This window comes from Rhinoraja longicauda, chromosome 38 (genome assembly GCF_053455715.1).
Source record: "Rhinoraja longicauda isolate Sanriku21f chromosome 38, sRhiLon1.1, whole genome shotgun sequence".
Taxonomy (NCBI): Eukaryota; Metazoa; Chordata; class Chondrichthyes; order Rajiformes; family Arhynchobatidae; genus Rhinoraja; species Rhinoraja longicauda.
The window spans coordinates 13,729,842-13,781,645 of NC_135990.1; the positions used below are offsets into that span (position 1 = coordinate 13,729,842).

The 51,804-nt window shown below is 45.5% G+C and overlaps 1 protein-coding gene across 2 annotated transcripts; it reads left to right on the plus strand.

The window, feature by feature from the left end:
- Positions 1–516: 516 nt before the first annotated feature.
- Positions 517–31,479, plus strand: dut (deoxyuridine triphosphatase). Of its 2 annotated transcripts, XM_078429921.1 has the most exons (7): positions 591–935; positions 10,132–10,312; positions 11,744–11,835; positions 13,763–13,807; positions 28,871–28,945; positions 30,923–30,993; positions 31,078–31,479. In XM_078429921.1, the coding sequence occupies exons 1-7, from the start codon at positions 827–829 to the stop codon at positions 31,132–31,134; spliced, it is 630 nt and encodes a 209-aa protein (XP_078286047.1). In that variant the 5' UTR covers positions 591–826; the 3' UTR covers positions 31,135–31,479. The 2 variants fall into 2 exon arrangements, with proteins under 2 accessions (XP_078286049.1, XP_078286047.1); XM_078429923.1 differs by lacking the exons at positions 28,871–28,945; positions 30,923–30,993; positions 31,078–31,479 and adding an exon at positions 24,048–24,328 and having other exon boundaries at positions 517–935.
- Positions 31,480–51,804: the final 20,325 nt, after the last annotated feature.

A 51,804-nucleotide genomic window follows, 5' to 3' on the forward strand; every position in this document is an offset into this window, starting at 1 on the left:
GTGACCGTGTGGGTTTCTTCCAGGTTTGTCGGTTAATTGGCCTTTGTAAATTACCCCCTTGTGTGTGGGGGCGGTTGGGAAAGTGAGATAAAACATAGTGTGTATAAGAAAATAACTGCAGATGCTGGTACAAATCGAAGGTATTTATTCACAAAATGCTGGAGTAACTCAGCAGGTCAGGCAGCATCTCAGGAGAGAAGGAATGAAACATAGTGTGAATGGGTGATTCGATTGTCAGTGTGGATTTGGTGGCAGAAGGAGGGCCTGTTTCCAAAATGTATCTCTAAAACCAGATGACAAACCATTGGTAATAAAAAGGAACTGCAGATGCTGATTTATCTCAAAGATAGTAAACAAAATGCTGGAGTTCCAGCCAGTCTTGCAAGAGCACGGATCTCTGGAGAGAATGGATAGGTGACGTTTCGGGTCAGGACCCTTCAGCAGTACTCCAGCATTTTATGTCTATCTTTGCCAAACCACCGTGTAAGATAACGGATTATCCAAGTTTCATTCTTGATATTTCTTTTTTGTGTTTATTATATTGTGTACTGTGTTTACAGACCCATTATGCTGCTGCAAGTTAGAATTTCATCGTTCCGTTTCGGGATTGGGGTTTTTTCCCCCGATGTTAAATGTGTTTGGTGAATAGATGCTTCGTTGCCGGGACATTGGCCCATGAATGCACCCGGGCAGGTCGCCGCTGTCCCGCAGGCGAGTGCAGTGCAGTGCAATGCAATGCAGGACCCGTCCGGCTTCCTGCTCCACCCCCGTCGCCTCATCTCGCAGCTGCGGCGGCTCGAAGGGTGGCTGATTTCCACGTCCGCCCATGGTTCCGACTGGAGGGCTGCTCCGCCGCGCCGGCTCGGCCGCCAGGATCCGTGCCCTTGCAAGGGCGTTCTGCAGTTCGGCAGCGATGCGGACTAGCTCGTACTCAGGTACCCCGGGGCCGGGCGGGGGCTGCGGGCCGGAGCAGCAGCCGGTCGCTACACTTTCCCAAGAGACAATCGCACCAAGCTGCCATCAGCCTGGGCGACAGTGACAGTGCGGCGTACCCCTGGCATTTATTTTAGCCAACACTGTCTCCACCTTTAGGCTGCAGCGGATTCTGACTTCCACCTTGCAGTGACAATATCTTATTTATTTTCTTTATCCATAATTATCCATAATTGTGTGGAAGATGCAATAAGGCTGCAGGGTGACTTGGACAGGTTGTGTGAGTGGGCGGATACATGGCAGATGCAGTTTAATGTAGATAAGTGTGAGGTTATTCACTTTGGAAGTAAGAATAGAAAGGCAGATTATTATCTGAATGGTGTCAAGTTAGGAAGAGGGGATGTTCAACGAGATCTGGGTGTCCTAGTGCATCAGTCACTGAAAGGAAGCATGCAGGTACGGCAGGCAGTGAAGAAAGCCAATGGAATGTTGGCCTTCATAACAAGAGGAGTTGAGTATAGGAGCAAAGAGGTCTTTCTACAGTTGTACCGGGCCCTGGTGAGACCGCACCTGGAGTACTGTGTGCAGTTTTGGTCTCCAAATTTGAGGAAGGATATTCTTGCTATTGAGGGCGTGCAGCGTAGGTTCACTAGGTTAATTCCCGGAATGGCGGGACTGTCGTATGTTGAAAGGCTGGAGCAATTAGGCTTGTATACACTGGAATGTAGAAGGATGAGGGGGGATCTTATTGAAACATATACGACAATTAGGGGATTGGACACATTAGAGGCAGGAAACATGTTCCCAATGTTGGGGGAGTCCAGAACAAGGGACCACAGTTTAAGAATAAGGGGTAGGCCATTTAGAACGGAGATGAGGAAGAACTTTTTCAGTCAGAGTGGTGAAGGTGTGGAATTCTCTGCCTCAGAAGGCAGTGGAGGCCAGTTCGTTGGATGCTTTCAAGAGAGAGCTGGATAGAGCTCTTAAGGATAACGGAGTGAGGGGGTATGGGGAGAAGGCTGGAACGGGGTACTGATTGAGAGTGATCAGCCATGATCGCATTGAATGGCGGTGCTGGCTCGATGGGCTGAATGGCCTACTCCTGCACCTATTGTCTATTGTCTATTGTCCATGTCAGCAGCTGGAGAACGTGACAAGTGAATGTGTGGTCAGGTGGATGTGGCCGCAAACAGACATGTTTAACACATACGTATAACCCAAGACAGTTTAGACATGGCTCCATTTCCAGCTGTTTTCCATTCCGAGATAGATACATAGACATGGATCTATTTGGATTTGACACGCTAGGTGCAGGAGTAGGCCATCTGGTCCATTCCACACCGCCATTAAATGTGATCATGGCTGATCATCCCCAATCAGTACCCCATTCCTGCCTTCTCCCCATATTCCTTGATTCCGCTAGCCTCAAGAGCTCTATCTAACTCTTTTTTAATGCATCCAGTGAATTGGCCTCCACTGCCTTCTGTGGCAGAGAATTCCACAAATTCACCACTCTGACTGAAAAAGTGTTTCCTCATCTCAGTTCTAAATGGCCTACCCCTTATTCTTAAACGGTAGCCCCTGGTTCTGGACTCCCCCAATACTGGGAACATGTTTCCTGCATCTAGCGTCCAATCCCTTAAGAATTTTATATGTTTCTAGATATCCTTGCCTGGAAATTAATGGAAATAAGTAAAGGATGAAATGGGACAGGTGGGTGGGTGGTTGATGGTTGGCAGACTCGGGGCTGAATTGTATGCCATGACCCATTATAGCTTGGTCCACTGGCAAGTCATAGCCACACAGTGGAAACAGGTCCTTCAGCCCAACTTACCCACACCAACCAACGTTGCCCATGTACATTAGTCCCTTTTACCTGCATTTGGCCCATATCCCTCTACATCTGTCCTATCTATATACCTGTCTTAAACATTGCATTAAAAATCATAAGGAGCTGGTGAAGGGGGACCTGGCGTGAATCTTTGTAACTTTGTAAGCACCCTTTATGGGTGATTATTTGCAAAGAAAACAAGAAAATAATTTCACTGTGACTTGTCACATGTGATAATAAAGTATTCATTCAAGGTGGCTCAGTTCAGAGGTCCAGGCAGTTTGTTAGTAGCCTGACTAACCCCGTAGTCTCAAAGAGTTCTGACTCAGGAGAGAAAGAGAGCGCCTGGGGTCAATAGACAATAGGTGCAGGAGTAGGCCATTCAGCCCTTCGAGCCAGCACTGCCATTCACTGTGATCATGGCTGATCATTCACAATCAATACCCCGTTCCTGCCTTCTCCCCATATCCCTTGACTCTGCTTTCTTTAAGAGCTCTATCTAACTCTCTCTTGAAAGCATCCAGAGAATTGGCCTCCACTGCCTTCTGAGGCAGAGAATTCCACAGATTCACAACTCTCTGAGTGAAAAAGTTTTGGCTCATCTCCATTCTAAATGGCCTACCCCATATTCTTAAACTGTGGCCCCTGGTTCTGGTCTTTAATATGCTCTAGTCTTCTGCCACATGCCTTTTGCTTGGCATCACGAGCAAAGGCCAACATTTATTGCCCATCCCTGAGTGCCATGTGAATATGGTGGCCATCACCTGGAACCACAGTAGCTCTTCCCCACCTCCCTTAAATGCAGAGACCATGATTGAAGGTGAGGGAAAAGGTTAGGAGCTGCTTGAACGTAAGAGTAGTGAGGTTGTGCATCCTGGACCACAGATGGAGAGCCACTGGGAATTCTGATTTCCATAGTGTAGGAAAAATGGGAGTGTTGTGGTGATTTCCAAAGATATTAAATAGAAACAGAGGTTGCTGAAAAACACATCTTGGGTCAGGTAACATCTGTGAAAAGAGAAACAGACTTAACGATTAAAGTTGAAAGATCATCAGGGCATTTCAGGCAAAATTGCTGAAAGTATGCTTTGAGAACAGATCAGAGGTGGGGAGGATGTAGAAAGAATCAGCCCAAGATCGAGGTGGGTTCAAATATTGGAATTGTTCCAGGCAGGGTGCTCGAAGATGATTGGAAAGCACGAGAGATTATAGAGGTGGTGGAGACAGAGTTAGGGAGAAGGGAGGTCACCTAGGGTTGGGAATAGACACTCAATAAATGTAAACTGCAGGCCCTGAGGGGCTGTTTCACGTAGTGCAAAGCACCTCCCTCCCCCACAGCTCAGTAAATAACACCGATTCCTCTCGGAGCTCAGCCAATCCTATACCAACTTCACCTCTGTGTAACACAGGCAACTCGGCACCAGCTGACAGCCCCACGGGAAGGCCGTTTTATCAACATGTGACAAATGGAAACCTTTCACTCCATCAGCCGTCGCATACAGCACATAATCCTCCGGCATTTTCGCCACATCCAACGGAATCCCACCACTAGTCACATCTTCCCATCTTCACCCCTTTCCGCTTTCCAAAGAAACTGTTCCCTCCGCAACTCCCTGGTTCACTCATCCCTTCCCATCCAGGCCACCCCCTCCCCAGGTACTTTCCCCTGCACCGCAGGAGAAGCAACACCGGTCCCTGAGGAGGCTCCCTCAACTCCATCCAGGAACCCTGACAATCCTTTCAGGTGTGACAATGGTTCACTTGCACCTCCTCCAACCTCATCCGTTACTCTTGATGTGGATCTCCTATATATCGACGAGACCAAGCGCAATTTGGGCGATCGTTTTGCTGACCACCTACCTATAGTCTGCCTTGGCCTACGCAATTATATTACAGAATTACTAATGGATAATCTTAAGTATAAGAAAATATCTGCAGATGTTGGTACAAATCGAAGGTATTTATTCACAAAATGCTGGAGTAACTCAGCAGGTCAGGCAGCATCTCAGGAGAGAAGGAATGGGCGACGTTTCGGGTCGAGACCCTTCTTCAGACTGATGTCAGGGGGGGCGGGACAAAGGAAGGATATAGGAGGAGACAGGAAGATAGAGGGAGATCTGGGAAGGGGAGGGGAAGAGAGGGACAGAGGAACTATCTAAAGTTGGAGAAGTCGATGTTCATACCACTGGGCTGCAAGCTGCCCAGGCGAAATATGAGGTGCTGTTCCTCCAATTACTGGTGGGCCTCACTATGGCACTGGAGGAGGCTCATGACAGAAAGGTCAGACTGGGAATGGGAGGGGGAGTTGAAGTGCTCGGCCACCGGGAGACCAGTTTGGCCAACGCGGACCGAGCGCAGGTGTTGAGCGAAGCGATCGCCGAGCCTGCGTTTAGTTTCGCCGATGTAAATAAGTTGACATCTGGAGCAGCGGATGCAATAGATGAGGTTGGAGGAGGTACAGGTGAACCTCTGTCTCACCCGGAAAGACTGTTTGGGTCCTTGGATGGAGTTGAGGGGGGAGGTAAAGGGACAGGTGTTGCATCTCGTGCGGTTGCAGGGGAAAGTGCCCGGGGATGGGGTGGTTTGGGTAGGAAGGGACGAGTGGACCAGGGAGTTACGGAGGGAACGGTCTCTGCGTAACGCAGAAAGGGGAGGGGATGGGAAGATATGGCCAGTGGTGGGGTCCCATTGTAGGTGACGGAAATGTTGGCGGATGATTTGTTGGATCCGCTGGCTGGTGGGGTGGAAGGAGAGCACGAGGGGGATTCAGTCCTTGTTGCGAGTGGGGGGGGAGGGGGAGCAAGAGCGGAGCTGCGGGATGTAGAAGAGACCCTAGTGAGAGCCTCATCTATAATGGAAGAGGGGAAGCCCCATTTCCTGAAGAATGAGGACATCTCTGATGCCCTAGTGTGAAACACCTCATCCCGGGCGCAGATGCGGCGTAGACGGAGGAATTGGTAGTAGGACTTTTTGCAGGAGACCAGGAGGGAAGAAGTGTAGTCCAGATAGCTGTGCGAGTCAGTGGGTTTATAGTAGATGTCAGTCACTAGTCTGTCTCCTGTGATGGAGATGGTGAGGTCCAGAAACGGGAGGGATAATCTTAGATCACAGCTCAGTGCCAATGCTCACTTGGAGCCGCTGCCCCACAGCGCCAAAAACTCAGATTTAATTTGGACCTCGGCAGCTGTCTGTGCTGAGTTTGCATGTTCTCCCTGTGACTGTGTGGGCATCATCTGGGTGCTTTGGTTTCCTCCCACATCCCAAAGATGTACAGGTTTGGAAGTTGCTTGGCCTCTGCAAATTGTGTGCAGAGAGTTGGTGAGAAATGAGACAACAAAGAATTAGTATGAGCAGGTGGTATTAGTATGAGATGGTCGGCTTGGACCTGGTGGGTCATAGGGCCTTTAAACAAATAGGAAAAGTGAAAACTGTTGAACGCCGCATGTTGCAGCCTTCCAGACTCAATACTGAGGCGGAAGATTGCCAATGCTGACCAAGCTGCTCGATCTACATGCCTGTATATGACCCATATCCTTCTAAACCTGTGCTATCATCCATCTACCTGACCAAATATTTTTTTCAATATTGTGATAGTACCTGCCTCAACTATCTTCTCTGGCAGCTCGTTCCATATACCCACCACCCTTTGTGTGGTTTCCCCCCTGGTTTCTATTAAATCTTTTCCATCTCACCTTAAACCTATGTCCTCTGATTCTTGATTCCCCTACTCTGGTTATATACCTCTATACGATCACCCCATATCATCCTGATAAATAAAGTCCGAGCCTTCTCAGCATCTCCCTATAGCTCAGCCCACCCCCCCCGAGTCCTAGCAACATCCTCATATATACCCTCTGCATTCTTTCCAGCTTAACATCTTTCCTATAACAGAACCAAAACAGAACACAATACTTAAAATGAGGCCTCACCAATGTCTTGTACACTCAGTAATCTGACTGACAAAGCTTTCTTGTCCACCCTATCTACCTGTCAAAAGCCTTGTTGACCACCTTATCTACCTGTGATTCCACTTTAGACAAACTATGTACCTGCACTCTTAGATCCCTCCACTCTACACCACCTAGAGTAATTCTGAAGGAGCACAAAGATGTCTGCATGATCTGTGCCCTAACAGGCACTGATGACCACTAAACTAGTCTGCACTATTACCTCCATCAACTTGACCCCAAAACATCAGCCTGAGGTGGGGGGGGAAGGAAGGGGGGGGGGGGGGGGAGAAGGAGGGGGAGGGGAAGGAAGGGGGGGGGGAGAAGGAGGGGGAGGGGAAGAGGGAGGGTGAGGGGAAGAGGGGGGGGGAGAAGGAGGGGGAGGGGAAGAGGGAGGGGAAGAGGGAGGGGGAGGGGAAGATGGAGGGTGAGGGGAAGAGGGAGGGTGAGGGGAAGAGGGAGGGTGAGGGGAAGAGGGAGGGTGAGGGGAAGAGGGAGGGTGAGGGGAAGAGGGAGGGTGAGGGGAAGAGGGAGGGTGAGGGGAAGAGGGAGGGTGAGGGGAAGAGGGAGGGGAGGATGAGGGGGAGAGAAGCTAGCCTAGGCTGAGGTGAGGAGGGGAGAGTGAGGGGAGGAGAGTAGGGGGGGGAGGAGAAGGGGGGGGAAGAAGAAGGGGGGGGGAGGGGGGGAGGGGGGAGAGGGAGGGTGAGGGGGAGAGGGAGGGTGAGGGGGAGAGTGAGGGTGAGGGGGAGGGTGAGGGGGAGAGGGAGGGTGAGGGGAAGAGGGAGGGTGAGGGAAAGAGGGAGGGGAGGGGGAGAGGGAGGGGAGGGGGAGAGGGAGGGGGAGAGGGAGGATGAGGGGGAGAGAAGCTAGCATAGGCTGAGGTGAGGGGAGAGTGAGGGGAGGAGAGTAGGAGTGTGTGAGTGAGGGGAGGGAGGTTGAGTGAGGTTGAGTGAGGAGCTAGGGAGGAGGGGGAGGGTAAGGGGAGGGGAGGAGGAGGGTGAGGGGAGGGTGAGAGGGGGAGGGGAGGAGGGTGAGGGGAGGAGGGTGAGGGGAGGAGGATGAGGGGAGGAGGGTGAGGGGAGGAGGGTGAGGGGAGGAGGAGGGTGAGGGGAGGAGGAGGGTGAGGGGAGGAGGAGGGTGAGGGGAGGAGGAGGGTGAGGGGAGGAGGAGGGTGAGGGGAGGAGGAGGGTGAGGGGAGGAGGAGGGTGAGGGGAGGAGGAGGGTGAGGGGAGGAGGAGGGTGAGGGGAGGAGGAGGGTGAGGGGAGGAGGAGGGTGAGGGGAGGAGGAGGGTGAGGGGAGGAGGAGGGTGAGGGGAGGAGGAGGGTGAGGGGAGGAGGAGGAGGGTGAGGGGAGGAGGAGGAGGGTGAGGGGAGGAGGAGGAGGGTGAGGGGAGGAGGAGGAGGGTGAGGGGAGAGGAGGAGGGGGAGGGGAGGAGGGTGAGGGGAGGAGGAGGAGGGTGAGGGAAGGAGGGTGAGGGGAGGCGAAGGGGGGGAGAAGGGGGGGGGTGGAGAAGGGGGGGAAAGGGGGGGGAGAAGAGGGGGAGGGGAAGAGGGAGGGTGAGGGGAAGAGGGAGGGTGAGGGGAAGAGGGAGGGTGAGGGGAAGAGGGAGGGTGAGGGGAGAAGAGAGGAGAGAAGAGGGGGGAGAAGGGAGAAGAGGGGGGGGAGAAGAGAGGAGAGGGGGGAGAAGAGAGGAGGGGGAGAAGAGAGAAGGGGGGAAGAGAGAAGAGAGAAGAGAAGGGGGGGGGGAGAAGAGGGGAGAATAGGGGGAGAAGAGAGAAGAGGGGGGGAGAGAGACGAGGGGGGAGAAGAAAGAAGAGGGGGGAGAAGAGAGAAGAGGGGGGGGAGAAGAGAGAAGAGGGGGGGAAGAGAGAAGAGGGGGGGAGAAGAGAGAAGAGGGGGAGTAGAGAGAAGAGGGGGGGAGAAGAGAGAAGAGGGGGAGTAGAGAGAAGAGGGGGGAGAAGAGAGAAGAGGGGGAGTAGAGAGAAGAGGGGGGGAGAAGAGAGAAGAGGGGGAGTAGAGAGAAGAGGGGGAGTAGAGAGAAGAGGGGGGAGAAGAGAGAAGAGGGGGGAGAAGAGAGAAGAGGGGGGAGAGAGAGAAAAGGGGGGAGAAGAGAGTAGAGGGGGAGAAGAGAGAAGGGGGAGTAGAGAGGGAGAGAAGAGAGAAGAGGGGGGGAAGAGGGGGGAGAAGAGAGAAGGGGGGAAGAGAGAGAAGGGGGAGAAGAGAGAAAAGGGGGGAGAAGAGAGAAGGGGGGAGAAGAGAGAAGGGGGGAGAGGAGAGAAGGGAGGAGAGGAGAGAAGGGAGAAGAGGGGGGAGAAGAGAGAAGGGGGGGGAAGAGAGAGAAAAGGGGGGAGAAGAGAGAAGAGGGGGGGGAGAAGAGAGAAGGGGGGAGAGGAGAGAAGAGGGGGGAGAAGAGAGAAGGGGGGATGAGAAGGGGGGGAGAGAGAAGAGAGAGAAGAGAGGGGAGAAGAGGGGTGAAGGGAGAGAGGGGGTGAGGGGAGAGAGGGGTGAGGGGAGAGAGGGGTGAGGGGAGAGAGGGGAGAGAGGGGTGAGGGGAGAGAGGGGTGAGGGGGGTGAGGGGAGAGAGGGGTGAGGGGAGAGAGGGGTGAGGGGGAGAGGTGGGAGGGGCGAGGGGGGAGTGAGGGGTGAGGGGGGAGAGATGGGTGAGGGGGGGTGAGGGGTGAGGGGGGAGAGAGGGGTGAGGGGGGAGAGGTGAGAGGGGCGAGGGGGGGGAGAGGGGTGTCAGAGATAGGTGAGGGTGAGGGGTGAGAGAGGGGGGAGGGGGGAGAGAGGGGTGAGGGGGAGAGGGGGTGAGGGGGGAGAGATAGGTGAGGGTGAGGGGGGAGAGAGGGGGGAGGGGGGAGAGGGGGTAAGGGGGGAGAGATGGGTGAGGGGGGAGAGAGGGTGAGGGGGGAGAGATGGGTGAGGGGGGAGAGAGGGGTGAGGGGGGAGAGGTGTGAGGGGTGAGGGGGGAGAGAGGGGTGAGGGGGGAGAGAGGTGTGAGGGGGGAGAGAGGGGTGAGGGGGGAGAGGTGTGAGGGGTGAGGGGGGAGAGAGGGGTGAGGGGGGAGAGAGGGGTGAGGGGGGAGAGAGGGGTGAGGGGGGAGAGGTGGGAGGGGTGGGAGGGGCGAGGGGGGAGAGGTGTGAGGGGTGAGAGGGGTGAGGGGGGTGAGATGGGTGAGGGGGGAGAGAGGGGGGAGAGGGGAGAGGTGGGAGGGGCGAGGGGGGAGAGAGGGTGAGGGGAGAGAGATGGGTGAGGGGGGAGAGGTGGGAGGGGCGAGGGGGGAGAGAGGGGGGGGGGCTTCACAGAGCGGCCGGACGCTCGCGGCAGCGTCAGGCGCTGATTGGCGCTCATGGTTTTGGCGGGCAGTTTGTGCTCTAACCGTCCATCTCGCTCTAACCGTCCGTCTCGCTCTTCTTTAGCCGCCATGCCGACCTCGGAAACCGCCGCCGCCTCCCCCCCGGCGAAGAGCGCCGCGACCCCGCTGAAGAGGAGGCCCGTGTCCCCGGCCAGTGCGGCCGTGCTCAAGTTCGCCAAACTGAGCGAGAACGCGCAGCGGCCGACGAGGGGCTCGGAGCGGGCGGCGGGGTACGACCTGTACAGGTGAGGCCGGGGCTGGGGGACGGAGGCCCGACCCGACCCGACCCGACCCTCTCGCACTTCCCTCCCTCGAGTCACGCTGCCCCTCTCCCCGGGGATTTGTCTTGGTGTATTTACTTTTTTTACCCCAATTTTCTCCTCGTGCTTTTACTTCAGTTTTCTGCCTCAATTGTTCCCATTTTACCACATTAACTTTTTTTCCCCTCGGCAATCTTTAAAAAAAATTAAACGTATACCTTGGGCAAAACAATTCACGGGGCAAGTTTTTTTCCCCATTCATTTTTACCATCAAAAGTTGCTCCTCAGGCTCAGCTCACCCTGATGTCCAGTCCACGGTCCAGCCCTTGGTGCCCGGGCTGAGGGGCGTCTCATCATGTCCCCAGGTGCCGGGGGAACAGACTAACACTTGCCCAGCATTGATCAGTGAGAATCACAGTGTGCAAACAAGTCCACACTGCATGATAGCATTGTCACATAATAGCATTGTGCAAAGGTTTAATTTTATATATGTGTATATTTACAACACACGTAACTTTTTTTCTCGTTTATTATATTGTTCTCAGTGTGCTATGTTTACATATCCAGTTGTGCTGCTGCAAGTAAGAATTTCATTGTTCTACCTAGGACATATGAAAATAAAACATTCTTGACCAACATGTCCCAGCTACACTAGTCCCACCTGCCGGTGTTTGGCCCATAATCCTCTAAATCTGTCCCATCCATGTACCTGTCCAAATGTTTTGTACATGTAGTGATAGAAATTTATCATACTGTTATAATTGTAATTTAAAGTCATTGCACAATGTAGTAGACCATTCTGCCCCATTCCCGATGTTGGGGGAGTCCAGAACCGGGGGTCACAGCTTAAGGAAGTCTTTTAGGACCGAGATGAGAAAACATTTCTTCACACAGAGAGTGGTGAGTCTGTGGAATTCTCTGCCACAGAAGGTAGTTGAGGCCAGTTCATTGGTTATATTTAAGAGGGAGTTAGATGTGGCCCTTTTTGCTAAAGGGATCAGGGGGTATGGAGAGAAGGCAGGTACAGGCTACTGAGCTGAATGATCAGCCATGATCATATTGAATGGCGGTGCAGGCTCGAAGGGCCGAATGGCCTACTCCTGCACCTATTTTCTATGTTTCTATTCATTCTATGCTGGCCCATAGAACAAACTGGTTATCCCATTTCCCAATGACCTATTCTCTCTTCTGTGCTCACCCTCTCAATTCTCCCAACAGAGACAAGAGACATTTTTTCCAGTGGGCTGATTAACCTACCAGACAGCACACCTTTGAGATGTGGTAGGAAACCCACTCCAAAATGTGACCCTGTGTTGAAGACATCTATATATACATCATCATAATGTGCAGTGATGGTGTACTGTTTTCCTGGTATTTATAAATCCAACTATTCTGTTTAGTTCTATTGTTTTGCAGTGCCTATGATTACGTGATCCTTCCTCAGGATAAAATTGTTGTGAAGACTGATATTCAAATTGCACTTCCTTCTGGATTCTATGGCAGAGTGGGTAAGTGTTTAGAATCAATTGCTGTTTTTTTTTTCTCTCAAGTATTTCTGACTCCTTTTAACTCTTGACTCCAATGTATTTATTAATCCAAAACAGATTGTGCAGGTTTAATTTGATATTCTTGAAAAAGGAAGCTCAGTGGCGCAGCTGGTAGAACTACTGCCTCACAGTGCCAGAGACTCGGGTTCGGTCCTGACCATGGGTGCTGTCTGCATGGATTGTTCATGTTCTGTGTGTGACTGCAGGGCTTTCCTCCAGGTGCTGCAGTGTCCACCCACGTCACAAAGACGTGCAGGTTTATAGTTAATTGACCTCTAAATTGTCCCTGATGTATAGGGAGTGGGTGAGAAAGTGGGATGACATAGAGCTAGTGTGAACCGGTGATCGATGGTCAGTGTGGACTTGGTGGGCCAAAGGGCCTGTTTCCATGCTGTATGTCTAAACTAAATTAAGCTAAATTGACCCAACAGCATTCAGAATTACTGCTCAAGGCCAACTGTACTCCATTGTGTACAGGCGGTATGAATTATTCATATGAATAATGAATTAATTAGATTTTCTAAGTCGCTGCAGCTGACAAATTCGATTTTCCGGGGAAGTCGGCTATGGGAACGGATCTGCCGGCTGGGGCGGTGTTCCAGAGCCCCAGCAGTAGGGGGTAAATTTGACCTGCCGATCGCCGTGGCAATCTCGCTTAGGTCTAGATCGGCCGGCCTACGTGCCACATTTTTTGGGGGGGACTTCCGAGGGAGATCTCAAATGCGCTCTCATAATTTAAGGAGGCGAAGGACCACCAATTGCTGGAAAATCGGTGGTGGACTATACCGCGTGTTCCCATCCTTGTCCCTTTCCGCTTTCTTTAGAGACCACTTCCTCTGTAATTCCTTGGTTTAAACACACCTCCTCTCTCTCCCCTCTCCCCTCCACAAGTTACTTACCCCTGCAAATGCAAGAGATGTGAACACCTGTACCTACTCCTCCTTTCTCACTTCCATCCAGGGACTTCCAGGTGAGAGAGAAGTTCACATGCCCTTCTTCAAACCTCGTCTACTCCATTTTGTGCTCGCAATATGACCCCATTTACATTGACTTGAGCTCAGTCTGACTTGGGCCTGCTGGATCTCCTGGTTGCTAACTATTTTAACTCTCATTCCCATATCAACTTTTCTGTCCTTGGCTTCCTGTATTGCCAGAGTGAAGCCACAGGTAAACTGAAGGAACAACACCGTGTATTCTGTTTGGGTAGCTTACAACCAAGTGCTATGAATGTGTCATCCTCCAATTTCAAATAATTCCACGCCTTCCCCATCACTAACCCTAACCCACTTCTCAATCTGGTGCGCTACCAGTCTCCCAACTCCATCATCCAATCACCCAGCTCCTATCCCCTCCTTGGTACACTTGCCTCCCATCCCTCAGTCACCCAATTCCTTTTTATTCCCCTTTTCCATTGCCCCTTCCACCCACATAGTGCCCTCCAGCTTTACAGTTCATCCCCCCTCTCCTTATGTGACACAATTTATCGTTTTTTTATACCTCTAACGTTTCACTTTTTCCACCTATTTGCCAATCAAAAACCCTTTCAGCTGTATCCACCTATCCCAACCCAAAACCTCATCAGTCCATTCCCTTCACCAATGTGGCTTGACCCATTGAGTTTCACCAGCACATTGTTTGATATTTATCTTTTTTAGCTATCATCGATAGTGGGTCTTCCCCATTTCATAATTTACTCAAAATTTTCTTTCTCTTGAGTATTCTGAAAGAGCCCCTAAAGTGTTTGCCACACCATCAGAAACTAAGAATCACAAAATCTACATGTAATATTTTAGGTTGGAAAAATAGAATTAGTACACAATTTATATCTATGATTGTACAATATAACTGGGAATGTAAATAACTTCTCCATTTCAACAATTTTTCCTAGCTCCAAGATCTGGACTGGCAGCAAAACACTTTATTGATGTTGGAGGTGATGTATTTACTCTAAAGTATTGAAACAAGATATACTTGTGAACATCAACTTTATGCTAAGATTTATTTTGAATTTGTTGTTATAAGTATTGTTGTGGCTAGAGGAATGAACAAGGTGGTATTGATGGGTATCACACGGGTTTACATGCAGTCTTACAGAATTCCAGAATGGTGTTGCCTATTATGGAGGAACAAATATCTGAAACGACCAACAGGACCACCAGCCTTGTAGGGCAGATTTGGAGGGGGGGCTAATCATGAAGGTAAAACGAATAGGTAACTTTATGTATCATGTTTATAATTAAATGTATTACCTGACAAAACATGGATCGAAGCTGTGAAATATAGTGAAACCTGACAAATGAGCACTGGTCGATGTTCCCAGATTGAGCTTGACTGCTTTAAATGTGATTCTGTTCCTTTATCCTAAAGTCACAGTAATTTTATTCAGTAATACAAAGGTAGCTTACAGCCTCCCTTCTGCACCACGATCTGTCATTTTTAACGCAGCATTTCCTGCTGATTCCACCCTCTTGCCTGCAGTAACTTTGTGGAGCTCATTAATTTTTAATTTTGCGCAAAGATTGATTCTCTCCTTTGAATGTTTTAAATTTGATAGCTGAGGTTTCGGCTAAATATCGGATCCATCACTAAGTCTGCTTAGTTAAAATTCGCCATTTATTTCCTATAGATTTATCTTTTCCAATATTCTCTCAGCTGATTTCCTGCCTCCTAAGCTAAGGTTGCTTCCCAGTTCATAATTTACCCCAAATGTTGGTTTTGTAACCTGACTCAATTTTAAGATCCTAATTTTTCTGTCCCTTGATACTATCATCCTTTCCTATCTTTGCATAGCCCATCCAATATTTGCAGCTTCAGAAGCCTAAAATATGCTCTTCCAATTCTGACTTGCGCATTGCTGATTTTGATCATTCCAATAATGATATGCTATGCTCTTGAAATCGTTGTCTAAGGAATTGATCAAATGCTGTTTGATCAGAGCATCATAACTCTTCAGATGTGTCTGCAACCAATTGATCCAGTTTAACCTCCTGTCATCTACCATAGAGTTGTTGAAATCTCTTCACCCATTTCCCATACACCAGCTGCAGAACATGCTAATTGGTGACCAAGAAGTGAGGTCGGGGGAACCTTAACCCTCTTAACTCTTCTCTGCCATACGTCCACATCTTAATTTGGCACGAATTTTCCAGTCATCCTGGCCCTGCAACAAGCTCCTCGCCTTGTGGCTGCTGTGTTGCAGATCCTACAGGACTCCCTTCAGAGCTGGGGGAAAAAAAGACATGGGAAGCTAGGGAAATCGGACACTCAAAAAACTAAATTTGTAAACAAAAACAAACCGTTGAACTATTTAGACTGGAGGGAAAAAAAGAAGCTTTTTGGGCTGATTTCATCAGAATTCTTTGGACTTTCAAAGCTGTTGAACGTCAGCAGTGGATGCATAAACAAAGGTTAACCCATGACAAAGGGTTTTCAACCTTCTCTGATCAACAGCTTAAAGCCCAACATTTTCAAATTTCATGCACGAATGCTAGTAACACTGTGTTAAAAAAAATAATGTGATTAAACCAAGTCTTTTTGTTGAAATTAAAACAAGATGCTTGCGTTGAGCTTCATGTTTAGCCAGATGTGCAGATTGCTTCAAATGCACTTGAATGTCAAAGTCAGTGGTTTTCTGTTTTCATTGATAACACACAAATACCAGTTGTGCTGAGGTGTAGGAAAATAACCACAGATGCTGGTACAAATCGAAGGTATCACAAAATTCTGGCTCAGCAGGTCAGGCAGCATCTAGGAGAGAGGGAATGGGTGACATTTCGGGTCAAGACCCTTCAGTCTGAAGAAGGGTCTCGACCCAAAACATCACCCATACCCTCCTAGTTGTGCTGAGGTGATTCTGTAAGGGAGACCAGCACGCTGCTGCAGAAAAAAAGTGCTGAGTTTAATGGAATATTTATAGCAAAGGTATCCGGTGGCATCTCACTGCAGAGAACAGTTTGGTGTAATGTCAGTCGCCTTTTCTCATAGTTCCAGGATGGAGTCTTGCAGTTTGAATTCAATATTTCAGTAAGGAAGAATGTAGATTCAAGGAATTGTAGATGTTGGATTACCAAAAAGAAGGGAGACAAATTGCTGGAGTAACTCAGTGGGTCAGCATCAATTCTGGAAAAAATGTATAGGTGATGTTTCTGGTGGGATCTTTCTTCAGACTATAAAGGGGATGAGGAGCTAGAAACGCCTCTACTTCCTTAGAAGGCTAAGAAAGTTAGGGTTGTCCGCAACAATTCTCACCAACATTTATGCATCTTATTGGGATGCATCACAGCCTGATTTGGGAACAGCTCCATCCAAGACCGCAAGAAATTGCAGAGAATTGTGGACGTAGCCCAGACCATCATACAAACCAGCCTCCCTTCCATTGATTCCATCTACACTTCATGCTGCTTCAGTAAGGTCACAGGATAATCAAGGACCAGTCTCACCCTGGCCACTCCCTTATCTCCCTTGTCCCATCAGGCAGGAGGTACATCAGTTTGAAAATGCAAACCTCCAAATTCAGGAACAGTTCCTTCCCAGCTGTTGTTAGGTAAGAGGAGGTGCATGTGAACCTCTGTCTCATCTGGAAGGACTGCTGAGATCCCCATATGGAGGTGGGGGAGGGAGTATAGGGACATCTGCAATTGCAGGGGAAAATACTTGGGGAGGGTGTAGATTGGGTGGGGTGGAGTGGTCTCTGCAGAAATGGGTGTAAATGGGAAGATGTGACTGGTGGTGGAATCAGGTTACAGGTGACGGAAATGTCTGAGGATGATGTGTTTCACTAAAGAGTGTAGTGGACCAGGGTAGATAGCTCGACTGGGTTCTGAAAAATATATTTTCACCCTACTGGTATCCGCATCCAACATAGCATGTCATCTATTGCCGCAGTAACGTCCAACTGCTTTCTGCGGGGACCACTTGCTCCATGACTCCTAGGTCCCCTCATTCTTCCCCACCCATCTCCCACTGGCATTTTCCCCAGCAACCGCATAAGGTGCAACCCTGTGTCCCAGCTGATTCACCTTTACCCTCCCCTCCCCCACCCGCTCTACCTGCCTTTTCACTCCCTTGTCTGCTTCCACTTTACTCTGTCTCCCAACACCTGTCCCTCCACCTGCCAGTCATTCTTCAGTCCGCCGGCCCCTGCTTTGCCCTTTCCCCTCTCTTTATACTGGCTATCTTCCCTACCCACTCTTGGTTAGGATGCACGAGCTTGACCCTAAACACAGACTATTCTTTAGACCTTTGCTAAGAATGTATTAAGAGCTTTGCACTGTTCTTTTGTTTTTTATGTTATAAATAGCTTGTTTTTGAAATTGATAAACCTTTCCCCTGCCTATATGCTGCTCACCCTGCTGAGTTCCTTCAGCAGTTTGTTTCATTTTGGTCCAGATTCCAGCAACTACAGTTCCTTGTCTCTGTCTTGATTGCACTTTTTGTTTCTTGTATCTGGGCACTTTAATTCTTTTGTTTATGAAGTCCCCCATAGATGAGAACTTTTCAGGCTTGGTTTCCTTTTGATTGTATCAGCGCTTTATTGCTGGAAAAAGCATGTCCTCTTGCCTTGCATAGTTTCATTCGACCAAGCCCCTTTACTGAGTAAATCTCCAGGGTAACCTAGTTTAGCCAACTGTAGATTAGCCTTGGCATTCCTTGTCAGCCAAGGAAGTGTCCACGTCCATGAGTTTAAATACTTGGTAAGTGTTCTAGCCTGTATATGATACCTTGACTGCATTAATAAAATAACTGCTTTGTGCCGCTTCCTCGAAAGCGTAGCAGAACATCTGTAGTTTGTTGCTGTGAATTTAGTATGGCATACGTTATTGGTACGAGAGCCTGAACCAATTGTCCATGGCGCAATTTTTTTTTATTTTTTTAGATTTTGACAGATTTTTCACGATTTTTGTTCTAGTTATTTTAAAACATGGTTAAATAGCCTGTGTGAATTGTGCCTTGTGTTCAAAAAAATGTCACCACCTTTTAAAAACACTCAGTCAGATTGCTTACTGATACCTGGAGGCATTGATGCAGTGCGTTTCTCTTGCAGCAGAGGTCATCTAATAATCAAAAATACTAATTTCGTGTGAGCTCTGCAAAACAAAAGCTGTCGTTCAGTTTCTTGCTGCATATTGAATGTATGTGAATAACTAGAACCTGTGTGTTCATTTAAAGTGTATGGCAAAGTATATCTACAGCTGATCATTATTATACTTATTATTATTATTATATAGTATGGCAAAGTATATCTACAGCTGATCATTATTATATTGCAAAACCCTTCTGACTTATAATTTTTTTTCTAGTATATGACTTTGTTGATCTTGGTCTCCACCTCCCCAAGCAGAGGCAGAGTCCACAGCATTCACAGCAGTCATAGCTTATTAATAGTTACCTTATTAATAGTTACCTTATTGCTAACCTGCTTACTGTAAACCAGCATCTGCAGTTCCTGTTTTTAAATCCCATAGTCAGTATGGTTGATTGCTTAAAATGTGTTCAGATCTACTTTTTAAAATATAGCCTTTCCCTTGCCTCCAATCTTTGTAGATCACTAAAAAATGCATCTCTTTCCCCTTTTTTGGCCTGACATGCTACATCTTTCAGCTCCCCTTTTAGCTATGCCCATCACTCTAAAAGTTTATTAAATAAGAGTCCTACAACAAAAGGGGACTTGGAAGGGGGACTTGATTTTCACACATATCAGGCCTGTTATTAAGCATGAGTAAAATCTGTCAGATTTGTGATATTGAAATTTTACATTCTCGCTCTTCAAATAAGACAATATGTGGAGTATTTGCCAAAGGCTAAGGTAATGGGTTTAAACTCTGGGTGGCTGCTGAATTTGGAAGGGATATTACATTAAACAGTCTAGGTGTGGCTCATACCTTGAGGGGAAAAATACAAATTCTTAAGGCCTGGCTTTTGAGAAAGGATGAAACTTTCAATGTGAAATTGCTCTTCCGACACAAGAAACTATTTTGCAATTGAATCCAGGTTGGGTCCCAGCAGAGCACTCCCATTCACCCCATCACTCTCTTTATTTTCTCTGCAGTCAGCTACTGGCGTTCTTGTGTATTTTTCAACTTGCTTTTAGTTCTTTTGCAATTTACCTACACCACAGGTAGTTAACTATCCTGCCAGTATGTCTTTGGGATGTGGGAGGAAACCGGAACACCTGGAGGAAACCCACAATGGGCAGCAGCTGAAGTCAGGATTGAAGTCGGTGTCCGAGCATGAGGTGAGGTGGGCTCTGACGCGTGTGAACACGAGGAAAGCTGGAGGCCCAGATGGTATATCTGGGCGAGTACTAAAGTCTTGTGCTACTCAGCTTGCTCCAGTGCTCACCACAATATTCAACCTCTCCTTGGCAAAGTCCATGGTCCCTGCATGCTTCAAAAGATCCATCATTGTACCGGTGCCAAAGAATGCCTCTCCAGCGTGTTTAAATGACTACCGACCGGTGGCCCTCACCTCGGTTGTCATGAAATGCTTTGAGAGGCTAGTCAAGAAGCATATCTGCGCCCTCCTTCCTCGCAACATGGACCCAGTACAGTTCGCATACCGTCCGAACAGGTCCACGGATGATGCGGTCTCCCAGGTTCTACACACCGCTCTCTCTCATCTGTACAGCCAGGGGGGCTATGTGAGGATGCTGTTCATTGACTTTAGTTCAGCATTCAACACAATAGTCCCCAGCAGACTGGTTGAGAAGCTGATGGAACTGGGGCTTAGCACCCCTCCGTGTGCCTGGGTCCTGGATTTTCTCACTGCCAGGCCCCAAGTGGTCAGGATGGGGGAACACACATCTAGCTCCCTCACCCTGAACATAGGATCCCCCCAGGGCTGCGTCCTTAGCCCCCTACTGTACTCCCTGTACACACATGACTGTGGGGCCAGATTCAGCTCAAACTCCATCATCAAGTTTGCTGATGACACTGGTGGTGGGCCGGATCTCCAACAACGATGAGAAGGCCTACCGGGAGGAGGTGGCTGATCTGGCACTCTGGTGTCAGGACAATAGCCTCCTCTTGAATGTCACTAAAACAAAGGAGCTGATTGTGGACTTCAGAAGGGCTAAACATCCAAGGACGTACACGCCACTGGAGATAAATGGGTCTACTGTGGATAGGGTGAGCAGTTTTAAATACTTGGGAGTCCGCATCACAGAGGATCTGACGTGGGCAACGCACATTGCCGCACTGGTGGGTAAGGCTAAGCAGCGCCTTTACCACCTTAGACAATTGAGGAAATTCAGAGTGTCTCTGAGGATCCTTCATTGCTTCTACTCTGGGGCTGTAGAGAGCATCCTGTCCGGCAACATTACAGTCTGGTTTGGGAACAGCTCTGCCCAGGACAGGATGGCCCTGCAGAGAGTAGTGCGTTCGGCAGAACGCACCATGGGAACTACACTCATCCCCCTGCAGGACCTATACATCAGGAGGTGCAGATCCAGAGCAAGCAAGATCATGAGGGACCCCTGCCACCCCAGTAACGGACTGTTCCAGATGCTACGATCAGGCAAACGCCTCCGCTGTCACGCTGCGAAAACGGAGAGGATGAGACGGAGCTTCTTCCCACAGGCCATCAGGACTGTCAACTTTTATAACCCCAGAGACTAAATTTCTGTCGACACTAATAGTAACTTATTAACTTTATTTATATGCTGTAACTGTAATTCTTTTTGTGCACAACCCGCAGGCATTGCCACTTTCATTTCACTGCACATCGTGTATGTGTATGTGACAAATAAATTTGACTTGACTTGAACTCTGGATTTTGGAGTTGAGGCAGCAATGCTAATTCCTGCACCATCATGCCACTCGGAATTTTAATGACGCCATTTCTTTGTTAGTGCAACACTTGGACAAAGGATGATTGGGTGCTAGTTTTGTCGTCCAAGAGTTCCTTTTCATGTGATGTATGAATACCTTTGCACTAAATGCTGGTTTTGTCATTGACAATATGAACAGGTGCGAAAGAACCTCAGATAATACTACAGACAAACTAAACTCTGCTAGCTGGCCAATGATATTTCATTTAGAAGTTTTCACATCCATTGAATATTTTCTATGAGAGAAATATACTTAGTATTACCTGTGATGTTTGTATTCTATTGGTTACAAATAACACGATCTAATCAGATATTGTGACATTCCAAGGAACATAAAAGAGACCAGGAGTATTAGAAGTACCAAATGTAAAAGGAATCCAATAGTTCCTACCTTCAATTTTATTGTTTGATTACTAAGAATGTAATATGGGGATAGTGTTTTAAATATTGTCATTTTCCATCTGCTGATTGGAGAAGCTGACCCTATGTTTTTAATCCCTTTGATTTTATTTTGTTGTTTCTTTGCAAGTCTATTGTTTTACTTTCATAGTTATATAGCAGTTTCTGCCATATTGCTTGCTTTCATAATGTGAGTTAAATATAATGGAATTAATGGATTGTAAACTTTATTTTTATCCTGCAGGCTGAATTTTTTAATAATAACATTTTGATCAGGATCTAGTTCCGCACTAATTAGACACAGGTTGCCAGTTACACTGGGACTTGAAGGAGAGATACTTTGGAAATTGACAAGCACAAAAGCTATTTTGGGGAAAAAATATTGTCTCGATATAACCTCCCTGCCATAATCGAACCCATCGTCTCTTGTTGTAAGTTTCACTGCAGGAGGCCATTTTAGAGTTACTTTGGAAGCTAACAAGCAATTACTTCAGCTGGTACTTGTGCACCATACTCTGAAACATTTGGCTTACAGTATTCAATCAAACTTGCAGCCATATTATTTTTAAAAATCCTGTGGGGCACTTTGTTATTGTCATCATGAAATACTCTGGCCACTAGTCTTTTTTCTCCTTTGGCACAATTGTTTTTATAACATGATTTTCCATAATGCAAGGTTTGTTAAGAGAGCAACTATCGCTTTGTAGCAGAACTACTGTATCAATTGCTCTACTCATGCTTCCTGTTACTTTTTGAGAAATAGTGAAACACAAGTTGTATGTATGCAATGGTATACAGTATTTCTATGGCAATAAGGTTTCTAGATAAATATTTAAATAATTTATAAGAGCTGCTTGGGTGAATACTGAAGTGCTAAAGTTCCTGATATATCATGAGGATACATCAATCGCTGTCCAGCAAGTGCCATCTTAATGCATTGTGTAGGAAAATCTGAGCATTGAACCTAAACTAGACCACATGCATTCACCTATTCTTTTATTTCAATGAAGAACAAGTTAGGGAGAGATGTTTCAGTCAATTTGTTTTTAATTGAATGAGTTTATTAAAAATCACTGTTAAATTTTACATATTTTCCAATGTTTTTAAAAGGTTCAAGACATGACAGTTGAAAAAGCTGAGGTATGACTTTAGTTGTCAAAATATTCTGGATTCATTAGAAGGCCTACTAGGGTGCTAATGCCTATCCTTTAATTACACAGCTGAACAGTTCAATTCTACTGACCATTTTTGGAAGGATGTCTAGGGGAATGTTGCAGATAGCGAAGAAGGCCATAAGTTCATAAGACAGGAGCATAATTCGGCCCTTTGAGTCTGCTCCTCCATTCCATCATTTCCCTCTTCCCTCTCAACCTCATTCTCCTGCCTTCTCCCATAACCTTTGACACACTTTCTAACAAGAACCTATCAATCTCCGCTTTAAAAATATTCAAAGATGTGGCAATGAATTCCACAGATTCGCCACCCTCTGGCTAAAGAAATTCCTCCATCACTTTTCTAAAGGTACATCCTTTTATTCTGAGGCTGTATCCACTGGTCCTAGGCTCCCCCAGAAGTGGAAACATCCTCTCCACATCTACTTTATCTAGGCAATTCACCATTCAGTAATTTCAATGAAATCCCCCCTTATCCTTCCAAACTAGCGAGTACAGGCCCAGAGCCATTAAACGATCATCGTACATTAACCCAATCTTCCCCAGGATCATTCTTGTAAACCTCCTCTGGACCCCTTCCAATGCCAGCACATCCCTCTTCAGATATGGTGCCCAATACTACTCTCAATACTCCAAACCTGACCAGTGACTTATAAAGCCTCAGGCATGTAGTGGAATATGGTTCAGGTTCAGAAATGGGCAGGGAAGTGGCAGATGGAGTTTAATCTATGCAAATGTGAGGTTTAGGATGGGGAAAGTATATAGTTAATGGAAAAACCTTTAATGGCATTGATATGTAGAGAGATCTTGAGGTCCAAATCAACAGTTTCCTAAAAATAGCAAAGTATGTTGGTAGAGTGGTAAAGAAAGCGTATAGTTTGCTTGCCTTCATCGTTCGGGTCAATGAGTATAAAAGTCAGGAAGTCATGTTGCAACTTTATAGGAATACGGTTAGGCTGCATTTGGAGTATTGCATACAATTCTGGTTGCACCATTACAGGAAGTATGTGGATGTTTTGTAAAGGGTGCAGAAGAGGTTTACCAGAATGTTGTCTGGATTAGAGGGTATTAGCAATGAGGAGAGGTTGGATGAATTTGGATTGTTTTCTCTGGATTGTCAGAGGCTGAAGAAAGACCTGATAAAGGATATAAAATTGAGGGACAAAGATGGGACAGAAATCATTTTCCCGGGATGGAAATGTGAAAGACTAGAGCACATAGCTTTAAGATGAGTAGGGCAAGTTTAAAGGAGATGGGTGGGGTAATTTTTTTAAGAGTGGTGGGCTCCTGAAATGCGCTGAAAGGGGTTGAACGATAGTGGCTTTTAGGTAGGCACATGGATATGCCGGGAATGGAGGGTTTGGATCAAGTGCAGGCAGAGGAGATTAGTTTAACTTGGCATCATGTTTGTACAGACATAGCGGGCTGAAGGGTCTGTCTTTTTGTTCCATGTTCTATTTCCTATGATAGCAGAAGGAATGAGAGTGGTGTTTGTCTTTGATCCCAGAAAATTGAAAAGCAAACCTTTGCAGATGCTGGAAATGAGGTTTTCAAGAATGGCTGAATAATCACTTCACTATCATTCTGATTCTGAATAACTGTGGCTGTGTGAACATATGAACAGCAGATTCCTGTTGCCATAAATTTGACAGGAAATTGGTTACTGTGGAATCTGTTCTACTTTCAACCAGACTGGAACAACAGCATTTTTCACTTTTGAAATAAAATATTACTTTTATAACAGACTTATTTTGCAAATGTTTATTGTTTCTTAGCAACCCGCAATTCCCCGCTGAATAAATACAGCTTCACTACACAGCCGAAGAAGACAGCCCACCACTATCTTCCCACTATCTTCCCAAGGGGTTTGTGATATAGGCTTGGCTTTTATCAGTGAAACTACATCCCCATGATTAGTTTTAAAATAATCATTTGTGTGGGGTAATTATTTTAATTTTGGTGTGAGATTTTGCAGAGGGTCAAAAAGCAAGAGGTGCAGATTTAAAGCAGCTGTGAAAGAATTGGAGAGAATACAAAGAAACCTTTTTCAGCCAGATGGGGATGGGGGTCTGGACTGTGCCTGAACAGGCATGATGGAGTTTAACCTCCCTTCCCCCCCCATATAATATATGAAAGCACTGCTTGGATGGGTGGTCACCAGTGAGGCCATTTAGAACTGAGATGAGGAAAAACTTTTTCAGTCAGAGTTGTGAATCTGGAATTCTCAAAAGGCAGTGGAGGCCAATTCTCTGAATGCATTCAAGAGAGAGCTAGATAGAGCTCTTAAGGATAGCGGAGTCAGGGGGTATGGGGAGAAGGCAGGAAAGGGGTACTGATTGAGAATGATCAGCCATGATCACATTGAATGGCGGTGCTGGCTCAAAGGGCTGAATGGCCTCCTCCTGCACCTATTGTCTATTGTGACCTACACGATTACAGAACAGACCTACACCCCACACGTCTTTCAGATGTGGGATGAAGCTGGATCACCAGAGCGTGCAAACTCCACATAGAAAGCACCCCAGGTCAGGATTGAGCCCAGGACTCCAATGCAGCGAGGCGGCACCTCTACCAGCTGTGCCACTGCATTGTACTGAGTGCAAGAGGAAATCATTCAATATCTTCCAGTTAGGTTTTGGCAGATCTGCATCTTAATCTGTTACTTCCATAAACAAGCAAAGGGGGGGGGGGGCGTGCACTGGGATTGATATTTTTAAATAATAACCAGCCACAAAAGCTGCTGGTACACCTTGTGTGGATCTCCGCTAGAAGGAAATTGGATAGCTATAGGGAACTATGAAATCTCTCCGTTACCTTAAAGTACTTGCCCTTAATTTTACTTTCAAAGCTTATGTAGCCTGAAGAGTTGATCAGAATGGATCTATTTTCACTTCTGTTAAGAAAGGGAGGACTTTCTCTGATGGATGCTGAGAGGCTGTATTTCCTGACAATGTCCAGAACTGGGGAGCTCATGTAGGATAAAGCCTTGTGAGGCTATGGGTGAAAGCTAATTTTTAACCACCGTGTGACTGGAATTTTTTATTGCAGAGCTTTAGATGTGTAATATTTAAGTATATTCAAGCAGCAGTGGGATTAAACTGAAGTTGCATTGCAATGTATAAGTCATGTACATTGTTTTCTGAAAGTGGGAATATAGGTAGACAGGATGGTGAACAAGACATTTGCATATGTGCCTGCTTGAGCAGTGTGTAGATTACAAGATCCAGAACGCCAAGTTGCAGATGAACACAATGTTGCTGAGCCCCACAAGGAGTATGTGCAGTTCTGGTCACCATGCTACAGGAAGGATGAAATTAAGCTTAAAATTGGTGGGAAATATTCACATGGATGTTGCAGGGGCATGTTTTTAAAGCAGAGATTGCTAGATTTTTGAATGATAAGGGAATCAAAGATTATGGGGATGAGGCAAGAGAATGGGGTTGAGAGGGAAAGATAGATCAGCCATGGTTGAACGGCATAGGCGCGATGGGCCGAATGGCCCAATTCAGCTATGATTTATGAACTTGTATGATATAATAGAGGGCATATGCTTAACGTGAATGGGGAAAGAGCTGAAGGGGTAGGTTTTTCGCATAATGGACGGTGAAAAAGTGGGAGGAGCTGCCAGAGGAAATAATAAAGGCAGCACATTTACGGCACGGTAGCGCAGCGGTAGAGTTGCTGCTTTACAGCGAATGCAGCGCCGGCGACTCAGGTTCGATCCTGACTACGGGTGCTGCACTGTAAGGAGTTTGTATGTTCTCCCCGTGACCTGCGTGGGTTTTCTCCGAGATCTTCGGTTTCCTCCCACACTCCAAAGACGTACAGGCATGTAGGTTAATTGGTTGGGTAAATGTGAAAATTGTCCCTAGTGGGTGTAGGAAAGATAGTTAATGTACGGGGATCACTGGGCGGCACGGACTTGGAGGGCCGAAAAGGCCTGTTTCCGGCTGTAGATATATGATATGATGATGATGATTTACAACGTTTGAAAGAATTTTGAAAGGTGTATGGTACCAACTGTGGCGGCAGCAATGGTTGCCTCACCAACAGTCTGTCTGTCCTTTCCTTTGTGTTTTAATTGTATGTGTTAAATGTATGTTTTTAGTGTTCTTTAGCTTGTTGTATGTGGGGGTTGGGGGAAACTTTTTCTAATGTCTTACCTCGACGGAGATGTGATTTTTTTTCCGTATTGTATCTCCGTCCCCACTGCGGTCTAACATCAAGGAGTTGGCATCCTTTGCTGGAGCCCGACTTTAGAGAGCTCCACCGCGGGTGCGTACGGGACTTTTAACGCTGAGCCCGCGATCCCTTTGCAGGGGTCAACCTCTGAGCTCCAACCGTGGGTGCTTGCGGACTTAACATCATGGACCTCCGCGGTCTCTGGTCAGAGACTAACTTCGGGAACTCCAAGCCGCGGGAGTTTTGACCATCCCGACGCGGAAGTTTCAATCGCCCTGACGCGGGAACTTCGATCGCCCGACGCAGGAGTTTCGATCGCCCCGATGCGGGAGCTTCCATCCTCTTGTTGCTTTTTTTTTGTATGGCTGTATGGTAATTCGCATATCACTACCTTAATTGGTACACGTGACAATAAAAGACCTTTGAAGAGCAAAGGAGATATGGACCAAATGGGATTGGTTCAGGAAGGCACTTTGGTTAGAAACATAGAAAATAGGTGCAGGAGGAGGCCATTCGGCCCTTCGAGCCAGCACGGCCATTCATTGTGATCATGGCTGATCATCCACAATCAGTATCCTGTGCCTGCCTTCTCCCCATATCCCTTGATTCCACTAGCCCCAAGAGCTCTATCTAACTCTCAAATCCATCCAGTGATTTGGCCTCCACTGCCCTCTGGCAGAGAATTCCACAAATTCACAACTCTCTGGGTGAGAAAGTTCCTTCTCACCTCAGGTTTAAATGGCCTCCCCTTTATTCTAAAACTGGCCCCTGGTTCTGGACTCCCCCAACGTTGGGACCATTTTTCCTGCATCTGGCTTGTCCTGTCCTTTTATAATTTTATATGTCTTTATAAGATCCCTTTTCATCCTTCTAAACTCCAGTGAATACAAGCCTAGTCTTTTCAATCTTTCCTCATATGACAGTCCCGCCATCCCAGGGGTCAATCTCGTGAACCTACGCTGCACTGCCTCAATTACAAGGATGTCGTTCCTCAAATTAGGAGACCAAAACTGTACACAATACTCCAGATGTGGTCTTACCAGGGCCCTATACAACTGCAGAAGAACCTCTTTACTCCTATACTGGAATCCTCTCGGTATGAAGGCCAACATGCCATTCGCTTTCTTCACTGCCTGCTGTACCTGGTATACAAGTGACACCCAGGTCTCGCTGCACTTCCCTCTTATCTAACCTGACACCATTGAAATAATAATCTGCCTCCTTTTTTTTGCCGCCATTTAGCTATATTAAACTGCATCTGCCCACTCAACCTGTCCAGGTCATCCTGAAACCTCCTAAAATCCTCTTCGCAGTTTAGACTGTCATCCAGCTTTGTGTCATCTGCAAACTTGCTAGTGTTACTTCTAATTCCTTCATCCAAATCATTAATATATAGTGTAAATAGTTGCGGCCCCAGCACCGAGCCTTGCGGCACTCCACTCGCCACTGCCTGCCATTCTGAAAGGGACCCATTTACTCCTACCCTTTGCTTCCTGTCTGCCAACCAATTCTCTATCCATGTCAGCACAGGCAAGTTGAGCTATTTCAATGCAGTATGACCATGACCCTTGATTTGTGGTGTAGGTCCGACTCCTATTCTTATTTGTAATGTGTTTAAGTCTTGGCTTTGGTAATCAATGTTAATGTACTGGACTAGGCAAATATAACCTTCCCAGTCCAGATGCTTGCAGCTCTGCAGCCCAGTTTGGGTGGAGGGGAGGGGGGGGGGGGGGGGGAAGCACTCATTGCTTAGCCCCTTGACTAGGAGCTGAATTTCTGAGTCTTTAAGTGCTTTTTTTCAACTCTGTGGGGTCTTTGGCATTTGGGTCCAAAATCGCTCTGCTCATCCACAATTCCTCGGATCTTACTCTTGACAGAATATTGACATGATTGTCCTTACATTTTGTCTGCTGATTGTCCCTTTGCAACCTCTGCCCTCTGCATCATCTGCTTAGAGTTGTCAACAACTTCATGACTTTCTCTTTACTTGCCCAGATCACTTCTAAATGTGGCACTGAGGCCCAGTCACATCCTATTATCCCATCTCTACATCCTACCGCAAATCAGTAACAAATACAGTCCCACGGGTTCTCATTTTTCAGTTTCTCATGTGAAACCGAATGGAATGCCATTTGGCAGTCTATGAAATCCATCAGAGACTAGCATATCTGTCTGTGGTTACTTCTGAAAGAGACAAATAAATGTTGTTCATGCTTTACAAATTCCTGATCAGCTTTGTTTGTCTAAAGTACAGCCATTCATTAAACTTTCCAAAAGACGAACAGCAAAGAATTGCCGGGTGTGGATGTGAATAATATCACTCTGCTTGTATTTTCTAAGAGACTTGATAATGAATGTTGTATTTGAGCTTTTTAAGTTCCTCCAAAATAATTTGTCTTTTCTTATTATTTCTTAGCTGGGGTTATTGATGAGGATTACAGAGGAAATGTTGGTGTAATTCTGTTCAATTTTGGAAAAGAATGTTTTGAAGGTAAGGGGTGAATCAACAGTAAATATCTGCTGTTGGTACAAAAACTGAAAGAACGTTCACTGGTGCTTTGTTTATCTTGTCTTTTTTTTAATATAACATCACAATAGAATGAAACCACTTGTTCTATGGTTACTAAATAGAAAATGCTATTGGGGTGGGAGTTAACTGATGTGAATCAATTATTTAGATCTGGCATAGAAGATATTGTGAATTTTAAGAAAATCTTTAAACTTGCTAATTTGTGTTCATATTTTCATCACAAAATGTCTATTTTACAGAATTTTGATAGGCAGGCACAATAACCTATTGAAAACCCTATTTTTAATTTTTTCTTTTTATGAGTGATAGCAGAATTAGGTCATTTGGCCCATCAAGTCGGGCAGCACGGTAGCGCAGCGGTAGAGTTGCTGCTTTACAGCGAATGCAGCGCCGGAGACTCAGGTTCGATCCTGACTATGGGTGCTGCACTGTAAGGAGTTTGTACGTTCTCCCCGTGACCTGTGTGGGTTTTCTCCGAGATCTTCGGTTTCCTCCCACACTCCAAAGACGTACAGGTATGTAGGTTAATTGGCTGGGTAAATGTAAAAATTGTCCCTAGTGGGTGTAGGATAGTGTTAATGTACGGGGATCGCTGGGCGGCACGGACTTGGTGGGCCGAAAAGGCCTGTTTCCGGCTGTATATATATGATATGATATGATAAGTCTACTCCGCCATTCAATCATGGCTGATCTTAACCCCATTCTCCTGCCTTCTCCCCATAACCCCTGACACCTAATCAAGAATCTGTCAATCACTGCCTTAAAAATATTAATTGACGGCCTCCACAGCCTTCTGTGACAATGAATTCTACAGATTCACTACCCTCTGACTAAAGAAATTCCCCCTAATCTCCTTTCTTAAGATACAGCCTTTTATTCTGAGGCTATGGCCTCTAATGGTAGACTCTCCCACTAGTGGAAACATCCACTCCTACTCTATCCAGGCCTTTCAGTATTTGGTAAGTTTCTGTGAGTTATTGTGTAACTAAACTAGTATTTATTCATAGTTTGTATAGTTATTTATTCATAGTTCATATTCATTGAGGGTACACTGATTTTCTATTAGTGTGCAAGTGTGACCCTCTACTTGCTTTTCAAAAAATGATTTTGCAAGAGGGCCCAGTGACACCAGATAATTTAATGTTCCAGGTTAAGTTGTAGATCTTTCTATGATTTGGCCGCAATCATCATGTTTAGGGAGGCGGGGGAGTGGAATCGTTATTGGAATCTCTAGTGACAGCTGTTAGAATGGTGTTAGAGAAAGAATTGAGCTTTGCTTCATAGCTGAATTGCTTGCCAAATGTGAAGAGATCTAGGCTGACACATGACAAATGGCCACCTGGTACCAAAGCAACTGCTGGCATCTGAAACTGATGATAGTATAAACCGCCACGTTGTAACAGGAGAGTAGATTGATGTTCAATGTCTTACCAAGTGGAGCTAGAGCAGATTTATCCAATTGCTTTGATGATTACCAGAAATGTGTCAGATTAGGCTCCATTTATTTGTTGTTATGGTTACCATACTTAAGATAAAATAATAAATCATGGAATAATTTTCATTATACACTGAGACCATTGTCAAGCATTTAAGTTTAATTGAAAGGGGAAAAAAAACTATATGTTAGTTTTGTGACTGGTGTTCTGCTTTATTTAATTGCATTAACGCTTTGAAATGGTGGTCATCTTCTTTTCACTTGTGGCAAAATGTTTAGTTTTTGTTGCAAAAACAATGTTAAAATTATTGAGAACTCGGGTAGTTTAAAATTTTCTGAACTTTGATATTTCTGTTTATTTTTAAGCTGTAGATGGAGTCATGTAATATATGGTAAACTGTTCAGTCGTGTATGATCCAATAGAAGAATATAGGAGAGCCAAATATCTGTATTAAATGGTTTGAAGAAAGCATTTAATGTTGAACGTTTTTATATTTTGATAGTTAAAAAGGGTGATCGAATAGCTCAATTGATCTGTGAACGCATCTGCTATCCAGAGCTTGAGGAGTTAAAGGTGAGTAATTTTAAAATGCTCCTTTGATTTTATTCTCTGATTAAGAACTCTTTCATTTTACTTACCCATTGTATTTCTCGGCAGAGCCTGGATGAGACTGAGCGAGGTGCAGGTGGCTTTGGCTCCTCTGGTACAAATTGAACGTGATGTTCTGCCAAAGCATGTCAGACATTGCCTAATTCTCTTCAAAGATGTTTAAAGCTGTGGATTCTTCATGAAAAAATTGTGATCGATGGCCCAGTTGTTTTGCATTTTGTCAGGATGTTTCCAGAAGTGCAAAAATGAGCTGACATCATGTATGTATTTCAGGGTGTTTAAGAGATAGTGGTCTCTCTGTGATCAAGTAAATCACAGCTGGAACAATTGGGGGCATTTTGCGTTATTTGGGGAATAAATATAAACTTTTTTATGGACTAGTGTCTTTGCCAATCTATATAAGGATTTTTTTTCATGTGTTCATCCTGGTGGAAAGATTTATATGTCAGTAAAGCATGGAATTCCACTTGCTACTTTTCCATTAAAGGCAAATGGTGGGAAACAATCCATAGTTTCTGAAAATAGAATATTTACTACTATTAAGTTCATTTTGGCAAAAATAGATATGAGCAGGAGTTGGCCATTTGATCCTTTTCGTGTGTTCTATCTTTCATCATATTGTTGAGCTTTTACCTGCACTATCTCCATGTCCATTGATTTTCTTTATCTAGGAATCTTTCAAACTCTTGAATGAACTCCGAGCCTGCATATTTCTCTGGACTAGAGCATTCCAACATTCCATCTCCCTCTGCAGAAATGTCCTTGTATATCAGATCGAAGCGACTGACCTGGTTCTAAATTGCTGAAGCCCGGTGACACAGCGGCAGAGTTGCTGCCTTTGGGAGCCAGAGACCCAGGTTCAATCCTAACTATGGGTGCTATCCGTACGGAGATTGTACGTTCTCCCTGTGACCGCGTTGGTTTCCTCCCATATTCCAAAGACGTACAAGTTTGTAGGTTGAGTGGCTTTGGTAAAAATAGTAAATTGTCCCTAGTGTGTAGGATAGTGTTAGTGTACGGGGGTGATCGCCGGTTAGTGAGGATTTGGGCCGAAGTACCTGTTTCCATGCTGCATCTCTAAAGTCTAAGGCCCATTTAACAATTTTGTAAGTATCGATGGGATTAGCCTTTATTCTAGAGGATTCATATAATTGGCCTTGAAAAGTGGCACCAAATCGCTTTTTTAAACTGCTAGAAATAGCATTGAAGATATTCCTACAGAGATGTTAGGTAAAGCATTTCAGGATTTTATCGTTGAACATAGTAACAGTGTTTTCAAATTGAATATAGCTGATTCTCATTTGATGTCAGGAATCCTGAGAAGATGGGCCAGATGATCTTTGCACGCAGTCCTTCATCTTGCAATTAGACATTCTCTTTGAGTGCTAACCAGTTAATCTGACTATGCCATAGCAGGAGAGATGGTCACCGGTTGAGGAAGATGCATAGATATTTTATGGAGCAGTGCTCATTATTTCTGCCTTCAAGCTCGGAGCTCTATCTGGTCTCTGCAGAAATAATGTTGAAATGGCCAGGATTTCAGATCAAGCCTCCATGCACCATAATTCTAACATTTGTCCGTGAAGTTTTCTTAGTACTCAAAGTATGCCAGTCACACCGCACATGCAATCTTGCAGCTTTTCCTTTTCTGCTGATACTTTCAAAGTTCAATCTACTTGAGTGTTTTCTATGGTGGATGTAAAATTCCCATCTGTCATTACAGAATAGTTCATTGATTACTACAGTGCAAGCACTGTGGTAAAATATACTCGGCCCCAATCTGGAGTAATATTAACATAATATTTCTACAAGTTTGATTCAAACTCCAAATAATGACCAACTGTATCCAAATTGGTTTAAACATAGAGTGGGGGGGGGGGGGGGGGGGGTGGCAAAATAAACATTCAGTCCACTTCCAAATATTTTCAACTGGACCCATACCAAAGAGTTTCTGATGAAGTTAAACTTTGTGTTCTTAGGCTTACTTAAAAATACATGATTTGGTGATGGTGTACTCGGAATAATCTCCAGTGAGAAGAGTTCCTGTTGGATCCACTGTGGAAACACATGAACACATTTTGCAAATTGACAATAAAGGCTTGGTGTCTCTTCCACCAAACAAAATCCAAAAGGAAATGCAGGGTTTGAGAATTTTTTATTCCTTATATGACCTGTTTCCAGAAAACAATGACCTTGTCACCAGCTGAAGCCACTTTTGTGTGGCACTGTGATTTTTCATTGTTATTGTTATGATCAACTTTTTACTAAACTGGTTGCACTTATTCTGAATATTTGCTCCAAAGTGATGAGGTAAATTTTCACATTGGCAATCCAGGCTTTCATCCTCATCAATGTATTGAACAACTTAAGATGCTTGTACCCAGGATGCACTACTTTAGCCTTGCATTCTAGATACAAGCATCTTAAGTGAACTCTACTTTCCCACTGACAATGCTAGCAAACATATGTTTAGTTTAGAGATACAGCACGATAACAGGCCATTCGGCCCACTGAGTCCACATCAACCAGTAATCCCCGCACACCAACACTATCCTACACACACTCGGGACAATGGACAATTTTACCAAGCTAATTGGGAGTGAGAGAGATGTGCTGAATTTCCTTAATTAATGTGCTTTCTTGCTGTAGTATCTAAAGTTGAGTAGGACAGACTTGGTGATATTTTCACCAATGAGGCTGACTGGGGAATGTTCTCCATCCACCCCGTTTCCTGAAGTTGGTGACTAGCTTCTTTGTTTTGCTAAGATTGAAGTCGTCTTGACAAGGTGCCATTCGGATCTCTCTCCCTCTTCTGCTGTTTCATTGTTTGAGACTGGCGTGTCATCTACAAAGTTGTAAATGGAAAAAAAAGCAGTCATGCAGATATAGGGAGTATAGGAAAAAGCTGAGTGTTCTTGCGTTCTAATGTCACAGCCCGACAGGTCCGCAATATATCTCCCATGCACGACTCTACCATGTGCTGCAATAACATGATTTAATTAAAATTTTAAAAATTCAGTAAAGATTAAAATGTGACACTAGTTTTTAATCAGTAATGATTAAAATGTGACACGAGTTTATTACAAGCAATGGCCGAGTGATTCATATGGGCAACTTTAAAGCTGTCACTAGAAAACCAGGCAAAGTGTTTGAGCAAGGTGTGGCGATAATGACTTTTAGTAAACTTGCATTGAGTGGGTCCATATTGCACAGATGGCTTTACTCGTGTGCCATGGTCTGATCTCCCCTATTCCAAGATTCAGCAGCTGCATGCAGCATGTGTGTCAAATTTTGGGCCATCTCGCTAAAGAACAGTGAACAATGTTTGGCATTCTCCAATTTTTGAGGTAATGACAAGTAATGATTCTGTCTGTTGATTTATGACAGGCAAGTAGTGTTTAACTAAACTATTGGAAGTTCTTACAGGATCTATCCAGAAGATCAGATAATGGGGAGACATTAAATGTGCTGCATTTAGATCTTCTGAAGCCTTTTGATAAGGTCTCTCCCAGCACTTTGGTTAATGGGATGAGAGCACATGAAGAATTGTGTAATGCACAACAAACTGATTAGTGGGGTATAATGGGTTATCACTTGAGTTATTCAGAGGAAAATCAACTGACCTTGAAAGGCTGTGAAGCCTCAGTTGATGGGTTCATTCAAAAACGTTTGCCAATGTTTGGTATATGAAGGGAATTGAGAAATAAGGAAAAGTGCAGGAAGATTATGCTGAGAAAGATCAGCCACCATGTCCAGTATTTTCAGATGTTCTTGTGATTTGCTCCTTTCTGAGGAACCATTGATACATAAATATTTGCAACATCCGTTTTAATGCAGAACCAAACGCATTCTTCCTTTCCTATACCCTGTTCACTAGGCAAAAAAAATGCCCTGGAAGCTGTGCAACATGATACTTGTGATTAAAAACCTGCTCATTGCCAGTCATTCTAGAGTAATCAAAAAATTGCTCAACAATCTGAAAACTCGGCCCTATTCTGCCTTTCACTAAGCAGATAATATCCACCCCTGGATTTGGTTTGCAGGTGCTGCTGTGTGAACGGACAAATCATGATGAACAGCTAGAGGTACCTGTAGATCAAAAGTGAAAATACTGAATCAATCGGGCTTAAACACACACATGTTAATAATGTGGATTGAAAGGAATCGGGAAGTAATGGATGCTTTTTTTGCAGCTGGCAATATTTAGATAACATGGGGTATGTCCACAAATAAAGAGTTCAGTTTTATCAGACAGGAATTATATTCGACAGAATAAATAGTAAGACTGACTTTGACATTGATCAGACGATTTGGCAAAGAATGTTGAAAGTTGTTAGAACATACATTTCGGAGAGGGATAGATGAGTCTGGATTGTTGATCTCGTGTTGTTTTCAGCAACTTTTCTCTGCCAGTTCTGTTTTTCCATTAACTTTCACAATTTTATGGTTTCAAGTTCTGGGAACCTTGCAGCAGGCTTTAGTCAATCTGGCTCCTTCTCTCCTTCATCTGAAGACACTTTGTTTGCCTCAAACAACAAGCCTCAAAGTAATGAAGGGCCAACATAAGCATCACTACCCAGCCACGTCTTCTCTGAGCTTGGTCACATCACAAGCTCAGGAGTTGGGCAGAAAAAGTATTTCTAGAATATTCTCAAGGCAAAAGTGAGTATTGATGCAGGAGTCTTCAAAGTAAAAGCAAACGACTTGCAGCAGAAACCAAATAGTCCACAAGCCCTATGTCTGATTAGCACAAAATAAAGAAGCTCAGAATAGCGATGGATTTCAGTGCATGATAATTAGCAATAATCAATCAAGCACTGATTTAGTTCTTAAGTACTCTAACTGTACAATGACACTGAGAATTACACATTGTACCTGCCTGATAAACATCCAAAACTCATCAATTAGTTATGGTGTAGTGTAACTGAAACTAGATTCAGAGGACACAAATGTGGCACCTTCTGATTTGATGACTTTACATCGGGTGCATACTTTATAAGAGTGAAAAAGGTTCCCAATCCAAAACATTAGTTATCCTTGTTTCCTGGAAATGCTGCCTGCCCCACTGAGTTACTACAGCACTTTGTGTCTTTATTGCCGTTCTTTATAATCTTGGGAATGAGTTTCTGAATACGTGAGCAGAAAATCGTGGACAAGAAAGATACCTTAAAATCAAATGGAATTTCCTCCACTTTATGAAACTTGGTAATGTTAATTGTGGCCACAGCAGCGTGACCTCAGTGTATTTCCCAACTGGGCATTAATTGAGTGAAGCTTTATTAGCACCTTCTTGGTTAGCTTCAACAACCATATGTGGGCAGGTTCCCATACTCTTGAGGTTGGAAAGAAATTGCAGTGTGTGCAGTTATATACTGGGAGTGCACGGTTGAATTAAAAAGTCACAGATGCTTTTAAGTAGTTCCCTGTAGTAATAAATATATTGGTAGCTATTACACAGATTTCTAATATTTTGTATATGTACACACAGCTTTGTGAAGGCTGTTTGGGTAAATGAGGGCAAAATGATTCGAGACGCAGAACACCAAGTCTGACTAAGTAATGAAGTAGTGTCGCATTGAGGCTTCATTTTCCAGGTGCGAGTAATTTACTGGCACCTGCTTCAACTGTGCCTGTTTCATTCAGGTCTCAATGTGGCCTCTACATCAGCAAGACCAAGCGTTATCTGGGCAATAGTTTCACTGAATACTTGTGCTCTGTTCGCCACAGCCTGGCTCAGCTTTTGGTTATTAACCATTTTCATTTCCATTCCCAGACCTTTTTGTACCAGCCTTCCCCACTGCTGGAGTGAGTCCACGCACAAAATGGAAGAAAAGCACCTCACACTCTGCCTTCCATTTGCTGTCCCTCTCTGGTTCTATATTTCACTCCCAATCTTCGTTCATTTTCAGATTTCACATCTGTACTTTTGTTTTTTCCACATCATCTTCAGCCTTGGTTACTATCTCCAACCATCTCTCCTCACCATACACCTCTGCCAATCACCTGAATCCATCTAGTACTTGCCCACCCCTTCCCCTCGCATTCCTCCACCAACTTTCTCCCATCAGTGTGAAGAAGGGTCTTGACCCAAAATGATGCTTCCTGAATAGTCCAGGCAAATGTAAATGTAAGTACTACTTGGTGAGTGCACTCGTCTTTCTGTGATATCCTGACTAAAATCACTGCTGTGTTATTCCTGTAAAATAAAATTATCATAACATGATCCATTGCCCAATTAATTCTGATGTTCCAAAAACAAGAATACTAGTACCCTAAAGTCTCCTGAGCAACTAAGTGTTAAGAAATCTTTGGAAAAGCAGCCAAGAAATTGAATATTAATTTAGTTTTGTTTCAATTGCTTACCACAAAATAAACCTTAATAAAATTATTCTTTATTTTGCACCAATTAATTTCTGGATCACTGATAACTCGCAGCTGTACTCATTGGAAAACAAAGACACAGTTCCATCTATTCCACCTTTTGTCATCCCAATAATCACATTTTATTGACTAACTGCAACCGACCTGCTAGTCTAGTCCCGTAGAGGTGGCCATGATATTCCAAGTGGTGGAGAGCTTTGTCAACCATGTCACGGGACCCATGTTCCGCTCATTCCTTTTAACAGTCAATTTGTCATGACTTCAGCTTTGTCATCGAGAAGAACTGCAACAACTGCGAAGTTTAAAAGACATTTAGACAAATAGACATTTAAAAAGGAAAGGTTTAGAGGGATGTAGGCCAAATGAAACTAGCATAGATAGACCTTGGGTTTGGCTGAAGGGCCTGTTTCCAGACAATATAACCATGACTTTATAAATCAATTCCTCGGATACCCTGGTTCCTCTCCATGTCCTTTCAATAGCGAAGAGATAGATGCTGGTATTCTGCGGTCTCATCGTAGCTTTGACCTTAAAAAGCCCTTCAGCTCTGTAATCGGCAAGGATCTGAGGAAAATCCTCCAATTTGGGATAATGCTCACAAACTGCCTGCAAGTTGTATCTTGTGATTCTAATCAATGTTCCACCATGGACCCAATCCCAGTGTGGACTGGGATCACAAGAGAATTTATCATCTCCAATCATTTTCTCAATCTTCCTTGCTGTAATATTTTAAATCCCTATTGCTGAACTTCAGGATGCAAAGTAAATCTTGTAACCACCATCCCTACATCGTTCATGGAGATGGTTAGATGATGCTTACGTGGGCACTTGGAAATCAAACTTCATCGTAGTCAATCCGTTCACTGAAGCATACAACAGAACAAGCGTACAATAAACAGCTGTAGGACGATGGTCCATACCAACTTGCACTCTGCACAATGCTATCTAACAATAAAGATTCACACAGTCTCAGTAAGAGTATACCCACCTCAGCAATGGCAGACATTGCTCATATAATTTGCCACTGCCAAGCATCATAGTCATACAGTACAGAAAGAGGCCCTTCGACCCTATCTGTGATGCCACTTTCAGGAAACTACCTGTACTCCTAGATCACTCTGTTCTACAACACTCCCCAGGGCTCTACCGTGAAGGTCCTGCCCTGGTTTGCAATACCTCACACTGATGTACATTAAACTCCATTAGCCATTCCACAGTTCACTTGGCCAGATGAGCAAGATTCAGCTGTAATTTCTGATAACTACTCTGCCTATGTTACAACCTATCTTAGTGTCATCTGCAAACTTACTAATCATGCCTTGCACATTCTCATCTAAATCGTTGATATAAATCACAAACAGCAATGGACCCAGCACCAATCCCTGGGGCACACCACTGGTCAAGGCCTCCAGTCTGAAAACAACCTTTCATCACTGCTTCCTTCCATGAAGCCAATTCTGAATTCAATTAGCTAGCTCTCCTTCGATAGTATGCAAGTTAACCTTCGAGAGCAGCCAACAATATTGAATCTTATCAAAGGCCTCATGGAAGCCCATATGAATGTCTACGTCCTCATCAACCTTCATTACATCTTCAAAAAACTGAATTAACTTCATAAGACATGATCTCCTAAGTACATTACTATGCTGACTATCCCTAATGAGCCTCTGTATCCAAATGCATATATATCACCCTCAGAATCATCTCCATTTTACTACCACAGATATTAGGCTCACGGATCTATAATTTACAGGCTTTTCCTTGCCGCCCTTTTTAAATATAGGCACAGCATCATCCACCCTCCAGTCTTCTGGCCCCTCACCTGTGTCTAACAATGATCCATATATCTCAGCAAGGCTCCTGCAATTTCTTCACAAGCTTCCCACAGCATCCTATATATCTGATCAGGCCTGGGAGATTTATCTATCTTTGTATGCCCTAGGACATCCAGATAATCTTCGACAGTAATCTGGACTGTCCTCAAGACATCACCATTATCAGTCCCAAGTTCCCTCAAGTTCATGTCTTTCTCAGCAGCTAAAACATAAGAGAGATACCCATTGAAGACCTTCCGCATCTATTGTGACTCCACAAGTCGATGACAGCTTTGGTTTCAGATTCTCTATTTACCCTCATTCCCTTAATGTACTTAAGGGATCAGTACAAATATCTTTGGATTCTCCTTTATCTACCAGAGTTATCTCCTGTTCCTTTTTTGTCCTCATAATTTATTTCTTCAGTATGCTTTTCAGTCACCTAAACTCCTCCAGGGATGCACTTGATCCCAGCTGCCTATACCTGGCCATGCCTCCTTTTTTAGAGGCTCAATTTCTCTTGTCATCTAAACCTCCTTACTCAAAGCTGCCTTGCTTTTCACTCTAACAGGCACAAGCCTGCTTTGAACTCTCAATATCACACTTAAAAGCATCCCACTTTCCAGATGATTCTTTGCCCGCAAACTTTCTACTCCAATCTACTTTAGCAAGTTCCTGTATAATACCATCAAAGTTCGCCTTACCCAAATTCAGAATTTTAACTTGTTGGCCCGCCCTGTCCTTATACATAACTATTTTAAAGCTATAGAACTGTGGTCATTGGTCCCAAAAGGTTCACCCACTACGCTTCATCACTTGTCCTTCCCAATTACCTAAGAGGAGGTCAGGATTTGCTTTCTCCCTTCTAGAGCCCTCAACATATTGCCTAAGAAAACTTTCCTGAACACATTTGACAAATTCCACCCCGTCTAAGTTCTTGGCAGCGTGGCAATCCCAGCCTATATTGGGAACTTTAATATCTCCTGCTATGATAATCTTATTAGTCTTGCAGCTGCCTGCAATCTCCTGACATATTTAGAAACAAGGAACAAGAAACAAGGCTGGTTTGCAGAAAAAAAGAAAAAACTGCTGAAATAACTCAGTGGGCCAGGCAGTATATTTAGAAAAATCTTTGGAGCATTTCTCTAGAGATTATGCCTGACCTGCTGTTACTCCAGCACTGTGTCTTTTCCTTTCCCCTAGCATGTCTGTTCTAATTCTTGTTGACTGTGTGGGGACCTATACTACACTCCCAAAGTGATTATCCACTTTTTATTTCTCAGCTCCCTTGTAGCTTCACTGGACGAACAGCAACATCCCCATCACTTTTACCCCCACCTCCTACTCGCCTGGAGCACCTGTACCCAGGAATGTCCTGTCCTTCTTTAGCCAGGTTTCCCGAAAGGCGATAACATCCCAGTTTCATGCGCCTATCCATGCCGAGTTCATCCGCCTTACCTGTCAGGCCTCTCGCATTGAAATAAAAGCAATTTAATCCAGCAGTCCTCTCTTGCTCCCTGCCATGCTCCTGCCTAACCTGTCTAATGAACTTGCTTGCATCGCCTTCCCTATCATCAATACAGTCTTTGAGGAACAGTGGGGTTTGAAGATCAAGACCTCAAATCCAGCACATAATTCATGGTCTACTGAGCAGCAGTGTTCCCGGCCTCCCTATATCCTTTGGAGATATGAACTACTAATAAAAGGTACCACAAATTCATTAATGACGTCTCTAACAAATTCCTGCAAATTCCACCATATAAACGAAGAGCAGGAACTGCTGAGATGTTCATCAGATCCATCAGCAACTGCAGAGAGAGAGAGAGAGAAATAGAGTTAATGTTTAAGAATTGGATCAGTTCGTTATCTTCTACTAAATACAGGTTTACTGTCAGGTTGAGTGAATCTCCTTTCCCAGCACTGAGTAACTAACTGCATGCAGCTATTTTCAATCCTCAACTTCAGGCTCTTGAAGCTGGCACACCTACTCCAGATTCTGCCACCACAAAATATTTTCTGGAGGATCGAGAAGATATTTAAAATATTTTCTTGGAAAGTTTTAACATCCTCATCCGCTTATATGAATCCCTGGCACGTCACCGCTAAAAGTGCAGAGGATGCATATCGGAAGTCACCAGGTAACTTGATTCTCCTCAGGGATGTTTGTGGCTAAGTGAAACATGGCAAAAGGAAGGTGGTGTAGTGAGTCCACAACGAGCGTCTTTGTTCAAAGTCTTTATTCGAAGGTATTTGCAAACAGACTGCAGCTTTTGGACACACACTACTTAACTAGGTATAATAATCTAATCTCATCTTTCCAGCTGGTCGCCAGACACAACTATATCCCGTGCTCCCGCATCTCGTGCCTCGTTAGCCCAACCGAGGGTTCGAGACCCCCCCGCTAATCCGTATGTCTCTACATGACCCCCCCCCCCCCAGAACCCTCGAAACCGTACCTCACGGGTGCCCGGACCTCCCTCCCGGAACGCGTACGGAGGGGGGAACCCGATACCGCCAATGTGACGGGAGGCGGGAAGGCCGCCGCCGCCGGAGGCGATAGAGGGGCCATGGATGTGGAGGGCGTAGGCGACGGAGAGCGCTTGATCGGGAACGGGGGCCCAGGCCCAACCATAGGCGGCGGGGGGCTGAGGGGTGGCAACCAAGGCGCCGCTGGCGGCACCAGGGGGGCGGCCATAGGCCGGCCCCTGCGCGGCGGCTGGGCCACCGACACAGGGAGGTCCTGGTCCAAATGGGCCGGCTTGAGCCGGGATACGGAAACGAGTTCCTGGCGATTACCCACCTGTAAGGTAAAAGTGACAGCCCCTCTCTTAAGTACCAGAAACGGGCCCTGATAAACCGGCTGAAGAGGGGGGCGGTGGGAATCTTTCCGCAGGAACACGAAATCACAGTCCCGCAAGTCCGACGGGATGTGGACTGCCGTGCTTCCGTGCCAGGAGGTCGGGACTGGAGCCAGAGAACCTACCCGTGCCCGGAGGGAACCCAACACCGACGTAACGGGTGGTGGCAAAGCGGGGGCGGAAGGGAGGATGTCACCTGGTACCCGCAGGGGCCAACCGTAGACGAGTTCGGCCGAGGATGTGCCTAGCTTGGCCTTCGGGGCCGTACGAATGCCGAGGAGGACCCAAGGCAGCTGGTCAGCCCAATCGTGGCCGGTCAGCCGGGCACAGAGGGACGCCTTAAGCTGCCGATGGAAGCGCTCTACCATCCCGTTGGATTGGGGATGGTAGGCGGTGGTCTGCTGTAAGCGAGACCCATACAACTGTGCCAGCGCGGCCCAGAGGGAGGAGGTGAACTGGGCTCCCCGATCTGTGGTGATGATAGCCAGTACGCCGAAACGGGCCACCCAATGCAACGCCAGGGCCCGTGCACAGGAGGCCGCCGAGGTGTCCGACAATAGGAGCGCCTCCGGCCAACGTGTAAACCGATCCACCACCGTCAGGAGATGAGTATAACCCCGGGAATAAGGCAATGGACCCACCAAATCCACGTGGATGTGGAAAAAACGGACTGGGGGAACCTAGAAACTCTGGTATGGGGGCTGGACATGGCGATGAACTTTGGAGGTTTGGCACGGAATACAGGCCCGTGCCCAGGCTGCCACCTGCTTCCGCAGGCCGTGCCAGACAAACCGGGCGGCCACCATGGCCGAAGTCGCCCTGATAGACGGATGTTCCAGGCCGTGAATGGCCTCAAAAACATTACGCCGCAGGGCGGCAGGCACCACCGGGCGAGGGCGTGAAAGGGAAACGTCACACCACAACTTGGTACCTGTGGGGCCATATGCCACCTGCTCCAAACGCAGTCCCGAGGCTGTGGAGCCGTACACCTCGGCCGTTTTTTCCAGGCGCTGAGCCTCCGCTAGCTCCTGGAAATCCACCTGTCCGCCTACCATGGCAACGGAGGGAATGGCCGGCCGGGACAGGGCATCAGCAACAGTATTAAGCCTACCCGCAATATGACGGACATCGGTGGTAAACTCCGAAATTAGGGTGAGGTGCCGCAGCTGGCGAGCTGACCACAGATCAGAAACCTTAGCAAAAGCGAATGTCAGAGGTTTGTGATCCGTGTAGGCCACAAAAGAACGGCCTTCCAAAAAATAGCGGAAGTGGCGGACTGCTAAATAGAGGGCCAGGAGCTCCCTATCAAATGCACTATATTTGAGCTCGGCTCGCGAGAGCTGCCGGCTGAAAAACGCCAGGGACTGCCATTGACCTTCGTCCTGCTGCTCCAAAACCCCACCCACCGCCACGTCTGAGGCGTCCACCGTCAGCGCCGTGGGGGCGGAGGAGCGCGGGTGCACCAGCATGGTGGCGTTGGCGAGGGCCTGTTTGACCGCGACAAAAGCCGTCTCTGCAGATGCGGACCATACCAACTCTGCGGGGTTACCCGCGAGGCATAGAAAAAGGGGGTGCGTGACCCGAGCTGCTGCAGGCACGAACCGGTGATAAAAGTTCACCATGCCTACGAATTCCTGCAATTCCTTGATGGTAGTAGGACGTGGAAAAGAGCGGACCGCCTCCACCTTAGCTGGCAAAGGGGTGGCTCCGGCCGATGTAACCCGGTGACCCAAAAAATCTACCACCGACAGGCCGAATTGGCATTTGTCCGGGTGCAGAATCAGGCCGTGGTCCTGCAGCCTCTGGAATATAGTGCGGAGGTGGACTAAGTGCTCCTGGACCGAACGGCTGGCAATCAAAATGTCATCGAGATAAATAAACACGAACGGCAACCCTCGACCCACACGGTCCATGAGACGCTGAAATGCCTGAGCTGCGTTTTTAAGGCCGAAAGGCATGCGCAACCACTCAAACAATCCGAACGGAGTAATGGTAGCCGTCTTTGGGATGTCCGGCGGATGGACCGGGATCTGATGATACCCCCGCACCAGATCGATCTTTGAAAAAATTGTAGCCCCCTCCAGGCTAGCTGAGAAGTCCTGTATGTGCGGAATCGGGTAGCGGTCCGGCCGTGTTGCCGCGTTAAGTCGTCGGAAATCCCCACATGGTCTCCACCCCCCAGATGCTTTGGAAACCATGTGCAAGGGTGAGGCCCACGGACTACTTGAAGGCCGCACAATTCCCAGCCTCTCCAAGTTCAAGAACTCCTCTCGAGCCATGGCCAGCTTTTCGGGAGGGAGGCGCCGTGCCCGGGCAAAAACCGGCGGGCCCTCGGTCGGAATGAAATGCACCACCCCATGCTTCTCGGAAGGTGCATCGAACTGCTGAACGAGGAGCTGCGGGAACTCCGCTAGGACCGCATCGAACTGACCGGGGGCCGTGGTGATGGCCTGGATCGCTGAACTGGGTGGGGCGGCGCTTGGAGGGGCCGCAGGCCCCGTACCTCGGGGCCGTACGTCGGCCGAGGGCTGCAGGCCGCTACCGTGGACGTCTACGACCAACGAAAACGCCCATAGGAAGTCTGCACCCAAAATGGCCTGGCCCACATCCGCCACGATGAAATTCCAACGGTAGGTCCTAGACCCAAAGGACAGGGACATAGTCCTCTTACCGTAAGTGCGGATGGCGCTACCGTTCACCGCAATGAGGGGCGGCCCCTTCCCCCCCGCTTGGACTTCACAGCCGTAGGGAGGCACAATACTCACAACCGCTCCCGTATCCACCAGAAACACGATCCTGATCTCTTGGTCCGTCACGTAGAGGCGGCAATTACGGCCAATCGAAACTGCCTCTACGTTCGATCGGCCCAGGCATTTCCCGGAAACGTACACGGGGCTCTGCAACTTTGAGCATCACTGCCCCACCGCCGATGGAAGAAACACCAGCCGCTTTTATTCTGCCGTGCTGGTTGTGCCCGCGACCAATAAACATGTTCTGCAGCCCCCTCTTGCCTGGCCTTTTCGAAAACATAACTACTCCCTCCCAGCATCTCCAGCCCCATCGGTTGCAGCTTCGGTGTGTCCCATGTACAGTTCTTTTACCCTCAGCAATGGAGTGGGAGAATTTCATCCTCAAACTTAAGAAGGTTATATAGTATTCTGAGGTGTTGCTCATGCTATGAAAAATGATTAGGATAACCCATGTCTGGGACATGTTCGAATATTTCAGTAAAGGGTTAGTAATTGGCAACCTCCATAGACCAGCGGTTCAGAGGGAGTTCTGGGATCCACAATGCTGAGGGATCAGTACTGATCGGAAAGCTCAGAGCCACAGATACTTGATTCACAGGCGCCTGTCAAGTCTGACATGTACCAGAGAACAGATATTTGACTGCCTGGTAGATATTCCAACTTTAGAGGGCATAGTTGGGCATAAAGTGAGAGTGGAAAGTTTAAGGGAGATGTGCGGGGCAAGTTTTTTTACACAGTGGTGGGGTCCTGGAATGCATTACCAGCGGTGGTGATGGAGGCAGATTATTATTGAAACAAAGTGCATGCTCCTGAGATCATGTCCTTAGAATTTGTCTCTTTCCTCTTTTGCCCATGTCCTCTATACTGGATCTCCAATACCAACTTCAAAATCCTGAGGTCAGGATAGAGGCAGATGTAGCAGTAGCTTAGTCCTACTAAGTGCAACACCCAATCTTGTTCCAGGATAAGGCATTTGAAGCATCCGAGCTATAGAAGCAGATACAACAATGGCTTTTAAAAGCCATTTGGAACAGATAGAAGGGTCCTGACCTGAAATGTCATTTATCTATATCCTCCAGAAATGCTGCCTGACCTGCTGAGTTATTCCAGCACTTTGTGTTATTTTTTGTACAGATATATTTGGATAGGAATGGTTTAGAGGGGTATGGGCCAAATCTTTTAAAGAATTCTCTTATAAGCGTTTTGATGATCTTGCGAAACTTTAAAGCATTTTATAGCGAATGTTATTTGAAAATTTATTTATTGTTGTATGAAACACAGCCGCCAATTTGTAGGCAACAAATTCATTAGATTCTGGAAATGTTCCAGTGGATAAAGAACAAATTTATCACCTGTCTTCAAGAGAGGAGTGAGAGAGAAACCACAGGCCAGTTAACCTAATGTCATTTGTCTGGAAAAGGCCAGAGGTCTTTTGAAAGAAATGATAACAGAGAACTAAGACAAACATAAAATTATTAGCCAAAGTCAACATGATTTTATGAAAGGGATAATCTTGTGCAGTAAATTTATTAGAGATCTCGTGGGGTCAGTGGTAAGAAAGGTAAGGAGAGCCAATGAAGATAGTATGTTTGGATTTTTGAAAGGCAATTGTAAAGTGCCACGTGAAAGATTACTGCACATGTGATGATCTCATGGGATTGAAGATAATACATTGCCATAAGCAGAAGACTGGTAAATTGACAGAGAAGAATGACCAACGATAAATGAATAATTTTAAAGTTGGAAAACTGTAACTAGTGTAATCAGCTCTGCAGCTTCAAATATTTAGTCTACATTAAATACCTTAGAAGTCATGACTCTGTATTGACCGCCAGGTGGAAGATAAGTCAAATAACAGAAAAAATAAGTTGTGAAATAGAGTATCCGCGAATAACTAATGGGGCAAAAGATGGAAGAGGGAGTGATACAAGTTTCCTGCTATAGGAAGAATAGTAAAGCAGCTTAAATGGTCCAAAATTATTAAATGTTGTTTTTTAGAGGTAATTGTGTAGAGTTAAACAAGAAACATAACGCTAGAATTCAGGCAAGTAATGGAAATACAGATGGGAGTAAAAAAATAACGTGTACAGTTAGAGAGATGTCTATACAGAGTATATCCAGAATACTGAGTTCAGTTTTGCTCTCATTATAAGAATACATCAATCTGTTTCACTGGATTGATTTGTAAAATATAAGTGGAGCTGGGTTATGAGAAAGATGGAATAGAATAGGCCACTGGGAATTTAGAAGAGTGAGGAGATTTAGTTAAAGTATATAACATTCTGAGGGGTGCTTGAGAGAATGTCACCCCTTCTGGAGGAATCTAAAACTGTAAGGTATTGTTTTAGAATAAGATGTTCCCCATTTACGATAAAGATGAGGAATTTCCTCTCTGGAGTTGTGAAAGTTGGAAGAATCTGCCCCAGAAAGCTATGTAGGCTGAGCAATTTATTTATTAAAAGTTGCAGTAGATTTTTCAACTGCGGCACAATCAGAGTCATGTGGTTAGGCAGCAAAAAAAATGATGCCAAAGATCAGATCAATTCTGATCTCATTCAAAAATGAAGCAGATTCAAGGGCTCCCTGCTCCTGGCTCTGAGATGCAAATGTTCAAAGAGTATTGAGAGAACGACTAGATAATTTTTTGTGATGTTAACTAAGGTATAAATATTAGAATGGACATAGTGAGAATAGCTTTCTGAGTCTTCAAGCAGGATCTTTAACTTCTATGTAAGAAACAGAAAGAGTGTCTGATCCAGAATAATTGTTTTTTCCGCAGTACAGCTCTCCCTCAGTATCACACTGGACTGCCAGGCTGGACTGGCACTCGAGTGAGATTAACCTCTGAGCTCTGTGTCAGGGTGGTACCAGTTGTGCTAAGGCTGCTTAGTCATCTTCCTCTGGGTGAAGGAAGAGCAGCTCTTTCTCTTTCTTTTCCCCCCTCACGGTTCAATCTCAAGAGGCCTTCAGGCTTGTAGCTGTGCCTTGTTTTCTGGTATTGGACCCAGCTACAAATGGGGTTGTGCCAGGAACTGTTGAGGCTCCAGGGCTGGAAGGGCACAGCATGCTCGAGGTGTGCAATGCTTGACCAGTGCCAGAGATTGTGGCAATTCGATCAATGACATCAGACTTTCAGCTTAACCTTCCAATTAATGGTTCATGGTGTTTTTATGAGCCTTCCCTGGCAATCTTTCAAACAAGTTAAGAACAACTATTAACAATACATTGAATAACATTTTCCTGAGTGATTAAAGAAAAAGAAAATTTCTGTTCCTATCTTCAGAAATTAGACCATATCTAAGGGTGGCACAGTTGCAAGGAACCAGGTTTGATCCTGACAACGTGTGCTGGCTGTGTGAAGTTTGTACATTCTCCCTGTGATCACGTGGGTTTTCTCTGGGTGCTTTGGTTTCCTCAAACATTCCAAAGATGTGCAGGTTTGTCAGTTAATTGGCTTCTGTGAATTCCCCCTGGTGCATAGGATAGCATTATCTGGCATACAATAGAACTAGTGTATGGGTGATCAATGGTTGGCGTGTACTCAGTGGGCCAAAGGTTCGTTTCCTCATTGTATCTCGAAACTAAAATAAACATGGAACAGTATAGATTACAATTAAAACACAAAAGTATTTGTGCTACAATACCAGGATACGCACTCAACCAAGAAAACCAAGTCAAAGCACTATCTAAACTGAATATACCAACTTATGCTAAGGACAGTAACTAACTCCATAAGCAATAAACAGCTACTTACATGTTAACAATCTAATTTAAAAATCTGATCATGTAGATGCAAGTATACCATTGGGGTTATCAAATGGGCACCTCCCTTCACTGGTGTTTCGTTGAGTTAGGCCCAAGACACTTCAGGAAGGCTCGTTAGTTCAGGCATCTCAGAACAACCTCCCCCCCCCCCCCACAGCCTTCCCCAAGAAAGCAATCCAAGTTTGTCCAATCTCTCCTTAGTGCTATTATTCTCTAATACAGACAGCATTTTGGTAAACCTCTTCTGCACCCTCTCCAAAGCCTTCATATCCTTCTTGTAATGGGGGTGACCAGAACTGCACACAATATTCCAAACATGGGCTCACCAAAGTTTTATAAAGCTGCAACATGACTTTCTAATTCTTATACTCAATGCCTCGACTGATAAAGTCTGGCTTTCCTCATTTGCCTTCATTTGTGGCCTCAGAGTTATGCAGCACAGAAGCATACTAGTCCATGCCCAGCAAGGTGTCTACCTAAGCTAGTCCTGGCCCATATCCCTCTAAACCTTTCCTATCCAAAGGCCTGTCCAAATGTTTTTTAAATGGTGTAATTGTACCTGCTTCTACGACTTCCACTGGCAGCTCATTCCTTATAACATGGCCCTCACGTCCCCTTTAAATCTTTCTCCTCTCACCTTACACCCATAGAGCTTGGAGAGTTTCTTAGAGCCAATGACTAGTGAGAGTACAAATACTCTAATATTACATCTTGGTGCAAAAGATGAGTGCTAATAATCATCCGTTGTGGAACCAATAGTCATGTCAGCAATATCTATACAAATTATTATTTATAAATTAGGATTATTTAAGAATATTGAGATGGGGAGAAGCAGTTTTTGTCTTCCCTCAAAAACCAACAGATATACAGTGTAGTTGTTCCTTTCCTTGTCGCCTGACCAATCACCATAAGTAGGACTTGTAAAGGAATAATTTTTACGTGTTCTCTGTAAGTTCAGTTGACATTTTAAAGAGCATAACATAAGGAATCCATGAACAAGAACATATTTCGGATTAGTTATTCTCCTTTTCCAGATGATTTACATCTGATCTTGGTTGTTCCACACAACTGTTACAACATGAACACTGCACTTTTTTTCTTTGTAATGTTCATGTGTGTCAAGAGTCAAATATTGGTTGTGGGTCAGATGGTAACTTTCTCTGGTGATCTGAAGATTATGGGTTCCAGTCTGACTCCAAGGTTGGTGATCAGGGATAACCCACTCACTGTAGTGCTACAATAAAATGAAGATACAAGAGACTGCAGATGTTGGAAGCTTGAGCAACAGTGCTGGAGGGACTCTGTGGGCCAGGCAGCATCTGTGGAGGGAAATCGACAGATGGTGTTTCATGATGGAATTCCTTGTTGATCTGAAGGGTTCCAACCTGAAACATCGTCTGTCCATTCCACCCACAGATGCTGCAATTTGTTTTGTTCAGTGCCTGAAGAGCCATCTTCTGCCCAGGATGTTAAAATATACGTGGTTTGCTTTTAAGTTAAACATAAATGATCCCATGACACAATTCTGAATCCCAATGGAGTTGTTCCCACATGTTTGAGCCTATACATATTCCCCTATCAATATCACAAAATGTTGGATCGTTGTGGCATTTGGAATCTTGCTGTGTGTAAATTTAATGCGGTGTTCACTACATTACAGCAGCTGATACATTTGCAAAACCACATCATTGGTTGTAAAGTGCTTTGGGATGATTCAAAGCATATTTAGCTTTCTGATAGCACATTCGATGTAACATCAGCAGGTAAATGGCCTCAGGTGCTCGCTGTGGTGCTTTCACCCCGTGGATGGGTGTAAGTCAATGCAGTCAGTGCGGTTCATTGCAGAGTGAACTCCTGGGATATTAGAACCATGACTATTCCACAAGGTGGCAGCAGATGCTTGTAGCAGCCCCAGATCTGTACATAGGAGAGGACATTTTGTGATGCAGTCTCAGATTGTTCTTTCTAAAATGGTATTAGTTTTGCAGTATTTATACAAAGCTATAAATGTATGCTTTGGTAATGCTTTATATGGTGTCTAATATATAACAACACATTTTCTTCACATTTTCAGCTTTGCTCCATTTCAGGTTTATTTTGGTGATTGGCCAAACGTTCAGGTGCCCGTGGCGGTGATGGTTTTGCTGGCACACTGCTGCCACTGCGCTGCCAACACGTCCTTCCGCCACAATAACTGGGAAGCAAACATATTTGCTACATGCCCGACCGTCAACCAAACAGCTTTCCTCATGTCCAATATTTTTACAACTTTTGAACAAAGAAAGTTATTTTGTTAAATCAATATTTTTTTATTGCGTCCATGATTTTTCTCCTGTGTCTTGCACACAGTGGTGCTCTGAAGATTAGTCTACAATTCCTGGAGCCTTCGATCTAAATCTGGAGAGTCAGAAATCCCAGTGTGGTTTGAAAGCAGTGAGCCAGAAGCCTGGGGCTGGGATTCTCGAGCAAGCCGTTGGGAAGTGGAGCTGAGCTGGGTCAGTCACACACTCATTCTTTGCATGTGCTCCAATCTCACCTCAAGTTAGTTGATAGACTTATTAGACTTTAGAGATACAGAGTGTCAACAGGTCCTTCAGCCCACCGAGTCCACACCGACCAGCGATCACCCCGTACACTAGTACTATCCTACACGCTAGGGACAATTTATAATTTTTACCAAAGCCAATTAACCTACAAACCTGTCCTTCTTTGGAGTGGGAGGAAACTGGAGCACCTGGAGAAAACCCACATGGTCCCAGGGAGAACATACAAACTCCATATAGACAGCCCCCGTGGTCAAAATTGAACCAGGCGCTGTAAGGCAGCAGATCTACCACTGTGTGACAGTTTTTACTGTAGTCGAGACATTACTCACAGTTGCAAATTTGATTTTCCCACCATGCATTAATTAATTGTGCAATCGATATAGAACTGGTATAAAATGATAACAGAAAATGTTGGAAACATTCAGCTGGTCAGAAAAGAGCTAATATTTCAGGTCAAGCACCTTCTGAGGAAGGGTCTTCAAACCTGAAACATCAACTTTGTTTGTCTTTCAACATACGCTGCCTAACCGACTGAATATTTTCAACATTTTCTATTTTTATTTCAGATTATCGGCATCAGCAGTCTTTTGGTTTTCAATTCTGGTTTAACTCCTCCTTAACCAAATGCCTCGGGTCCAGTATTATTCAATCACTAATCTTC

What these genes read in the sequence shown, in the direction of transcription:
- dut (XM_078429921.1), top strand. Translation starts at nt 827, where the DNA reads ATGGTTCCGACTGGAGGGCTGCTCCGCCGCGCCGGCTCGGCCGCCAGG. An exon ending in GCGGACTAGCTCGTACTCAG is followed by an intron (nt 936 to 10,131) that starts GTACCCCGGGGC and finishes GCTCTTCTTTAG; the next exon opens with CCGCCATGCCGACCTCGGAA. An exon ending in ACACTTTATTGATGTTGGAG is followed by an intron (nt 13,808 to 28,870) that starts GTGATGTATTTA and finishes ATTATTTCTTAG; the next exon opens with CTGGGGTTATTGATGAGGAT.